This window comes from Apostichopus japonicus, chromosome 1 (genome assembly GCF_037975245.1).
Source record: "Apostichopus japonicus isolate 1M-3 chromosome 1, ASM3797524v1, whole genome shotgun sequence".
Classification (NCBI taxonomy): Eukaryota; Metazoa; Echinodermata; class Holothuroidea; order Aspidochirotida; family Stichopodidae; genus Apostichopus; species Apostichopus japonicus.
Window position 1 is genome coordinate 2831902 of NC_092561.1, and position 65599 is coordinate 2897500.

Below are 65599 nucleotides of genomic sequence, written 5' to 3' on the forward strand. Positions count from 1 at the left end.
CAAGGTGGTGTGATGATGCCTGACAAAGTTTCCTCAGTAACCTACGAGCTATGTCGAGGAGCGTATTGCCCAATGACAATGCATGGGACTATTGTTGTCAATGACGTAGCAGCATCCTGTTATACAACTTTCTTCCCATCTCCTCTTGCTCACGCCTTGCTTTCTCCCATAAGATTCCTCTTCAGTTATTTACCTCTACCTCTCTTTAATCAATTACTTCCATATGATACTGAGGAAGGGATGCCAGTGCTGCTCCTAAAATGCCGTTCCATAATCATCAAGTTGCGTTCATTGTGTAAAAGAAATGGTAACCCAAACAAAAGCGTGTAGGTGTTGAAACGTGTTATGGCCCTAACAACTCTTTTATAATATTGTTGGGAGGTTTTTTTTTTAGGAGGGATTTACACAACAGTTGCTTTTCAATTCCATTTCACTTTACATAGACGGACTAATGTTTGACTCATTAAATATTTGTAGAATCCGACAGTCTGATTAAGAGGTCAGTTTATTAAAAAGTCCAAGAACAGTAGCATTTGTCAATAATTTATAAAAACCTGTCAAAAAGAATGAAAACTATCATACTATCTTCTTTTATACGTTTTACCAAAAAAGTTCCATGATCGTTTTCAGTGCTATAACGGGATTGTCACTGCAGTTGTATGAATTTAACGTAATTATTACTTGTTTAAAAGTAAGTGGGCCTGACGTTTCGATCCTAGCAGGACCTTCTTCAGCGGCCGCAGAAGGCTTTCCGGGGCTCTCAGCCTCTGAATATGATCTCGCTAGGATCGAAACGTCAGGCCTACTTACTCTGACAAATTCACTTACACGGGCTCTGTAGTGGATCAGCAGTTTGCTAACAGTTTTGCTTTTTATTGTAATTATTACTTATTCGATGTATTACTAGTTTTTAATACAGGACGGATTGTATTTCCAGTTTACCATTTCTATTATATACTTTGTTTTTTATTTTCGTTTTGTTGAGCAAATTGATAATATTTTCCCTTTACCTTCCTTCAATGACTCTTGAAACAGTGAAAACAACTTATTACTAATTCATTCCACGAGGTGGACCGTACTTCAAATTATATTTTTCAATTTCTATTCATTCACCTTACAATCATATTGTCATTAATGTCACATAGATACGGACGTGAAAGTTAGCAAAACATTCTGCTTTTAATTTCCATAGTAAAGTTTTTTACTCTCTGTGTCAACCAATGATGAGATCAATGTAATACCACATGCGGTTACACATCCATTGTAATACATTCATTTACATGTTATTTAATACATTGCCCCTGCTGAACAGTGAGGGGTTCACACGTTAATTTCGGTTAGTAGTTCTAGCAGGGATATGTAAAAGGCGCTGGTTTTATTGGTGTTATTAATATCGTAATACAGTATACGCTAGTTTATGACTACTTTTAAACACGTAAATCAATCAGTAACAGAAAAGACCAATGTAACTGGAGTTGATAAGTTATTGTGAATTAATATGAGACTATACTAAAAGTCTTTCACAAACGATCCGACCACTCCAGCTATCCTTAAATATTACATTACTCTCAATATGAAAAAAGGAATTTGATAGATGCAATGTAGTACAATATCTACGGATTGAAGTATATCTACGTCTAAGTAGATTATAAATGAATCCATCTTTTTGAATTATGAATGTAGTTAACCTTTCTTTTCATATATCATGAAATAAGTTTTTCTCTGTTATGATTTTTTAATTAGGTGTTAATTATTGACACAAATGTAAAAAGGCAGAGTAGGAGCTGAAGAAACAGTAGTAGAAATATTACAGCGGAATCATTTTTGATTTATTTTTATATCTGACGTAGCTTTGTTAGTATAGTTTAGTATCACATGTGTGGAATTTAAACCATGTATGGTGGCAAGATGGTATTTTAATGTGTAAAGCTATAATTCAGAACAATTTTATGATTTTCAAACTGTTTACATTGTTGTGAAAACATCTTTTTTATCTGAATTGCCAACCATTCGAAAATAAACAAAATTTTCAAATATACATTCATGAAGAAATCACAGTCTTCAAAGCATTTTTATTGCGGTCTAGGAGACCCACTTTGGACAAACGAATAATGTGTGTCTAACACCACTGCATATCGACGTATTTATGTTATTTGTATAATATTAATATATATATATATATATATATATATAAATATATATCGACGTATTTATGTTATTTGTATAATATTAATATATATATATATATATATATATATATATATAAATATATATATATATATATATGTATATATATATATATATATATATATATATATATATATATATATATATTGTTGTGGTCCGCAAGAAGTAAAGTGTACTTTGCAACGGTCAGAGCGCCCTAAAACTTAATTCTCAAAATAGCCTTAGTATGCGTGTAGCATAGGTGCTAATTTGCTACTTTGTTTGTGTTAAGTCTGGGAATGTAGCGGGCCGCTGACCTGTTGGGAGAGTGATGTTTTCCTTCTAATCTTTTTTTGCAAAGTTGGAGGTTATGAACGTCATCAAACTTGCGGCGCTTAGACCTGCCGATACAAAACAACGGCGTATCTGTTGTGAGCTGCCCTTGAAGGGACAAATTCGGCAGAGGGTCATGTTGACTTATTCCCTACATCGGACAAAATTGGCAAATTCATAAACTATTCCCTATACATCGGCCAAACTTGGCCAAATGTTAAACTATTCCCTACATCGGCCAAACTTTGCTAATACTCTAACTATTCCCTATACATCGGCTAAAATTGGCAGATTGTTTAAAGTATTTCATTGTATGACGGTAGTATCGAAAATGTATAAGAGGGGTGAAATTCCGCTTAGAAGATCACTTGTGGTTCGAGGTTCGCAGACTCGGATAGCTAGAGTCAAGGTAGTATTCGTCCGTTAGTAGAACACTGAAAGACTCTCAGAGGTACCGTATAGTCTGATTAGGTATTTGAACTGGCACTGACCAGCAGTGTAGGAGGTATTGCTTTTGAAGTAACCAATTTACTAAACATTATATTACTATTTCTCACACATTTTTCTTTCATATAGAGAATAAATATAAGTAACACCGCTCGACTACCCTTCCGAAATGTTATTTTCCTATCGCTTTCTCCGGGAACGCGACAATATAAACTACATTTTCCCATCCCAGCATTCCCAGCATCCGTATGTTACCCCGGGGATTCGGGTGACCTAGGTGTGAGACACTATTAAGGCCACCTGAGGGGTAGAAAGGAACAAAACTCAGAGCGAAATGAATAGTACAGCAACACAATGTCATAAGGTATAGCAATGTTTATTTACAACCCTTTAATCCAGAACATAATTGTCCTTTACTTTACAGCTCTCTTCAATATCATATCCACCTTAGTGCAACATAATGAATTTATTGATAAACAGATAAACGTAATCAATCTACAGATAACACGCAATCACGCATACACCAACAATATATCCACCATACTAACTAACATGACCCACAGAGCTGCACATAGAAGTGTTAATATTTATTGTAACATCTTAATCCTCTGTGCACCCCTAGACTAGCAACATTTCCCTGCATGGACTAGGGAGCTAGCTTAAGACTTATTATTAAAACAAAACATTTCAATATAGTTGTACCCACACACTACCACTGCACAGGCAGTATACAGCTAATAAGAACAATATCTCTACCTGGTATAGGATTGCCATGGTAAAACAAATGCCTAAACAATTCCACCAATCCTGTGCACCCAGATCTTTCTAGGGGGTCTACCCTATGCAGCATGCTGTATAGCAACTTTAATCAACTCATCTTCCAATGGAACAACCCATCCAATTAATCTGTGCTATACAGGTTTTACCTGTAGTGGCTGCACCATATCACATAACAATGTACAATACAGGTTACATACAGCTTAAGGCTATATTAATAACATATAAAACAGCTAGCATTGATAAAAGGTGTACTTCAATGTTTGACAATCCTATTGAATGCTACCATGAATACTGATAAGAATACATCCGTTAGATCCTTAAGATAAGAGTAATAAGTACAATAAAGTAAAAGAACATAAATGCGGGGTAGAAAGGCACAAACTCCGATACCTTCGGTGCCCAAGGCGCATCACAATATTACCCTGGTCAACGATAACCTGTCAAACATATAGAGACAATCCCTCCACATGGCAGCATCCAAACAGCGCCTATTAGATCATAAATGCGGGGTAGAAAGGCACAAACTCAGAGAAAATTAATAGTACAACAACAACACAATGTCATATGGTATATCAATGTGCCACTGACGTGTCATTTTCCCCTAACCTCTGAATGGCTGTTCCACTATCTGTAAAGGTAACTCAATAAAAATTATAGGGGCCTCTGTTTTGTTCAAATCATATTCCTAACACTCTCCCCCTCTCAAAAGAAGTCGTTCCACATGGTTGCTAAACATAGAATCGTAAACAAGGATATCATCAAGGTAGACAACACATATCTCGTTGTTAAGACCGAGCAAGCATCCGTCCATGTACCGTTGAAACTTTGCTGGGGCATTTTTCAGCTCAAAGGGGATTCTTTGCCAGTCATGTACTCCCAGGGAGTAATAAACGAGGTGAGATACTGACTTTCTGGGGACATATACCCTTGATGGTACGCTTTACACTGATCTAGGGTACTGAACCATGTGTTCCCTTTCAGGCCATCTATTAGATCTTGGATTTGGGGATTAGTTGTCGAGCATCCACTGTTTTCTCGTTGAGTGCTCTAAAATCAACGCACAGACGAAGAGAGCCATCACGCTTTCGAACGCACACTACAGGGGAGGAATAATTAGATTTAGACTTACTCACCCAACCACGTCTGATGAGATCCTCTAAGTATTCTTTGACCACCTTGTGGAGTGGTCAGGGAATGCTGATGTATCCCTTCTGGACAGAAGTTTCGTCCTTCAGCTGTATATTCATCTGCAAATCTGGGCAGTTACCAGTGTCCATATCATCCCTGGAGAATGCTGATGATTCTTCTAACAACATCTTAGTTGCAAATTGTCTTTGGTCAGGAGTCAGGTCAGATAGGTCAACTGGAAGGCACCAGTCACGGTCCTCTCTTTCGTCAGGTGGTCTAGTTCTGTCAGTCTCTATATCACAATTTACATATGTAGAGTTTGCTTTCGCAGTTTGGTCTACGCTAGTCTCGCGGAGTATTTAGGGTAAGAGAAGTACTGAAGTCACTTGTTCTTATGTCCCGAGGGGAGTCCGTTTTGAAAATAGAAGATCATGGTTAGTGTTATTAAGCACTGGTACATTAATATGGACTACTGGCCCCCATGTCTTCCGTACAGTGGTTGCTTTTACGTTCAACCCTTCTGGCAAGGATATTTGATTGGGCTCAAATAGACAATCAATAGGCCACTTGACCTCTCCCACATATACTTTACATTCAATGAAATGGGTCTGGTCACTTCTTACTATCTGATAACGAGGGGGCGATCTGACACTGGCCAGGAGAACACTGTCGGTCTATTTTACAACGCTAACCATTGGTGTTAGGGTAATTTTCCCTTTGCCAGGAAATGCAGAGTGAAGATCATTTTCACTCAACTCCGAACCCCCTATGCCATTCAGAAAATGGGCGATAACGTTGTAGCCCACGAGTGGGTTATCCATCTCCCCTGAATAGACCAACATGGGTACCTCTATTTCACCATGTACCCACGGCAAAACTTACTGCTACCCACCCATCGTATGGTACCTCTATCCCGTTTGTGGCCGTTAGGTCCAGGTGAAGACCATCCAGGAGCTCTTCCACGGTTCTGAATATGACCCCTGGCATATTCTCCTGAATCCAATCCTTTTTGATTATCGACACCTGGGAACCCGTGTCCCACAACACATCCATTGGTAACCCATTGAGAGAAGCCCTCACAATACACCTATTACCAACCAATCCTTCTAATTTTTCAAACATTTTAAGGGTCAAGTGGGGTGGTGCAGTGGGAGGTTGCTTGGGACTCTTATGTCTATCACCAAATGACTGTTCTACTGTTGGGGTCCCCCTCGTCCCTTACAGGTGACCCTCTCTCGTTTCCCGGTGGCCTCTGTCGACACCCTCGGGCATAGTGCTCACCACTTCCACATCGGAAGCAGTGGTTACACCGATTACTCACATTTTCTGATTTACTCTTAGGGCAGCCCCTTTTCCCTTTGTAATTAGCTGGCCTGTCTCTGCTCAAGGATTCCTGTATTTTTAGCTCTTTCAGACCCTCAATGTCTACCCTTAAACTATTTAGGGATTCTTCAAGGGGGTAGGCTGTGATTCCCTTTTTTGTTACCTTTTTCGAGGTTTCCTCGATAGCATGAGCTGCCTGGTATGATTTCGTTTTGGACTGTTTCTTCACCCGCTCCGTCTCACTACTGGCGCTCTTGTTTAGTTTCTCCAAGAGGAGCTCATCAGAGATGGATGGATTCTCTAGGGAAGGCTTCAGGTCGGCCCGAATCGACTCACTTGTCAGCCCAGTCGATACTGCATGAAGGAACATGGCCTGCACCAACGGCTCCTCGTATCGCTGGCTGGTCTCACTCTCTTTCGAGGCGAATAAAATCCGCTGCCGATTACTAAGGGCCCTTACAAGGAATTCCTTCGGTGTCTCTTTGGGTGCTTGTGTGTGGCTGTTCAGCTCGTGGTAGAGCTCTGTGGCTCCCTTTTCTTGATAATGTGACCGCAGGATCCGACGAAGATTTGGTAAGGTTATATCCGTCTGCTTTCCAGATACCCCGGAGATTCAGGCCTGGGTTGGTAGCTCTAATAACTGCCTCAACCGCTTCTTCCTCTGGGTATCCCTTCCGGAGCCCAGCTTCTATCTGGTGGATAGGAATGGTGAAACCCAGCTCATCCTTCTGCTGACTTCCAGCAATCTGCCCTGAGATCTTAAAGTCCCGGCGGATGTACTCTCTGTGGTTTTGTGACACTTTGGTATTTGTCGGGTCGGAAGAGGACTCATGTGTACCCACCTTTTGGCTGGACTTGTCGTCAACTTGCTCTGGTATCTCCCCTAGCAAGACCTCTCTCACCTCCTCCAACTTTTCAAGGCCCTGGTCTTCCGACTCCTCCAGCTCCTCACTGCTCAGGTCACGGTTGATTAATCCCAGAAGACCGACTCGACCTTTCGTCTTTGCCTTGATGCGGTCAGTCTCGGGAAGGGCGATTCCCAGACCAACACTCTCCAGCTGATCTACCGTGCACAGATGCAGCTTAGTCTGGATCTCGCAAAGAAGCTCGTCAACCGTCGCCATCTTTCTGGGTGAGCAACCTTAGTCCTGCTCCTCAGTATGCCATCAGTTTTTATCTGGGTGGTGCCGCCAAATTGATACCGACGGGATTCGGGTGACCTAGGTATGAGCCAATATAAAGGCCACCTGAGGGTAGAAAGGAACAAAACTCAGAGCAAAATTAATAGTACAGCAACACAATGTCATAAGGTATAGCAATGTTTATTTACAACCCTTTAATCCAGAACATAATTGTCCTTTACAGCTCTCTTCAATATCATATCCACCTTAGTGCAACATAATGAATTTATTGATAAACAGATAAACCTAATCAATCTACAGATAACACGCACTCATGCATAGACCAACAAACATATCGAACAGACTAACTGACATGACCCACACAGCTGCACACAGAAGTGTTAATATTTATTCTAACATCTTAATCCTCTGTGCACCCCTAGACTAGCAACATTTCCCTGCATGAACTACGGAGCTAGCTTAAGACTTATTATTAAAACAAAAGGTTTCAATATAGTTGTACCCACACATTACCACTGCAAAGGCAGTATATAGCTACGAAGAACAATATCTCTACCTGGTATAGGATTGCAATGGTAACCTAAACAATTCCGCCAATCCTGTGCACCCAGATCTTTCTAGGGGGTCTACTACGCAGCCTGATGTGTAGCTACTTTAATCAACCCATCTTCCAATGGAACAACCCATCTAATTAATCTATGCTGTACAGGTTATATCTGCTAAGTAATTTGACACCATGGAACCACCTCGTTCCTGGGCATGGCTGCAGTGGCTTCACCATAATCAAATGACAATGTACCATACAGGTTACATACAGCTTAAGGCTATGTTAATAACATGTAAAACTACTAGCATTGATAAAAGGTGCACTTCAATGTCTCGACATTTCTATCAAATGCTACCATGAATACTGATAAGAATACATCAGTTAGATCCTTAAACTCTTAAAGATAAGAGTAATAAGTACAATAAAGTAAAAAGAACATACGTGAGGGGTAGAAAGGAACAAAACTCAGAGCAAAATGAATAGTACAGCAACACAATGTCATATGGTATATCAATGTGCCACTGACGTGTCATTTTCCCCTAACCTCTGAATGGCTGTACCACTATCTGTGAAGGTAACTTAAAAGTAAGAAAATAAAAATTAATAAAAATTATAGGGGCCTCTGTTTTGTTCAAATCATATTCTTAACAAGTACGCAAATGATTTGGAAACATATAGCAATTCCCAACCAATTATTGATCATTAATATTTTATGATATAGCATTTGTTAGTTATACACTTACGTAGAAAATGCTGTCCTCAGCATATTGCCACTACAGTACATGAATTTGTGGTTCGATGCTTGGCGCCCTCTCTATTATATGTCATACGATAAGTTACTGGGTCAATTTTGTTTACACCAATTACCTATATATATTCATCCTGGTGTGCATCGTGGCACTATCAGCGCAGCGGAATCAGTCGTGTCCTGTGAGAGCATCGACCACTTTGAAACTGATAAATACGGTAAGTACTCAAATCACACATGTTATAATATTGATCCTTTATTTAACTTTTGTATGTGGTTTCATTGTTCGGACTGATTGCTACAAGTATAGCCTAGATTACGATATGATTAAATTAAAGGAGGTTATTAGCACTAGGTAACAATTTTGTATTTAGCTAATATTCTCGTCTCATTAATTAATCCATAGCTCCCAAGCGATCCGTATTTAGTCACACAAACCTCCGAGAAACTCGCCATTTCGATAAACAAAGTTGCTTAAATAAAGGCCTACTTCAGATTAGCTATAGGCTATCAAGTGTTTTCCAGCTCATTAAATTCCTTTTCAAATACCTTTCCAAAGTATGAGTGTCTGATTTTCTGAATAATTGACACCATGGACCATTATCATGCTTATTCAATCTTGTTCGTTAAATGGAAAGCTGACATATTTTTGCCAATGTAGAATTTATTTAAACCAAATTTCCCAGTCAACATTCGGTAAATATTGACAACTAGAAACATTTAAGCCAACTGTGTTGGTCAAATTCCTAAGGAAATGCCACCTTTATGCACATAGGCATCACGAGAATTTAAATTATACCAAAGGGTACCTTCCAAGTATAGCCCTCCCCTAATACCCTTTCCCTAGTCCACAGACATACAAAGGACAGATCAGTGATGGACCAGCATTTCGCTTCTGAAAACTTGAGAACTATGTAATCTTATCGCTTAACATTATGTCAGTAAATGTAACGGCCGTGTAACATGGCATCCAGCTGTTGACTGTGCAGCTAATAAGGTACGTCACTCACTAACATAATTCGTTCTCATACTAAAGCTTTGTTTTTTTTACCTAGTCTAGTAAAGTAAGATCCTTTCCATAAGACAGTGAAGCTGAGACAGCACGTTGACGAATTTTTAGCCGTTTCCCCTGTCAAATTCTATCTTCGGGTGCCCAAACAGTGTATAGTAATGGGTTGAAATTAGGACGTCACCTATTTTCCTATTTAATGAGCATGCGCGTGTGGTCCGTAGCGTGGAACACCCACGCAGAGACTGTTGCATGATGGCCGCTATTCAACGTTATATTGATTGTTTCCTTGTCCTCTCTTCTCTAGGCAAGATCGTCTTTAAATCCTACATTTTGGTTTAGTTAAATACTACTAAGCCGATCATAAACGTCTTGAGATCTTTAATATGTTGGTTTTATGCGTAGATGACCGGTTGTTAAACTAGCAAATCAGTGGGGGATAAAAATGTTGTAGTGCATTAGTATACTTCAACACGCTTTGGTTTGTTAATGTTTTGTGTGTATGTCTCAGTAGCGTTATAACTACTGTAGAGGAAATCCCCATAAACTGCAGCATTTACAGATATTTACAAAATTTTAATGCCTCTGTCAAAATTCATCCTTTTCATCACCCATTACGGTAACCCTCAAGAGTGTCTTTGGAGTGACTAATGAATTGTAATCTAGGCGTAACTGTAGAGCAGTGGCGGACTGGCCACATGGGCATTTGGGCAATGCCCCGTGGGCCGGTGGCCCTGTGGGCCGGTGGGATGGGAAGCCTGTTAAAATTTACAGCCCATTTTCACAGTAGTTAATAGAATACCGACGGACTGTGTAGAAATCTATTTTTTACTGTGGGAATCAGCTAATGAAATCCCCATGTTAGTTAGTATGTTATAGTTCAGAACAAAATAACGTGCTATTGGGCAATTAACCCATCATTATTTAGGTTTTTTCAATTTTTTTCAAGCACGTTGTCACAATATGCTTGAAAAACTATATAAAATCCAGTCTAAACCATAACCATATTCTTTTGTCTACTTTTGTTTACGTTTTTAACGTTCCTCAGTTTAATCAAGTGTTGCAGCTGGAAAATTATTTTTGGGTCATTTTTTAATGATTATTGTTAGCTACAAATTTGAGAAATATAGCACCATTTTGCAACTAGGCGTTCCTTAACTTCAAAAAAATCTCAAAGGGTCCCCCTTCCCTTAGACCCCTCACCTAGGACAACGATCACTATGTTAGTAGCATATTCATGAATAATGGGCCAGTTTAGGTGGAAAATGCCCTGGCCGGTTTTAAGACTCAGGCCACCCCTGCTGTAGAGGTATAACAATTCGTGTTAGAAAACATGACAAACAATGAAAACATCGACTAATCTGAACTAATTGATTACATACGTGCCCTAAATAAATTTATCATTTCAAATGACCTTCCCTTACCAAACATTTTCCTGCATCTATGTCCTTGGAGCTAGAGGATGCTGAGGGAGCTAATACAAATCATAAGCATCATGTCGCTAAGCTGAACTAGTTTTTTTCTTTATTATAAAATATCAGATTTTCAATACCCTTCTGATGCCTACTTCAGAGAGGAGCTACTTATAAAACATTTTGTATTTAGCACTTATACTCATCAACTACTGAACAAGTGTTGTATAATTGTTGAAGTCCGTTCTGTCACATCAACTGTTTTAATAGTATCTGACTTTAAAGTCGTGACAGGACATGATTACATAATTCGCTTTCTTCAATATTTTACCCTTTATGTCAATTTGGCCGAAAAAGGTATACACACGGTCTCTTTATAAATTGCAAGGCGATTTACTTTATGCCAAAGAATCTACCATATGACGCATAGCAGCAAGCAAGCAAAGCATTGGCTTCACTTCAAGTTTGCTTTATACAAGAAGATATTCATAATATTTGTGGCTAAATGTGTAAGACATGTGCGATCATTCGAGGAGACGAACAGCAGCCGGGTAAGACGTATTTCGTGTGAGTAGGCTGATTTGATAAAATAAACCCCTTATTTTTTAGCTTAATTCTGTGCCCAAATTTACTCTGATTAATAGGAAGCCAATCTGTAACAGTTTTGTTAGCCCAAGAATCGTTAATTGATATCTCGGAGGTATATTTTTTGATTGTTTAATTAGCAAAGTATGATTTTCCCGTAACGTGAACTTTAGAATTGAAACTTAGCTTGTCTAGGCTTGTTATAATGCGGTAGGCTGCAACGTAAAATTATACAGTGTTAGTTTGAGAGCCTTGCGGAAATAATTACAGAGGTACTCATTTGAAACTTTGAGCTATAACGTTATTCGTGGTAATAACTAGATATTTTATGAACAGATATTAAACAGCGGTATTATTTAAAGAAATGATAATCGTTTTCAGGGTATTTCTACTATTTTAGATTACAACAGCTTGTACGGAAATCCCTTTACTAGGCTACATTGACGAAAGAGAGAAGTTGTGTTATTTAATCCAGATATTATTTGTGCTATCATTTTCTTCTAGATTAACCAATTATCGTCTTGTAAATTGTTATATGAATCAATTTTTTAGCCTAACGTCAACAATGATACATTATTTCTCAATTGAGTTAATTTTAGCCTATTAGACTACGTATTAAACAATAAACTGATTTACCTGCATGAGTTCAACCTTCTCACGAGAAACCTTCTCACGAGAAATTACTCATTTACAGTTTTCTTTCGAGAAACCTTCTCACGAGAACTTGCTCATTCCCACTTTCTCGCGAGACTAAACCTTCTCACGAGAAATTACTCATTCACAGTTTTTTTTCACGAGAAACCTTCTTCCGAGAAATTACTCATTCACGGTTTTCTCACGAGAAATCTTCTAACGAGAAATTGCTCATTTACACTATTCTCACGAGAGACCTTCTCATTAGAAATTTGCTCAGTTCATGTTTTCTCACGATAGATTTGATATTAGTTTCCTGCTCATGAGTCATTTGCTCGTTAGCTCGTTTAGGTTTCTCATAGAAAAGCCCTGCTCACGAGAAGCCTCTGATATATTGAACATACAGTGGGCTAATACTCAGTCAATAGTGTTGTTTTACGAGCGGCTTTCATGCGCGTGAGTAATATTAATAGTAAGGAGTGTTTTGTAAAACCGCGCTGCTGTTTGTTCGACTCATCGATCAACCGTCATCGACTGTAAATAATGGATGAATAAATTCATTTGAGAAAATTAATGCTACCTCTCTTCATCATTTCGTATGACTCTGCTCTTCACTGAGTAGTGGACCACGTTCGGCGCTACAATAATAAGACCAATTGATTGCGGCGGCCCTGCAAGACTTACTAGCTAGTACAATACTGTCGCTTATTGCAATTTTCGATAGTCATGTACGTCGATATCTTTGAACATTGAGATTTCGCCAAGAAGAAGCTCTGTCATTCATCTTATTTCCTTTTGACAGAGTTGGTTCCCAATTGACGTTTCAGTGGAAATTCATTTGTTTTTTTTTATCAGTCGGAGATCTAACCTCAAGAAAAAATCCGTTTTTGCGCAATTATTAGCCACGAGAAGTCTTACCGGAATTAGTAAAAACTACTCTCCTCCGGATTACGAAGTTGCGCGAATCCAATCGACACCACATACGTAAATTGTCGGAATTATGCATTTCCATAAATTTAGGAAGCGTTAACTTACTTCATATATGACGTAGAACATTTCTTTACCCGAGAATATCCGAGTTTTGACGGACCTAAACTGCTGGGGTACGGTTGACGACGAATAAATGAACGTTACTTACTAGTGAGGTGAGTATCTAAATTTTAGCTCCGATGTTATCTGTGACATTGCCGTCTTAAGTCACCAGTTGTACTAAAGAGTGTATTTTCTAGTATAAAACATTTTTTATACAATATACCACCACTGCATTTCACAGTTAAATGAGGTTATTTTTGGCCTGCTGAAAATGAGACCTTCAACGTGTTGCTTGGGTCTTTTACTTTTATCCTATCGTATACACTACACGAAGCGATCAGTGCTTAGGCTTCGCAATCGCATTAACAAAGCTACTGAGTACACATGTATTTGTCAGTAGCCTAGCCTATTACCTTGTTATTGTAGTAGTACGTACACATAACACAGGGTAAATTATGAATATGAGTTGGGGTAAGCCCCAGGAGTGCGTGGGCCTACATAGTGTTTTGGTAAAATACTAGGCCTAGTAATAGGGTACTTACTTAGCATTAGTGACACACTCCCTAATAGTAATGATAGTTATTACCTAGGCCTATTCCTCTTATCTCAAAATCAAATCTGTCTGCTTACAGCCTCCTTGTTTATTATTAGTTAGGTATCTTTGATTCTAAATGCTACCTGCATAGTTCGGTGTCCCTACTTCTAAATTATAGCCAAGTTCAGATCTTGAACTTTAGCTGTTGTGTGGTGTTTTTGAAGTCCTACTAGTATTTCAAACTTTCTTGATGAATACCATTTACAAAAGTACAAGCAATAGCCTAACTTATTCCTATACCATTTCAGACATGTTTTTCTAATCTAAGTAGGCTAAACCTAGGATTTGGCATATTGTTGGGTTAATTTCTAAGGCCAGCCATTAGCCTCCTGTATGATGTAGGAGTTGAGGGCAGTCCTATAGCCAGGTTTGGGGTATAGGGTATGAGCTAGGAATAGGATACAGACCTACATATCCTGAGACCGAGTCACTGTTTGATAATGCCATAGCCTTGCCTATCTTTAGTTAGTTGCAGACCAAGTAGTAGTACTATGCTAGTGCTTGCTGTTTACATTTTATATAGGCTAGTCTAAGCCCATTAAGTGTCATTTTATATTATACTTTGTTATTATCTTAGCTCTTTGCTGTTTTAGTGATGTAGTTATTGTTGTGAATAAGCTTGTAGTTATCCATTGCTATGCCTAAGGAAAGTGCATGCAAAACTTTGCATCCTAGTAAAACAAGTGGGCAATTTAAAGGTGCCTGCAGAGTAAATCTCGCTACTGGCATATTGGTCAGACACTTCCACGCCACGTTCAGTTGGTCATCAACTTGAGAGAACTAGGTATATATAATGATGACTGTATTTGCCAGTCAGAAGAAATATTCCAAACCCCCAGGAAATGAACCACCCTAACAGAGAGGACACAACAGGTCCCATGGAAGAGAATGTACTGTCGTGTGATGTTCTAGTGCCGACAAAATTCATGAAACTATTGTCACTTGCATACTGTTATTGCTGCCTTTGTTTGAGTGCCTGCTTTTTGGGCCTGCCACTCATAAACATTTACTTATTTTTTTCTTTCCACAGTATGAGCAGAAGCATATAGTCTACTTGTATGATAGTAAGTTTACAAGTAGTGTATGAAAACCACAATGGGTTGCCTTCATACTAATAACACATATCAACCTCTTCCAACCTTCAGTCAACATTTTTGGAACTGGTTATTTTTTTATTTTAGCAAGATTTGCTTTCATAATGATCACCGTTGTCAAGCATTCAGGTTGGTTGTTGATAGCTTTAAGAAATCTTTAAAATAAACAATCTTGTATGGAGGCAGCTCATTGTTTATCATAAAAGGCTGAACAGGCTGGTAATAACTGGTGATTATTTCAGCTATGCCAATTGTCATTTCTGATTTCTGACTCCATAATTTTCACCACTAAATTCGAAGTGACAGAATTCAGAAAAGTAACACTGCTTCATTTCAGTTTCAGATTTCTGTGTTTGTATACATGTACTAAACACGGTAGCTCTTTACCAGCCTGTCAGCTTATTGTGGCTCTTGTACATGTATTCTTCTCACTGTTTGCCTTATCATTGGCCATATCAATAATAATACTTCATCGTCACTCCAGTATCTAGCCTTTCACGTCACCACTGTTTGTTTGTGATTTGTCTCTCTTCACATTACAAGTACAGTTTTCCTGTCTGTCACATATTTCCGTCCAATGTTGTGGTATAAAAGTCTACCACTGTAAAGTACTCATCCTGCAAATGCTTGAATTTTGTCTATTTGATAAAGTACTGCATCTTATTTCGGAGACCAAAACGTGTTTCCTTGGTAAAGATAATTTGTTTTAGTATTGTTTTGAAGCAAGTAACCAAAAATTTTCAACTTGTTAGTACTGGTTAAAGATTGCCCAGTGCAGGAAGAAAACAATGAATATTTGATTTTCCACACAACAAGTAACTGCATACAGAGTCTTCACTCTGTTTTTTTCCGTAGAGGGGTAGAAGGAGAGTTGAGATGGATATGTTAAAACAAGTAGTAGTATAACTTTCAGTTTTGAACACAGTGAACTCTTCCATGGAAAGATCTATCCATAAATGATTAAGCATTCTGTTTGAAGATGGTTTTGTTGGGGGGGGGGTATTCATTTTTGTATTTAAATATCTTGCATTCATTGAAAGATATTGTCAAAAGAAAGAATAATGTGTTTCACAAAGTAAGGTTTTATTATTGTTATTGTAATTGGTATATACAATAAGAAGCAGTGCATTTAACTACATCAAAACAAGTTACCATTGGGTCTACTTCTAATGACTTGTCTTGCAAAATGATTCCATTTCCTTTGCACAACACCTTTTATGTTACTATTTGCCAAAGTGGTCACACCCATTTATTAAGTTATTGCCATTTTCTATAACTTGCCTACAAACTGCTAATAGCATTCCTGTACATTTGCTTTAAAAGAGATCAAAATTATATATATTTATCAAAGCTTTTATATATGCATATGTTCACTGCACATCTTGTGTTGCGGAAATGTTAACTTCTTACACTTATAATAACCATACATAACGCAATATGAAATACGCTTGCTTGGTGGGTGCAATCGCATCCTATAGATGCTTTTTTAAACTTTGGTTAACCCTTGCCGAAAAGGTCGCCTTGCTTTCTTGCAAGTCTTCCTGTAAGTACTGTAGTACTGTAGAATTATGGTTGTAATGTAATCATTGTATCACTTGATTTTATGCTTTCTAGCAGTAGCACTATCATGTTACTTTTGACAGTTTCAAAGAGTTCACATAATTATACCATTTCATTTAATAGATATATTTCTGTTTCCCCTTTCTTCATTCGGTATACAGTACTTCCAAGAGCAGCCATATTACATTTATCAAAGTTGTCACACTTATGTGCTTGTTTTTATGCACAACTCTGTTAGCTTTGGTTCCCTGTTTGTCATTACTTGTACAGTTGGACAGCTATAAATTTGTATCAGTGTCAAAGTGGTCACCAAAAACATATATGCTTTCTTTCATTTTTATTATAAAAAGAACAAATGTATTACATTTTTCAGTATGAAAAGTGGATGCACATTATATTCTCTTTTGTTTTCATAATAATCAGTACAACTATATTCCTTCACATTATTTAAATGATCATTTTGCTCATTAGTTGTGCAGCCTTGTTACCTTGATTATGTTTTTGTTTGTTATTGCTAAATGTGCTTTTCTACCTCTGCATTCATTACCTTGACAGCTATTGAATATTATAGCCAATTATTTATCAAATTTTACATTTTACTATACTGCTAAAGAATTCCGCTCATTTCTATGTTTACTTATCATATCCTTTCATACCACAAGCAGCCAACCATTATTTCAAAGTTGCAAATTACCTGCACATATTTTAAGATCTTGATATGTAATATATACGTGTCTGTAAGTTTTGTCACTGCCATTTGCCAATTTGTATTCTAACAGTAGTCACACATGTAGTCACACATGTATTATATTCTGACTATATAGATATCTAGTACCTCATTACATAGTCAAACTGATACAAGGTAATAAACTTCATGTCCTTCCTCACCAAATGGTATCTTCCAACTTTTACGCATGGTTTGGCTTTCATAGCAATTGCATCAGAGATGGTGTGCCTTTCATATCAAAAACTGTGGTAACTTTCATGTGCAAGTTAATTATTATTTTATTATCTATCTTTTATAGTTTTAATACGATATAGTTTTATGTAGTGGCATAGTACTTGTGTAGCATAGTACTTGTGTAGCAGTTGTGTGGAATTCTATGATTTGCAGACTTTTAACAAACTTTAAGAAAATTGTGTGCACACATCTTGCCTTGTGATGCTTATGCTTGTATAAAAGATATCACTCATATGTTATCTTCTGCTTCTTAGTGATGCTGGATGATACCACTAAGGTTTCTTGGCACATTCAGAATCGCTGCAAGGCAATGGTAATGACTGGAGTCACTCCTTAGACCTGGTAATATTCCCATGCAGAGTGAGAAAGCCTTATTTGCTGTCCAGTTGGTCATTAAATATTGAGAAAGAAAATATAACTGCTGATCACTCCCACATTTGGGTAGCACCCTGTGGTTCATATGCTGCAGTGAACCTCACTTGCACTAGGAACCAAGCTCAAAATCTAACAGTACCCAGGCCAATTGACCTATTAAGGATTGCTGCACTGCAATTGTAATGAGCGGAGTCTGATCACTAAAGAGAGGAACTTGTAAATAATTTGTTTGGGGGGAACATTGCTTCTTATATTCCGCATGTGTGAAGGTATTTCTGAAGTGTAACCTTGCATATGCTAAGCCTTGTTCGATACAACAGCCAGTCTCTCTTGGCCTATTTAGATAGGCTACTATGAAGTGGTAAAGAGTGAGGGCTTTGGTGAATGGTTTATTGTAAAATTTGTGAATGTGGGACAGTTTATTTATCTCCTTTGTTTTGCTTTTAACCACTGTCAGCGCTTGCTTGATATCATATGAGCATATTTGTGAGAAAATATTTCCTATAACCCGCTTCTTATTTTTTTTTTTTTCATATGACCTTTCCATGTACTTAAACTTGTGCGGATAATCCCCATGTTTATATTAACATTATTTTTTAATAGCCATCAACATATTGTATCAATGAATAAAAATGTTGAAAAGGATTTCGGACTTTTTTTTAATTCTTTGATTGGTGCGAGTCATTGTCAGCAACCAGTATTATAAAAAAGAAATGCTCCCAATGGTGGAATGGGTGGGGGTAGCAGGAGTTGATATGTTTGTATACTACAGAATAAACTACTTAAGCATTCCCATAAAATATATCTATTAAGGCCCATTGCACACTTTACTTGGGGTATCGTGCCCACGAGCCTCACCTAGGTGTGCCCATCTGACCCACCACCCGTCTCGACTTCCCACCTCTCCTGCCATAGCTTTCGACATGCATGTATACTATGGAAGAAACCAACGCTCGATGATATTTGAAATTGCATTTTACATTATATGTACCATCCCTACCTCGATTAGGAGACACGAGTTGATCTAAACGATAGAAGGTATTGATATACATGCGATCAAACCATAAGAGAAAATGTTCAGCTGAAATACCGCGGTAACATCAAGTCGAAATTCAATATAGCCGCCAGACAAGCTAACGAAGTAACATACGCCCATTAAAAGCCCTATTGACTTACACACTAAATCACAAAAGTAATGTCTTCTCTAAGCCTAGATAGAAGTTTTCACTTGCTAAACGCTACCCATCACTGGATAGCTGACAAGTTGGCCTTTCATGGCACCATCAATTTTCCGTACCATGACCATGTAGATTTTTTGCTACGAGAGCCGGAACTTTTCGTCACTTGTAAACAAACCTCTCCACTCAGTGGTAAACAAATTTCCTACGCTGCTCCTTGGAGGCCTAAAGGGGTCTAAAATTGCCTCAATTGACCCAATTGTTTAACCACATGTGCTTCCATTCATGTTCTTTAACATAAAAGCCACAAAGAAGCACATCCTAATTGATAACATAGCAAAAAAGTTGTTCTCCTGCTCCGAATTGGCACTTTTCCTGAAGGAGAACATTTGCCGCGGATTGATATTGACGCTAATAGGAGTATGCCACCACGAACGCATAATCTGCTTCTATACGAACTGTGAAAAACCGTCTTAAGATGTTAGATGTTCTGAATGCGACAAAACCCAAAAGGTATTTCACTTAACGTAATATTCGGGTCAGTTTTGAGTTATTTTAAGGCTTAATCGTGTTTTAGGAATGGTTTTTAAGCATCCTCCGGCAAGATCGTGGAACTGCTATCGAATTTTCTTGGCCTAATACCTCCTGCAATATTTACGAAATTTCAACATAACATCCCACCTATGCATTAAGAAATCTTACCTGGCAGTAAGAAATCTGAAAATCAATTGCACAAAAAATGAGAAATTTACAATCACAAGCAAAGGAAATGAAATGAAAGTTGGAAGAAGTGTAAATATGTTGGAAGCTTGCTGTAGAGCGAAGAAGACATTAACAGAAGAATTGGTATAACCAACGGTGCTTTCAACACACTGTCAAGCATTTTTAAAAGCAAAAACATAAGCCGGAACATTAAGCTTAGGAATTTTGAGACTTTATTAAAGAGTATTTTTTTGTACAATTGCGAACTGTGGGGCACAACGAAGGATCTTGATCGCAAAATTGACACTTTTCAAAGGAGACTACTTCGAAATATTCTCAACATTAGATGGACCAATAATAATTGGTTATCAAATGATGAGCTATACAAAGAAACCAACCAAACACCTTGGTCATCGATAGTCGGACATAGAAGATTGAGATTTTTCGGTCATGTAGCAAGACATCAGGAGGACGCTCCAGCAAAGGTTGCTTTAAGAGAAGCACTGAGACCAAGGGCGTAGGAACCAGGGGGCTGGGGGCGCCAGCCCCCAGTGAAAAAAATATGGAGGGGCGGAAGTATCATTCCGCCACCCCCCCCCCCCCCCGCTTCGCAAGTCAGAAAACCCCTTTTCATTTCCAAATAAGAAAAAATCTCATTTTGAGCACCAAATTGCATCTAAGGCCAGGTGAAAATGCAAAATTATATACAAAATGGAGTGGGTGGGTTGAAGTGTGCTATATTGCACCAAACTGCATCTGAGGCCACCTGGAAATGTAAAATAATTCCAAACGGGAGGGGGACACCCCCTCCACTTGGACCCCTCCCCCAGGCCGGCCATCAGTCTTCAGCCCCCCCCCCACTCAAAAGTACCTTCCTACGCAACTGACTGAGACATACTGCTAAACCAGTTGGAAGGCCCGTGACTACCTTGCTTGGAAAAATAAAGTCCCAATTCAAGGACATTGATATTAACAATTTCGAGGAAGCAATAAACCTTGCGCAAGATCGTGATACGTGGCGGAGGTTAATCACTGAGCATGTTGGATAGACGAGACTCAACTTATTACTACTAATATGCATTAAATATTTTTTTTTCTACGCGCATGTGTCTTTCTTAGGCATTATGAGTCATATTTGGCAATAAATGGTTATCGGAAAACTATATGCGTGCAACCTTACGCGATCGCCGTAATTCAAACGTAATGATATGCAAAATCGGTAAAAAAATCGGAGGTCACGGGGGCAGATCTCCGACTGTTATATTGCACGAATCATTTATCCTCTAGGGGAAATACTTTTCCTTAAGAACAGATTCTCAATGCCAATTAGAGGGTGTAACGTTTGGATTTTAGCAGGATCTTCTTCAGAGACTTACTTAGTCTTGGCCAAATTGTTTGTAATACTCTCCTTCTCGCGTGCAAACTGTACATGCCTCAGAGTCCGTTTCTGCCTATACCACGAATGTGCTTGTCCGCTGTATTTTACATGCCATAGGATTTGTCCGATACAAACGTCTTGGACATTTCTCCAAAGAGGGGCGTGAACATATGCAACACAAAATCTTTATTCATATTATTGTTACGTAATTTGCTAACAAAATTACTTACAAATCTTAACACGTATGCCATTACTCTAAATAGCTTTTTCCAATTTCCAATTTCCAGTTTTCACAAACAGATGGTTTGGTTTTAGATCCATGGATCTAAAAACAAACCACATGTTTGTGAAAAAATAGACATTTTAGTAAGATACGACACACATTTTCTGAGCTCCTGATTGTTCCCTTCAGGAGCCACCTTGTTTTCTGGCCAATCCTGTGAGGATCCCTTCAAATACTCAGGACCAGACCATCACAGTTGATTACTTTTCAGCTTTACAGTAGCGGTGCGTCGTGAAGCGATATCCGCAGGATTATGTTTTGTTGGTACATACCGCCATTGTCTTGGGTTAGTTACATGTTGTATCTCTCTAACACGACAGGCCACAAATGTTTAAACTTCTACCTCTACCCCTAATCCACCACAGAGTATTTTCACTGTCACTCCAAAACATTACAACTTCCAGATTATATTTCAACACTTCTGTTATATAGACTGAGTCAATCTCAACCTCAAAATTGCTGCCATTAACCGAGCCAAGAAACACATGTGGCCTTCAGAGGTGCTACCTTTGTTTTTGAGTCTACAATTTTAATACTAACATGACCATTTTGGATGCCCTTCGGATAAATATCAGCACTAAATGCTTCATTAGAAGCGTCCACAAATGTATGTAACTCAATATTTTGGCTCCAATCCTGACACAAACACCTGTTGACACTAATACAGCTCAAATGTTCTAGATTCGCAAGCCAGTTATTAATTTTATCTCTTAATTCTCCTTCAAGGGACTCATCCGAACCAAACGCACTGGCCCATATCTCCTGCATAAGAATTTTTCCTTCAATTAATACAGGGGATACAAAACCCATAGGGTCAAAAATAGACGACATTCTACTTAACACCTTTCGCTTTGTCAACCCTTCAGGAATTACTTCACTCTTTTTGGGTGCACTGTTCAGAACACCAGGTTAACCCCAATGTGCTAACTGAAGGTAACTCATTTTCAGTGAGACTGATTTGTTTGACTCTTTGATCTTGGGGAATTATCTCCATCACCTCTTTGAATTTGAGAGCCACTTTGTGGCATTCATTCCTGCCTTACTCCACAACTCTTTTAAACCACGATACAACTCAATTCCAGCATCAGTGTCATTTACAGAATACATAGTATCATTCATATAGGTACTTTTAAGAATGGCCTCCGCCGCTAGAGGGTACTCTATTTTATGTTGTTTTGCATTTTCCTTTGAAATAACCTGTGATATGAAAGGAGCAGCATTAATCCCAAATACTACCCTATTAAATTCATACACCTCAGGCTTAGTGGGCTGTTCAAGGTTAGACCAAAGAAATCTTAACATATTTCTATCTTCCTTAGCGATCAGTATTTGTAAGTTCAATTCCGAAATGTCACAAATCAAGCCTACTGGCCTACTCCTGAATCTAAGTAGGACATCAAAAAGATTATTTTGGAGTTTGGCCCATTTGTGATGACATAATTTAAAGCTACACCGTCACACTTAGTTGAACCATCAAATACCATCCGTATCTTAGTTGTTTCTCTGAGAGGCTTAACTACAGAAAAATGTGTAAGAAACCATTGTGGACCAGTAATATTAGCAGGGTCCACCTCTTAATTTCTCTGAATTTTACATCATTACATAGCTTCTTTTCCAAGTAATTTAACCTATTTTCTGCAACCTGTCTGTTGCCCTTGGGCATTTCAACTTTATTATCCTTCCATGGTATTTTTACTTCATACATTCTTTAACAAACTTCATAGTATGCATATCCTCCTCTGTTTGAAATGTTTGATCTTTTACAATCCTTTTTTTTTCTATCTCCCAGAACCTTTGAAGCAATTGGTCAACTTTAGTTTCCTCTTTTGTGGTACATTTAAAGGTATTAGCTTGGTTTCACATAATAGGAGGAATACCTACTGCACTTAGTTGTAGGAACAACACATGTCCAACCAAGTGGTGTTTGTCTAGCCACAGTTACCCTGGTCTTCCAACCCGCTCTTCTAATGCCAAATGAAACTCTGCATAATCCACTCCAATTAACATATCTTCAATCCCTTTACTTGGATATAAGAACTCAATATCCTTCAAGTGGTTCCAATCTTTGGACACTTTTGACCAATTTGTAGGTTCTAAACCCCCACACACATTATCTACAGTTATTGCCTTTAATTTATGCCTCTTAGTCTGACCTATTCCAGATACTTTGAACTCAACAGCTGTAGTTTCAAATCTTTCCTCTTTACCATTCAATAGGCTCACAACTACTTCATCTTGACTCCCAACTATTCCCAACTCAGAAGCAACACCACTGTTTATATATGTTTGTTCACTGCCATCATCGAGTAGTGCGTTGACAGTTAAGCATTTCTTACCATTATGAACTTTAACAGGTAATACTCTTAGTGCCATACCCAATTTTTATTGAGGTAATTATTTGTAGTATTAATATTGACAATCACATTTTCAGTGACAGAACTTGGGTGTTTCTCCCCTTCCCTGGTGTTTTGTGGTTCAACGGTTTTATTTTTTTGTTTTATGTAATAACCGATTATGGTCCCCTGTGCATCCATCAATCCCACAGTATATTTTTCTTGTGCAATCTTTAGCCAAATGTCTCCCTAAACATTTAAAACATAATTTATACTTTACTGCTAACTCCCATCTTGAATCAATGGTTAGGCATTTAAATTCACTACACTCCCAAACTCTGTGACTCTCTTTTTTGTTACAACCAATACAAACCATATTCTCTGTTTGTCTTTGTGTTGTGTTCATTTTCTGTTGGGTAAATGTCCTATCTTCTGTCTTCTTGACATCTTCTCGGTTTGAAGACCTTCCTGGAGCACCATCTCCTTCCCTACAACTTCCGAACACAGGATCTGTTAATTCTCTTGCTGTGTTTTTAAAAACTTTACAACATCCGGCAGTGTCGCATTTCTGTCGGTTCGTGTTTTTATCCTATAACTCTCACTGGACCAGCGATTCTGAAGAAACCTTGTTAGTTTTCCAACGATTTGTTTTAAACTTGCCTGGTTATTCAGTTCCGTGAGACAATCCAAGGCAGCTAAGGCTTCATGGCAAATCTCTAAGTCATCTGAGAACTTCTGAATATTACTGGAATCAACTCGGACCCTACTGGTTACTTTGTTAATCCATGCTTGGGCCACAGTGGATGAATTTCCATAACGGCCTATTAATGTTCTCCATGCACTATTTAGACCATCTTGGGGGTGATTTTAACACAAAAACTGTATTCCTTCTAATGCCTCACCAATACAGAGTGCCATCAACGTGTTAAGTTTAACACTATCATCATTTATAAAAGCTGTCATGTTTTGGAATCTGGCTATGAATGAATGGTAGAACAGGGGGTTTCCATCAAACTGCTGGTTCGGGTTTTGTCGAGGTAATGACATAAGAGCAAACAGGGTGCTCAAGTTCTCTGCATTCAAACTTTGATTAGGCCCAGGGCTAGGGTTAGACCTAAACATGCTCTCATGTTCATTTTCATTTAGGCCGTGTTCATCGTGGGTCTCAGTTGCTCCCTCGGGGTGTGTACAGGGGCAATTAGGGTTTGATCTTCCTTGCCGTTACTGTTTGCAAGTAGGCTTAGTAGTTTCTTTGTGTCTTTCTTTATCTTCAAATATGCCATTTGACAATCCATCATCCACTTTTCTTCACTTTCAAATTTTTCTTCTTTCTCTAATAAGTCAATCAATTCCAAATGGGCTTCCTCTACACTCTAGAATATCTTCTCTGACTTTTCTAGGGCTTCTTCAATTATTACAGAATCTCTACAGTCCTCATTAACTCTGAGAGCTCATTTATTGATCTTGTTAACGCATATTTACGGTTTCTCCGCGATATTTTATTTTATTTATGTTCTCCATGTTTAATCTTTATTTTCTTACCAGAATTTCCGTAAGTCACTTCACTCCGTTTCACAGGCTTCACAATGGTGTATAAAATTAAATCCGTCGTTATTAGTCATCAATGTTCATTTTCTTTGTTTTCTCCGAAGATTACCCTTGATGCTTTTTAACCTCGCTCTGCTACCATTTTGGTCTGCAGAATCGCTGCTATCTCCACCAAAAGATTTAAATTAAACCCAGAGTTTAGTTTTCTTCGTATTTTTTAGATCGCCATCTTGTTGATCACTTGTAAACAACCTCGTTCACGAACATAAAATATTATTACTACATTATTTTACTCTTATATTGCACGTACATAGCGCCCTCTATTCTCTTCTCTACTCCTTCAGATCAGTTACTACTTAGCGTCTTTAAGACGCATCATATTTTGTATTACGAAAACCACTTAAACGATATAGGTGTACAGGCGCGTATCCAGGATTTTCTAACCCGAGGGGCGCGAATTACTATCTAAGCGGAGCGCCACCATCGGTTGGCGCGCAGCGTGCAAGAAAATTTCTGGTTTTGATACCCCCCAGATCACCGGAAATAGCACTTCTCAGGCTTGAAAATGAGCAACCAGATGTACACTTTTGCCTGAGAACCAAGTATTTCCCAAAAGTTTTTTTTTTTCCATCCATAACCTTTTTGAAGATTGTCACCAGTCACACATCATGTTCGACCTGATTGCATGTCCTATGGATGATTGCTTTTGTAGGAGATTCTACGTCACGGCCCACAATATCCGAAAGCCCCACTTTTGAAGGTTTTAAGCCCATTATTTGTTGAGAATTTAAAAATTCACATTTCTCGTGAATAAAATCACTTCAAAACATACCAATAATGTTGCACAAAATTCAATCTATGGACAAGCAATATAGAAAAACCTCCTTGAACCCCAAACAGACAGGTCAAAGTTGCACGAGTAGAGGAAAGTATGATGAAGAATGTTGGTGAGGAAATTTTGGAAAATTCAGAGACAGTTAATTTATTGGTGTAGAAATATTGCAACCTCTTATAATGGCTATTATAAAACTTGGTTGAAGGAAATGAAAAATAGCAGATATTTCCGATATCAGGAATTATCGAAACCGAACACTACACACATAGGCGTAGGTCCCGTAGGAGGCGGTGGCTGCAGCCCCCCCCCCCCCGCAACCAAAGTTTTCCCCATCTTTTTCGGGCACCTACTGACAGAAAAATAAATAGCAATGAATAGCTTAAAAATGATCTCCTTGGTAATTAAAATAAAGTTGTAAGCTTGGCCGACATAACTACTGTAAAAGAGAGTTTTGACATAAATGGATCTGTATGATTTTTCTCCATCTACATAGGACAATTCGTTGTTTACATAGCATCCAGCGGTATACTGTGCAACTTTCACGGACCGTTCGGTACACGATGCCATGCACTGTAATGACTGATGTTTGCTTATATGATATTGGCATTGATATGTTGAACGCGCGCTTAGCGCGCGAAAAATTTTGGCTTTTTTTTCGGGCAAGTCATCACAGCCCCCAAATTCAATTGGGCTCCTACGCCTTTGACTACACACATAGACAGTTTTTGAGGCTGTTCATCGTGGAACATGCATTTCAATGCTCACTGATTTGATGTTATATCTGCTCTTTGCTTTACAAATTCGAACAGGCGTGTAGCGAGTAATTGCCAAGGGAGGGGCGAGGCCTGTAGGCAAACTATCTAAGCGAAGCGCCACCATGAGTTGGCGCGAAGCGTACAAGAAAAATTTGGCCGAAAATGCCTCCCAGATCGCTGGAAATGACACTTTCCAGGCCTTGTAAGTTGCATCTAAGCATTGTCTATTTTGAAATTACTAGCGATGTCATAAAGAAAATTTGCTCGGGGGGGGGGGGGCGGTCGCCCCCTTCCCGAAATGCGTCATGTACCCCGACGACTCGGTCGAGTTCAAGACCAGCCACAGTTGGGTCCATATAGCACAATTGTACAATTCTTTAAGGCGTCCATACACACACACGCGTTATGATAGACCATATATAGTATTTATATAGATACATTAGTGAGAGAGGAAAAATGGAAACGTCAAAAATGGAGTTGTCGGTGTAAGGGGTAGGGTGAGGCGCACACCCCCTCCGTAATCTTCGATCTGTCACTGGCTACCCTGTGTATATTATATGGATCAGCGCTTTAACTATGACTGTTCCTCTTTCTCTTCCCGAGGTCTTGGCTATCTTCTACTCCCTCCTCTTTTCCTTTTTCTCTCTTTTTTCTTTTTCTTTTCCCTTCCTTCCTCTCCTCCTTTTCTTTTTTTCCCCCTCCTTTTCCCTTTTTTTTCTCTTTTTTTCTCTCCTCTTTTCCTTACCCGGGGGGCGCGCGCCCCAAACGCCCCCCCTGGATACGCACCTGGTGTATAGAACCACTCTATTGGCGCAAACACAAAAAACCATCTCCCTTTTATATGTCTGTGTTAATTATTGAACTTTACAAGGTGTTGCAAATCTGCAGATCGAAGTACAATTAGGAGATAACATTGAAACTTAGCATAAGCTTATTGATATTACTAGCTATTACTCACCTTTTGAAATTGAAGTCGCTGCTAAACAACATCAGATATGTTATTGATCGGACGATATAACTTTTTATAAAGATATTGCTAACCTGTCAGCAATTGTTCATCAAGAGCTTTAGACCTAATATTACACGATCAAGATGGGTAGTCTGGCCTTACCAGAGGCTTACATTAAAATATCAATTTATAACCTTTGAGATTAGGCTTCTGAGATATTTGAGAAAATTGCCACATTGCTATATGTCTTGTGTTCATAAATTGTACAATTAACTACATAGCTGCGCAGTATATAAGGAACGGTGGGGTGGTTGTACTCGTAAGGGATGGATGTTTCACTTGGAGATAGACCTACTTCATAAAAGCTCACATGTAAAGTAGGCCTAGATTGCTTCAAGCCTACAATTGGTTTTGTGCTCCTCCTTGTTGCTTAAGTTATAGTTTATGTAATTCATTTTGATGAACGATAAGTATCCAATTGTTGAATTTCTGAATGTGGCCAATATTCAATCAACCTTTTTATTAATTGATGATTTTGAATGATTGGATCAAATGAAAGTGATTTCCTAAATCAAACTATTGCTCCAACAATCATTTCAATCGGTCAGGCAAACAGCTTTTTAAAGTTAAGTCAGAGCAATAATATCCACCACAACCAATATACAATATATCCTCATAGACAGCGTTGTAACGAGACACCTACCTACATTTCTAGTAATATACAAGCTTCATATATATATCCTTGTTTGTGTCTACGGTACGAAGGTCGACTGCAAAAGATATTGACAATTACGATATACGCTCCAAGGGTCAACTTCTGTAGTGCACCATGTAAACAAACAATACGGTTTCAAAAAATACTGCCTGATGGGATGGGTTTAAAGGGATGGATCGTGTGTCACCTTTGAAAATGTTTGGTTCCATCGTAGGTGGCTTAAATGAAAATGGTGCTATATTTGGCAAGTTTTTTTCGCTGTGGTCAGGCGCTGCCCTCCTGACTGGGACCTAGGGCGGACCCCCCACCCTCCCCCCTGGACGCTACTGATGCACCCTAAAGTGCAAACTGAGATGTGGAACTTAACACAGAACTATGCAAATTGCTTTTGCGAAGTAGGGCTCATCACTATGTAGGCCGGCGCGGAGCACGGATGATACTAAAGTACATTTAGAATAATAATAATAACTAGTCTTATATAGGTCAAACGCCAACAAAAGTTGTTTAGTGCGCTTAACGGGTGCTGCATGTGCAAAAACTAATAGAGATGAGAAAAAAGGAAAGTTTAACGACAGCACCTGAATTAAATAATAGAATTCAAAGATCTAAGTTCAACCGGGAGGGAGTTCCATAAACGTGGTGCAGCATTCAGAAAGCTACGGTCACCGAAAGATTTTGTATGTGACATTGGAACCTGAAGTTGACATTGATATATGCGTATTGGTCTACATTTAGTTTCCTGATGTAAGAGAGAATTAACGTACATTGGGGTACCAGTTTTAATGGCACGAAAAGCTAGAATGAGGATTTTGTAGTCAATACGGAGGCTTATTGGTAACCGGTGTAATTCTTCCAGTATACTGGAAGAGTGATAGTGATAAACCTGTTCGCCCTATGGACGATTCGAGCAGCCGTTTTCTGGATCCTTTGCAGTCTCGATAATTGGGATGTAGCTACACCAAATAGTAGAAAATAACCATAATCAAGCATATCTCGACCATCGTTTGCCCTATAATTACCCTATTGACTTACACTTTAAATCAAAATATTCTAGATAGAACTTCTCACTAGCGAAACGCTACCCATCGCTGGATAACTGACAAGTTGGCCTTACATGGCACCATCAATATTCCGTATGATGACCGTGTAGATTTTTGCTATCAGATCCTCTTTTCTCAGAATTATATAATTTTCGTAACCTGCTAAATAATATAAAAATAGTGTAATCAACCCAAGGTTTGCACGACATGTGTCTCCATTCATGCTCTGCAACATCCAAGCCACACAAAGTAAAAAGATTATGATTGAAGACATATCACACAAGATGTTTTCCTGCTGCTTTTTGCACTTCTCCTGAAGGTGAACACTTGGGGCGGATCGATGAATACTGTATATGTAGTATGTCACCTTGACAGTAGGCCTATATCTCGTTTGTAATGTACTTCATATTAGGCTTATGTTATTTTTCTGCTGTACTGTGTGCAATGTTTTACCGTACGATATTATGAGAAAAAAATAATTGAACTGATGGTCTTTTGATGAGGGTTAACATTTACGGCGGACGTACACTTCCCTAACTGTGGTAGGGCGCCTAAAGCAAAGTCGTCAGTCTCATAGGCTCTAACAGTATGTTTAGTCTATTCTGCCAATTTAAGTCAAAATGGGATCTGCAACTAGATGGATTGCCTATGTGTTTATTACTATGTTACACGACTTTTCCACATTTTATCCCGTCTATTCATTGTCAGGTATCGTTTCTGGAACAACGCCAGAAGATGGCAGGTATGACCAAGGAATACAGAGAAGCATTAGATAAGACTTTGGTGTGTTTGTCGAATGACTTGGGGGTCGATGAGGCTTTAGTTTACCTACAAAGCAAAGGAATTCTTACGGAAAACGACGTGGAAGAAATTGAAAAACCAACTACAAGAATAAAGAAAGTAACTGAACTTGTAAAACGAATCAAACGGAAAGGGGATAACTCGTACTTTACTTTGAAGGAACACTTGGAAGAAACTCTAGGATCTAAACATATCGCTATAGAACTGGACAAGAATTTGAAGGAAGTCGAAGAAGAATGGGCAAATGTGACGGTAAATATCTTAAATAAATGAGACTATAAGTTAACCAAAAATAAAGGTCTATCAGTTTCAAAATTTTCTGCGACGACATGAAAGGTACTGTAACTATTGCTACTGTAAAACAAAGGTGCGGCGTAGAAGGGGGAGGCTCAGAGGCACGGGCCCGCTTTGTTGTGAAAAATTGGAAAATTCGCCCTTCTTTTATAAGTTAGTGGTGCTGATGTTCTCATTTTTTTCATGAAATGTAAATTTTCCTGTTTTAATTTAATATTCTTAGTTTGATGTCCTTACGTTGTCACGTAAAACGTCACACCCTTTTGTTGAAGACACATTCAAACACTAGAACACATTATACAGATAGTTCATCTTGTGTGGCAGGTTTGATGTAATTCGATTTCCTCCAGACCCGCCAAAGGCATAACCCCTAACACTCGATGTGTGTATCCCTAGCTCCGGCCTTAAAATTCTTTCCTTTTCCAGTGCTTGTGGTACCGTTAGCGATACTGCTAGGTTTACTTCCCACTTACGGAAAGCGTTTACCACTAATCTACCCCAATCTCCCTCTTGTCTTTATCTAAATTGATGCGGTTCAGTTCGTTCAAAAATGGTTGCAATGTTGGAATCAGAATAGATACGATGGTAAGATGATAAGGAAACTTATGACACACAAACAGGATAGTATGCGACTACAAGCCTAGGTAAAGCTACTAATATTTTACACAAACCAAAATTACTAATGGATTTATAAAAAAAAAATGAGCGAAGTAATGCATCCATCAAATATTAAATATTCAAGCACAACAAATGCCCCTTAGCGGAGGTCACATCCACAATATAGCATAAAATTTGCCTTAAGCATTCGTAAGGTAGGACCGAAACTTTGGAAGTGAAATGTGTTCATGGTTGGTTATATTATTAAACGATAAGCATAACACAGTAATTGGACAAGTGGGAAAACTTGCCTCATACCTCTCCTCAAAGGGATCTTGTAGGAACCAATAGATTCTGACGCTATCTTAGCTGCTGCCACTCTTTCTTGTCCTCTTCTTTTCCTCTGTATGGTTAACCTGTGTTCATGTCTATTATCGTTTACCATATATTTTATATGGAACCTAATTCTTCACACTGCTTTAATGGCCACTAGTGGGTTTGTCTTGGCAACCGCTGTTAATTACCTACCAAGTGTTGAATGGTTTGGCTCCCTGTTATACACTGTATCTCTGACATGCTCCAGACATACACACCGATACGACGTCTTCACTCCAGTAACATAAATTTACTCCAAGAACATCGGCTTAAACATACATGGAGTGACAGATTGTTCGCAGTAGCTGCTCCTCGCCTCTGGAATGGATTACCACTAAAACTCATAAGTTGTGATTCCCTCACTTCGTCTAAAAAACTTCTGAAAACTTACCGTATGCGTCAAGCATAATTATTTGCCCATTCGTTCAACGGAAAGACGGCAAAAATAGTAACACGGTCGTATGTATTGGCAATATTTAAAGAACATCAAAGTAGGTCAAAAGATGGAAATCTTAACACAGTTTTGAATTTAAAAACTCTGCCGAAGCAACATAAATGAAGCCTTACCTAGAACAGATGTACCACGTATTGCCTACTGTTCAAGCAGGCAAAATATACCATTATTTGCATCTAAGCACCCTCATATACCAAGTAAAATATACGCTACGAAATACCCTTTCCATCAGACTCTTCCCTGGGCGGCAAACATCTTACCTTCGCCGCTACATTAACTAATGGTTCCGTCCTTAGTGTGCAACCTTTACAGTGATATCACACGTATTAAATACAGTCGTTAACTATCCCTTACTTTTCTGATTTGTAAAACGGGGTCACAATTTCGCTTTGTCCCCTAGCACCAAGAGGGCTGGCTACGCGCTTTAAATAACAACTATGTTAATGGGAAGGTTTTACTTATTGAATGAAGTTATGAAAAGATCAAATTAATGACAGTTATATTACTGAAAGTAAGGCAGCTTTCTTCTTAACATTATAAACTACTCGATTAATAAACATAACGTCATTCACATGATTGTGCTTGTGCTTTCTTAATAATTCAATGATAAAAGTAAGACAGATTCATTCGAAAAAGTAAGAAGCTATAACAGCCTGTTTTCTGTCATAATTTATTCAATGTTTCTTCATTGCAGCAAGAAATAGAGAAGAAAAGAGTAACAGAAAAATGGAAAAAACTTGAAGGGAAATTCCACGATCCAAGTTTTTTATGTGAGCATGACAGCATCCATCAATATCAAGGTATCTCTAAAGATATCAATGTACTTTTGATCGGCCAATGTGGAGCTGGAAAGAGCGCCACTGGCAACACACTCCTCGGAAAATACAGTTTTAAAGAAAGTGACACGGATGCACCGGAAACAAAGTCAGTAAAGTTTGAGACTATCAAGGAGGATACATTTAATATAACGGTAGTCGACACACCCGGGATTCAAAATGAGGAATTACTACTAAATGTTGTTGAAACGATGATTGAATCTGGACGAGACATTCATCTTTGTCTCGTGGTTTGCGAAGAGAAGGCGGATCAAGAAATCACTAAGATGATCTCGGTAAGTATTAAAGTCTTATGCATAAACTTATTTATCCTTTTCCTGTTATATTGCTGATAATTACCTTGCTAAAAAAAAACATGTCTAAAAATTTAAGAAAAGATGATAATTGATGAATCGTTTATGTCGTCAATCCGATAATTGTACAACTCTTTTCCATTTTACAGAGCAGTATAGAGTGTATAACGGTCATAATAAGATCACGAACGTTTGTGTTCTCAGTTGACAGATTGATTAGTGTCAAGGTTTGATATTCCTGACATTGTTCACCAGGGCAGTGTATTAGCTTTTAATTACTGTAGTACAGTAAAACGCTTCGTCAAAGTGATTTTTCTACCAATCCTGAATGGACAATATGTGACCGTTAAATATGACCGTTAAAATGTTCGATGAGAGTAAGATGTAATGTTGTTGTATATTTTTCAAAAATATTGTTGTGTTTGTGAAAATCTAGAAATCTTCGGCCATATCCCTATTTTCACATCTTTTCTTGTCCATCAAAAAGTTTCCAGTTTCCCATTACTATTCTCGATGTGTCATAAATTTCATGACACCGCACTATCAACAATCGAAGAACCATGTTTACTCTCAAATACCGTTGAGTTTTGAATTGCTTCTTTAGTTTTTAAAAAAAAACAGATCATTTTTGACGTCAAAAATATGAGATAACACACCAAATTGTAATGGTAAAACATCAAATTTGTGACAGAAAATATACTTAAAATATGGAATAATCGACATAAAAGTCGATGATTGACATGAGCGTCACAATATCGTGGTGGGATGTAGACACTATGGAATGTTAAGATAAATCAAAACACTTTCGAACTAATATATTAATTTGCGAGAGTGCGATATAGCTTATCGAAGTCTGGATTTATAATGTCAACAATCTGAGATAAAACGGCAACATATCGAGATAAACATCATAAAACGTCATACAAAAGTGTAAGGTAAATCGCACGTCGAAAATTTAGTGAAAACGTCGAAGTTTCGATATGAAACGTCACAATTCCTAGATGAAACAATTAGTGGAGCATTTACACACACACAGAAAAAACCCTGTCGTATGGCACAAATGTTGAATTTATCCCCTTCTTGAAAGCTTTTTCTGAGTCACTTTCTATTTCTGACTGGTGCGTGTGTTTATAACTAGAAACTGGAAATATAATTCAGCACCGTACAATGTGTACATCATGTCTAGAGTGTGGTAGAGTGACGTCAATATGACAAGGAGTAGAAAACGCTCTCAATATGCAAATGTCTTGCTTATGAACCACTGGTGGTGATCTCATGTTGATCTGAGATCGCAGAAATTATATGATTTAGGCCTCATATTTGAAATCTAAAGTGGTAAACTTGCAGAAACTATCATTCGTAAACATGACCGTACATGTACTCAGACAGTTCCAGTTCCTTACCGACAAACCGGGCGACCAATACTCTACTTCAGTCTGGTTGATTCATCGCCCCTGATGTTAGAAGTGTCCAACAACTGCTTTTGTGAGTTCCATGAAAAGTCGCAAATATGTTCCTGATAACCGCTTCTTTGGAACCCCGGAAAATATTTGTGTGGGTTTTACACCGCATACCGCCCACCTCTCTTTAGTGACGCATCTAGTTACATTGCTCCGCAGTGCACTAAACAATTTACACCAACAAGGAGCCCCAATCACTCTCCATAGCGGAATAGGTATACAAAATCTGCAAATCATATGAAATTAATTCAGCGACTTTGTGTAAGCCTTGTTAGCACTGCTTGGGACAACACTGCTAATAGCCTACCTTCAAAATGTCATGCTAATTTTAAATTCGTCGAGCCACGACCTTCTGTCAAGAAAGGTGGCGGTGGGGCAGTGACCCAGGAGGCACCAAAATAAGTTTAGATTTTTAAATAATACGTTGGTCCAAACAGTACGTTGGAAATGTTAACGTTTATCTCAAATTTTATAGTACATTTCATCTAATTCTTTCTTCCTCCCACTGCCTCCCACCTCTCACACTACTTTTGGCACTGAAATGAGCCCAACTGAATGGTGAGGATTTATTGGTAGTAAATGGTGCCACAATAACATGTGGTGAATTCACCACTGTAAGGATCATGTGAGTGTGCATTCTTTTCGAATTGTGACTGAGGACTTGAACATTAGAAATTCCAAGTCCTCGCACTTATTAATTCCTACTAAGAAAAAACGTATATTTCTTTTCTTTTCTTCTTTAGATTAGCAATATGGTAGGTGAAAAACTTGATGTTCATGGACACTTATAGTACATTCTTCTTCACAATGCTTTATTTTCATCAGAGAATAGGCCTACTTGTCGAGACTGCCTGTGACCAATGTGTCGTTGTTTTATCCAATGCACGTGCACGATTCGGGGGTAAAAAAAAGATGTCAGGTTACATCGATCGACAAAAGGATCGTAAAGGGCCGCTGGCGGATCTCTTTCAGCGAGTCGAAAATAGAATAATAGCAGTTGAAAATTGCTTTGATGAAGAAGACGTCATGATGATATATCAACAACGCCAAAAACTTCTCTGTTGTCTTGCTCAGGTGATAAAGGATAACAAAGGGTTGGCGTATACCAAGGAATCGTTCCGAAATGCCAAAACTAGGATTAAGCAATATCAGGACGTGGAAGGACGTTTGCATGAATTTCTTCTACAGACGTATTTGAAAACATTATCTCAGCAGCAACTCGGCAACATACAAACTACGCTCGATGACAATGTTAAGGACATAATGCAGGCTTGCCATGTTTCGGAGCTTTGCCCACCCATCACTGCAGGAGATGCCATGCAATATATGAGATTGTTCATCCAAGAAAACGAAAAGGAGATATCAAAGGTGAAAAGGAACTTGATCAAGAGATAACGATATGCACAGGCCTAGTAATGGAATATATTATATAGATCGATAGATAGATGCATTTCGACTGTGTTCATAGCATTAATTACTTAGGTTCTAAGTCAACTCTTTATACCATCTTTGTGTGTTTCACTTTGTTTCGAATAATGTTAAGGTACATATGTATTTAATTCCTCTCTTGGAAATTTCTGAAATAATATTCAAAGGTAGATATGCCGTCGGCCAAAAGGGAGACTATAGAAAGGACGCTAGTGGTTCTTGCTAAGGGCCTTGATGTCACGCATCCAATTATTTATTTCAATAGTAAAAACAATCTGAAAGACATAGATGAAAAGAAAATCAACGCCAAAGCTACAGAGAAAGAAAAAACCACCGAACTTGTAACAATCCCCACAAAGAGGAGAAAAAAGGCTTGAGCATTTTTTTAAAAAGTAATTAGGTATTTTTAAGGTACGTAACATTTAGCGGAAGAATTATACAACAACTTACATGCTGTTGAACCAGAATTTCAGGGTTTAACTGTATTTGTTATGTTCAGATACATTTGAAATCATGTCTTTCCTGTTATTATAATCATCACGAACACAAGACTGGATCGTTTGGGACATGTGAGGAAGATATAAAGCATTGTTCCTGCAGACTCTTCAGTTAAAATAACCACGAATAACAAGCGTAATGAAACTCTGAAGAATTTAAGCTAATGCGTGGGGCCGGGGAGTTGCGAGTCAAACACAACGTTATATGGTGGTTTGTGCAACGTATCCTGTGAAGATATCTAATGGCTGGGGTTCCCATCTACACTGGTGTGAAGCAAAATCATTAGCTACATCGAAATGATGTTACAAGATGATACAATTCTCTACGTGCCCTTGACATTTTGTCGAAATTGGGGTGTGGTGTCTTGTGGAGGGAAGGGTACTCATTAACATTTAACTTTATACTCAACTAGGTGTATCCTGGGCGTGTTTGTTAGGATTGAGAGTATCTCAACCTTCATTTTAAGGGAGAAATTAGGACTTGAAAGGGGTTTGAATTTATTCACACTGTATGATTAAGTAATATCTATAACATTTTTTATCGTAGATACAATCAGACAGAAAGAGACAGATCGAAATATGGAAAGACTTAGAAAAGAAATTTTATTACATCAACTGCGAATATGACAACATTGGAGATTACAAAGATGTTCCGGAAGAAATTAATATACTTTTGATTGGAAAAACTGGGTCCGGTAAAAGCGCCACTGGAAACACAATTATAGGAAAACCTTCCTTTAAAGAAAGTGGCTCCAGTGCGTCGGTGACTAAGACAATTGACATAAAAGACATTAAGGAAAGTAGATTTCATATTACTGTGATTGACACACCTGGTCTTTTTGACACGGCCAACGATTTTCAAAATGAAGATATGGTGCTTGAAATAGCGAAAACGTTGATCAACTTTAAGGGAGGAATCCATCTATTTCTGCTGGTTTTGGGTTCTACATCGAGATTCACGAAAGAGGAACAAGACACTATTAAAGACATCGAGGTAAGTTCGATCGTTGTGAAGTGTAGAAGTTCGCACTTTTTAGAAAACTGCTTAGTTTTCTATACAGAAATTTCGAAGAACATACAGAGATATAAACCACGTTAAAACAAAATGTGTGTTATTTTTATGAAGTTAAAGTTACATACACGCACATTGCCAAACACAAGCAAAGCAATGAAAAACGAAGAAAGGGACGAAATGTTTCTGATTATATCCTCCATATATTAAAATCGCCACCCAATACGTATTCTCCTTTCATACTACCTGTCGATTTACTTCTCGTGTACGTCACATTCATTTAATGTTTTATATTGTACCCAACCAGAAAGTCCTTGGTAAGAATATTTACCAGAATTGCCTCGTAGTTCTGACCAACGCTCGTGCAACATTTGGTTCTAACAAGTCGTTGCAAGAGTACGTCAAACAGGAAACGGAAGAAAAGGGCAAGTTTGCGAATCTACTAAAGCATGTCAACAATCGAATAATAGCCGTTGAAAATGTTTTTGACGATGACATTTTGACAGATAAACATCGTCAGAAACTCCTTCATTGTTTTGCTCATTTTATACAAGAAAACAAAGGGTGTGTGTATTCCAACAAAGCGTTTGAAAACGTCAAGGCAAGAGTCGAGCAACTAGAGAAAGAACGAAAGAAAAGAATCGCCAGGGAATCCGAATTGACCCATATGAAAACCACATTGCATAAATTTCTTGTGCACAACTATCTGAAGCATTTGACAGAGACACAACTCGACAACATACTTCCAAAGGTAAGGAAGGAGACACTACACATCATGAAGAGTTCTGGGTTGGAGCAGTTACCTTTCATTACGAGTGAAGATGTCAAGACATACCTAGAAAAATTCGTTCTGGAAAATGAAGTACTCATTGCAAAGTTAAAAGCCGTGAAAGTTCAAGAGGAGAAACTACAATTAGAATACGAAAAGAATCAACAGCGGCTGAAAAAAGAGGTGGAGAATAATAAAATGCAGAGCATTGTATTACCGTTGGTAAGTAACTACTTAAAAGAACAGTCCAAAGAAGAGTTAGAAAAGATAAAGCAAAACAAGCAACTAGGGTCTGTTAGATTTACTAATCAATTAATTGAGGCTCTTGAGTCTCAAAATGTGAATTTTGGCATTCAACACACTGAAAGCTTTATTCAGGCTACGTTCTTTGAAAATCAAACGCAAATCCAAGGGTACATAGATGGTAAAGTTTTAAAAGAACGTCTTGAAGCAAAGTCGAAACAACTGCAAGAGGTCCAAAGAGAACAGGAATTAAACAGAATCGTGGAAAACCTAAAGAAAAACCTTTATGACAGTTTGGAAGGTAAAACTGACGAAGAGTTAGATCACCTTAAAACTGACTTGGGAGACAAAGATGACTCTGTTCCGGGTAATTGGCAACCATTATTTACTGAACTTGTAGGTGATCAAATCGCAGGTTCTGATATAAGTTTCAACGAAGTAGCCAAATCGTTTGCAAAGCAGAATAATAATTGGCTTCGGAGTATCTTGGGAATCATGGTCGAAAAAAGAAAACAACAAACGCGAGCAAAATGTTTGCAGGAAAGTGAAGAGTTAAGGAATAGTGCCTTTAGTATCATTTCAACAATAATTAAAGAAAAACTAAAGTCTTACTTAACAGGTAAGAATACCAGTGAATTAGCAGAATTGGAGGCACAGATAGGTAAACGTGAGGTTCCTAAAGATATCTTTTATAAAGTGTCTAAAAAGCTTACAAGTGCACAGCAACTGTCGTTGGGAAATGATGGAATAGAAGCTGAAATACTTAAACAAATCAAGGAGCATAACGAAGTTATTGAGGAATGTAAGTTAGAAGCAGGGAAATGCTTTGCGGGTTCCACTGAAGTTAAAATCAAAGAGAGGGACATCGATAAAATATCCAACGTGAGAGTAGATGATGAAATTCTTGTCTTTGACGAGAAAAGTAATCTATTCTATGATAAGGTTTATCTCATTTCACACGCCAGAGAAGATGAAAATATGACCTTCGTCCGGTTGCAAACATCTTCAGGTAAAGACCTGCGTATTTCACCAGGTCATTTATTGCCTGTTGGTAGTCTTGGTAGTAACGTTGCCGCTAAGGACGTATCCCTTGGTAACGTCATATTTACATTACAAGATGGTGTGATGATGCCTGACAAAGTTACCTCAGTAACTTACGAGCTAGGTCGAGGAGCGTATTGCCCAATGACAATGCATGGGACTATTGTTGTCAATGACGTAGCAGCATCCTGTTATACAACTTTCTTCCCATCTCCTCTTGCTCACGCTTTGCTTTCTCCCATAAGACTCCTCTTCAGTTATTTACCTCTGCCTCTCTTTAATCGATTACTTCCATATGATACTGAGGAAGGGATGCCGGTGCTGCTCCTAAAATGCCGTTCGATCGTCATCAGATGGCGTTCATTGTTTACAAGGAATGATAACCTAAGCAAAAGCGTATAAGTGTTGAAACGAGCTGCTAGGGCCGTAACAATTCCTTGATAATATTGCGTAACCGCTTTCTTCGTTTTTGTGGAGAAAAGTGGAATTTACACAACAGTTGCTTGTCAATTGCATTTTCTTTGATATTAGCAAACAAATGTTTTGACTCGCTTAATATTTGTACAGTCTGATTAAGAGGTTTGTAAAAAGCAAGTATATGAGAAAGCACACATGTCCAAGAACTTGAGAAAATCAAGTTTGTTAAGTGTTATTTATAATTGTTTATAGTCTTCCAACCTGTACAAAAGAAGTAAACCTTACAATACCATCTTCTTTGTTTGTTTTACAAACACTTCTAATGTCTTGAGTGCGATTACGCGATGTCACAGTTGTTTATTTTTACGTAATTATTAATTATTCGATGTATTACCGTAGTAGTTAATACAGGAAGGTTTGTATTTGTATTTACAGTTCACCATTTCTTTTCTTTTCTTAACTCTTTATTCTCGTTTTGTAGCGAAAATTGATATTACTTTTCTTTCACACCAAAGTTCCACTTTTCCTTTCTTAATTGACTAGAACTTGAAAAGTACTTAACATTATATTTTTCAACTTGCATTATTTCTAATTAATAAATCATATTGTCATTAATGTCCCATAGACATGGACGTAAAATTTAGCAAAACATTCTTTTTTTAATTCCAAAATTAAAGTTTGTTACCTTCTGCGTCAACCATTGATGAGATCAATGTAATACCACATGAGGTTACACTTCCATGGTAGTACGTTTAGTTAAATGTTATTTAATTCATTGACCTTGCTGAACAGTGAGGGTGCACATGTTAAGTACGATTGGTAGTCCTAGCAGCGATGTGTAAAACATCGCTGGTTTTGGTGTTTATTAATATCGTATTAAATGTATAAGATAGTAACACAGTTTATGACTACTGTTAAACACGTAAACTAATCAGTAACAGAAAGACAAATATATACCTTGCATTCATTAGCTGGTGTGCATTAATATGAGACAATATACGACCACGTCTTTCACAAAAGATCCGACCACGCCACCTACACTTAAATATTAAATTACTCTCAGTATGCAAAATGCAATTCGATAGATACAATTTAGTACAATATCTAACGTAATATGCCTACCTATACGTTTACTATAGATACATTCCAAACTTTTGAATTATGAATGTAGTAAATCTTATCATTCATCTCCATGAAGAAGTCTTTGGATCTGTTAGTTTGAATAAGTGGTCGAGTAGTAGACCTAGACCAAATGATAGAAATTGTTCAGCCAAATTAGTTTTGTTGTATTTTATACCTGTGATAGAAGTAGTTTCGTTAGTAGTTTAGTATTTGACTCGGGCAATTAAACCACGTATGGAGGCAACACGGTATTTTAAAAAGCAACGTAATTAGAACAATGTGATGTTGTTTAATCGGTTAAAGTTATGATAAAAAGTACTAATGATTATTCAGAAAATACATAAAAAACATGTACATTTGTAAAAGGGTCAAATTCCGGACAAGTTTTCTTCTGCATCCATCGTTTGGAATTATGGATGTAGTCAATCTTTCCTTTCATCTCTATTAAGAAATCGTTTGCTCTGTTAGTTTGAATTTGTCTAATTAATGTCAATATAAAGAGGTCGAGTAGTAGACCTAGACCAAATGATAGAAATATTTCAGCCAAATTACATTTGTTGTATATTATGCTTGTGATAGAAGTAGTTTCGTTAGTTGTTTAGTATTTGACAATTTAACCACGTATGGAGGCAACACGCCGTATTTTTGATATATTTTTAAATTTCATTTTTAGCTTTTTTACAATGAATTGTAATTTTGCACTTATTTCTAATATTTAATCCCTTTTTAATAATTAAATGAACTTTAGACCCAGCTTGTTTATGTAACGTCGCTTATATGAATAACCTTACTTCATTTGTACTGAATTCAGTAATTCACTATGTAGCTGCATCATGAAATCTAATAAACGAATGTTGTTCATCTCAACACGCTCTGTTAATTATCATTTGCATAACTGGTCTTATTCACTGCATTGATTTATATCCTAGAAGGCGAATCCCAGCCAAGGTGAAGCCTATGTATTGGACCTAAATTTCCCATTCATTCTTCATCTGAAAATGAAAGCGAAAGCATGCATTTCCGACGTACGTAACAATGCTAGCACTTACTTCAGTTCCGTAGGTTACAGATAGCTGAACCAAAGATGGGTCCTCATCTCAAATGTTTCATTTCAAATTTTGCAGTATTTCAAAGATGGCACCGAATAACTTAACAGCATTGTTTTAGGTTACCAAGGGGACGGCCATTATCCCGGTCTTAATAATGGAGAATTAATTTAACAAGTATAGGGCTTTTCACATTCTTGCATGAGAAGAATTTCTTATCCGTTCAAGAAAACTGTCATCTGCTCATTTGCTTGAATGTGATGGTGCGAGGTATAATTTGCATATATGGAAAACTACTGTGCGAGCTACCCCAAGCATTCTTTTGAAAAACACTGGGACGGCTAGACAATGGTAGTACCTGCACAAGTTTTTCATTCCTGACGTCATTTGATTTCTCAAATTGGAGAGTTAGATATGTTTGTCACTGTGATGCGTTGACATGGACCATGGTCTCGAATAACAGGACAAAGCCGACGGCAAACTGTCATCTATACTCCCTACTTTCACGTAATGCACTCAAACATTATGCGAAAACGACGGTAGCAACTATCGTACACCATTTGACCTCATTCCTTTCTCAATCAAAATTTTAAGTTTATTATCAAATATGAATCATGGCTCAAAAGTTGCCCGAGACTCTCTAGTGGGTATTTGGGTCAGAAGACAGCCATTGACCAATTGAGGGGAATTGCATAAGGATCCTTACGATGAGCTAGTCGTACTGCTTAACTAATGATCTCATGAAACGTTCCGTTTCTCTCATTTCAAAGATATTTTGGATTACAACGCTTTCATTAGGCTGGATTATTTACATTTACTTTTCTGACTAAAATCACACTTTTTCCGAATTGATCATAAATAGTAACAGAAAGTAATCTCGTGGACAAGTTTGCTGGGTGTCTGGTGACTATAACCTGCAGAAGAAAGACTGGTTCTCAGTGACTGTTCATAAACTTGTTTTTTCTTCGTAATCGTTTATTGAACCCTAAGACATATTTTACGGCCCACCCATCAATAATGCGCAGATTCGGGGTGTAGGAATTTACAACCTCACCCCTTTGCCATTCAAATACCAAAGAATAAATCACTACAACCTTCCATGTCACGTAATTCCATTTTACGTCTAAGCTTAACATGTTTTTTGGACCTACATGGGCGTCGGTTACATTGGGGAGGAGTTCTGAGGGCTCCCTGTTTTCATCGCACCCAGGGTCAAACCCTCTAGATTATAACATTCCGGGTCCCTTCCTCCAATGGGAAAAAACAGTGTTGCTTATTATGTAGGATTGGATGGACGAGAGGGCCGGTGATGGGGTAGGAGAGGAAAAGATGATTCAACAACCATGAACACCATTTAACACTTCAAAGCTGGTCACACTATTATCGTTATTTGAATAAACGAAATATTCTTATTAAGATAAAATATTATATAAAATTCCCCTTAATCTTCGAGAGCAAGCTTTTGATACTTCAGGTGAAACCAAAGACAAATATTCAGAAAATATATCGGTGAATAAAAACGGTCATACCAGCCGCTATCGGTCTCATTTAGTTACTATGCCATACGGCTACATGCTCCAAAGTACAATCTTCTACAGTACTTCACAAAACTTCCATTTTCTTTAAAACACATTTCCAAAATTCATTTATTCAAGATGAGTATTAAAGAAAGGGGAAGAAGCAACAAAATATGATGAGCTTGAACTGTTTTATTTATTCCATCAGATCAGAACTAACAGGCAAAAATAGATGGTATATATTAAAAAGTGAATAAAACTGACCATTTACCCTCAAATAAAACAGTGTTAACAGTCGAACATGGAGGGATGAAATGCAATATTTAAATGAATTAACTGTTTCTTAACATGGGGGAGAACACAAAAGCCTGAGTTATAATGAGCCTCATCTCTATTCACATGTCTCTGACTTGACCACTACTCACGAGATGAACCAAAATTTGTTGAGATTCTGTCTTTTGTCCAATAATTACATAAATGGTGAAGAGTGAGGTAAGAGCTATTTATATTATCGGATACTGCTTAAGCAGTAGGTTAAAATCAAGGCTGATCAGGGCCAAATAAAACTTTACTTCTTCCTGTTTAAACCTTTTACCTATCCATAAAAAAATTATTGCATTCGTCTTAAACAATTAATGAAAATACAAGCCAGTGATTGATAGCCAAATCACAATATGAACAGTATCAAGCTCACTTTTGGAATAAAATGAGCACCAACATAGCAAAGGTAGGTGTCTTCCGCAATATTGAAAAAAGCCATTAACTGTTAGACATCCTGTATGATGGTTTATACCAAGATAAAACAAAGCACACAGGGAGAGGTGTGTATGATGCGAATTTAAGTAGTTTATCAGAAATTTAAGAAATATTGCATTTACAGTTTTCAACATCAATTTGGTTGTTAATGGCGGAGAGCGTTAAAGTACAGTGCATTTTACGATTAATCTGTAGCTGCATATGATCAAATTTCTTTTCTATTTTGCCCAGCATCTTTAGATCAAACCACAGTCTCATAGGATATGGTTAGTGAAGAAATGAATTATAAAATTAAATGCATCTTGTGAATGTATTTGGCAACAATAGAGTTAGCACACAGACAAAAAAAATGTAGTTTTTTTTTTCATTGTGATGAAGTTCTATGTACAGAAAACATTGACAGCAAAGCAAGTTTATTTAATATTTGGGAAATGGAGCTTGAATTTTGTTCTGACTGAATAAGCGTTAGTTACATATATATATATATATATATATATCACATATATATATATATATCACATATATATATATATATATATATATATATATATAAGTTACTAATGCTATATATATATATATATATATATATATATAGCATTAGTATACACATGGCTTATGTGATGTTAAAGTAATGAGTTCATATAATTATGCAAACGATAAACATACTTATAATTCAAATTTGATCAATACATCTGGCAAAATGCAAGTACTGATTTAAATATATTGTAAACTCATGTAAGGTAAGGTATCATACTGAAACACACTTTTATTTTTCTAAAGACCTTCAATATTCTCAACTGAGCAACAAAAGGATTGCAGAACAAATAGCCTAGCCCCTCCCTCCCCACCCCACCCCACCCCACCATCCCCCACTTCATACTTCTGCACTCATATTGACATCACGCTACAGCTAGTACTGTGCTAGCAAGTTGATCAAAAGTAACACTTATGATATAAACTTCTTCGTGATTTTCTCAAATTCAAAAAGTTTAAATTAACCAGAGTGGAAACGGAATTTTGAGAATGTGCAGCAAAATAAAATTAATACATTAAGCACATTTAAGCAGTTTAGCCTGCTGGGTAAACCCCCATCTGCTTTGATCTACAAAATCGCCAAGCAAAGCCTGGGTCTCATGTGTGACCACTTCTTGACAAAGAGACATGACAAGTTGAAGGAAATCCTTCATTCATTCAAAGCGAGAAGCAACTTCAGTACAACATCTTTGAAAGACGATTTTTTATTATACACATATATGGCTGCATACTTTGCTCATAATTGAGTTCTGAGAGCCTGGAGAGAGCTCACGCCAGGAAAACAGAATCCAAAAATAAATAATTTATGTTCTATGTGGCCTAGTAGTGGAATTCCCAAGCAAAGATAATGTTGAGGCACATCCAACACAGTCACTTATAATATAGGTACCCCACCACTATTATAGTGCGTGTCCGCCTGAGAGGTTACAAACCATTTTCGGGAAATATTGCCCTTAATTAATAATTATAATCAGGTAGTGATTTTTACGACTTTTAAGCAACCACGAATGTGGGAGAAGCCCGTAAGGGCTTAAAGATTACAACTTACACGTCGGGGGCTTCCAACTCAACATTTTAAGCTCAATTGTGGGATCTTTTCAATTTAGAAAGTCATTTTAGACAGGAAAACCGTAGTTTGCTCTTGGATGAAAAACCCACCTTACTATGACCCGGCTATAAGCCTAAGCCTCATTGCTTCAAATGCTACCGCCATAATCCATTCGGCCACAGAACCGATCATTTGACCTAGTGTTTTTGCATTTTCTGAGTCATTTCTTGGATGTTGAAGAGAACGAATTGAACTACTGATGGTCTAAGTAGTTTGAAAAGAGTTTGAAACCTGCAGCTATGCTCTAGCGGCCTTGGGAAGTGACAAGTGTAGTGTGAAATTGGGCTGTTAATTCTGGTGCGACACCTGCATACCCATTGTTACACTGTATCGATAACACAAAACATGCCGTCACATAGCCTATATGCGCCATGAAGTCAAGTGTGACTTTTCTTCCATTGTGCTACAGTTCAACCGGTTGAAAAGGCAATTATGCAGTCCGAGATATTTTGTTCAACTAAAGTGCACTTTGTTATATCAGGGAGCGTGGAGACGGAGAAGGGGGGAGGGCTAGGGGACTTGAGCCCCTCCCAATTGTTTTGCCATGGAAATTTGGTCCATCTTTTCACTCATAAGTGGGTGGGTTTTTTTTCCTCAAAAAAAGGAAATAATAGAAGTGTACTATGAGCCCATTGTACCGATTGATCAGCCCCTCCCACTTCAAAATTATCTCTGCGGTCCCCGAATATGTTGGAATCATGGGAGCAAATTCCAGGGGTGGGAGTAGTACCTCCACTATTTGTTATGGGATTATGGTGTACACAATTCCTTAAATCCCGTCCCTCCTTCAATTCCAAAGACGGTGGTTTATAATAGATCGTGGTCCAGAATCAGGTTCCATGCATCCTAATCGAGGTAAGGATAGAAAAAAAAACTTGCCAGAAGAAATTATTTTGCGAGCCCGTATGTAAGACTCAGCAAAAGTCGAACTAATTCTTCCGAGTTAAGCGTTCCTTCATGCATTCCTTACGTTCAAGTCAATTTAAATGAAGTCGTTGTGTAGTTGCGAAACTTCATAGAGTGATGAACGACCCATATCTACTTTTGCAGTGTACTTAGCTCATGTAAAATGCAATTCAAGTTTTTACATACAGCAAAATTTACCATGAAAAGCGAGAATTAAAGCATCTCCCTGGGTGTACGTGCGGTGAGCTTATGAAAGTCATCCCGTAGCCATACAGTTAGGCCACCAGATTATGACAACAACACATCATAACAATTATCTGGATGTTTCTATGTTATTCCTTGCATGTAGCCGACGTACTAATTAGGAAAAATACATTTTCAAAATAAAAATTAGATAAAAGAAGATATTTTGTTAATAACTGCCCAATAGAGCAAGTCTTGAATTCAGAATCCCTACAACCTCTAGCCATATCTCTGTCCATATTCATAGCTATATTACAACATGGAAGTATTACCCCCACAGCGGTGAAAGGTTTGTACATGGTCAGGGTAATACTTCTATTGTTTGTAGAATCATGGAGCTAAAGACCGATTTTAGCCTCATGGTACAATACTTTTCAAGGAAAGGTCGCACAGAAAAGAACCTGGGCACGAAACCCAAACTACCAAACGACTGATCCGCTCTCAACCCCAGTCCCCTTGCATCGGGACTGTGACTGTGTGATCATCGTCGGGTGTGTATCACCACTCCCCTCGAAAGGGAACAGATGCAACACATGATCTTAGCCGAAAGGCATGGTAAAATAAGCTATCTTGTCTATTGAACTTGCAATTTTATGTAGAAAAGGCCATTGTGGAAACTCGACATTTTAATGAGCCTGTATCTACATGGTGGATGACTACATTAATATTGAGCATATTTTACATGCATCAATTTACTTATTTAAACAAGGTGCTGTGATGCTCCTCTGAAGCCAGTAACTTTCCGCTACACAAATAAGAAGAAAGAAATTCCGATCATGCAAATTCTGCTAAATACTGTTACATGTTCACATGCTGTTACAGCTAAATTTTCCGTTTTGTAAGGATGATTGCAACTGGCTATTGTCCTTATTTTGTTGTTCTATTCTATTGTTTGTATAACATGGCAAGAGATCAGGCATAAATTTTTTTCGAAACAATTCCCTCAATCTGGCATGTTGTGCAACATGACATAAACCAGACAAGAATAGAGCATGACCATGGTTAGTCGATTCGTCAGATAGGAGGATTGTAGCTGGAAATATGGCGATGTACCGCGAGACACACTCAAACAAGAAAAGAGCATGGATAATGGTTAGTTTAGAAAAGAAACAGAGGATTCATTTTCTCACAATAAAAACAACATATTGCAACTTCTCTGAGGCTGTTTGTCTGTTCATGAATTCAAGGCAGAAAGTTATCTTGAATGTTAAGTGTGTCATACCTCAAATATGCGTGATGAATATCTTGGGTGGCATATTGTTAAACAAATGACAGTGTTTTTTTGTAGATCATATAAAATATTGCACTATTTGAAATAACTCTGTCGAAAGCGAGAGTAAATTGAACCCTAGTTATGAGATGGAAAGAAAGAATTGAACAGAAGGACTTACGAACTAAATAATGTAACGGCAATGGTCAGTTTCAGGCTCCGTACAGAAAATGCTATTTGCAGGCTGCAGGGTATTTCCACAGATGGAGATATTTGAAATGCAGGGGACATTATAGGGTCTTTTAAAGAATTGGCAGAGTTTTTTTATGTAAAGCTGCTATACTTATCATGGAAAAGTTCCATAATGTAGGCATGGCGTCTCCTAGCCTTATTTGGGTATATGTTCTTGCATTCCGTATTTGGAACACTGCCTACTATTGTTTGTATTGCTTGTTCTTAAGTTAGGTAAGTCAGTATTGTAACATGTTTTTATTTTAACACATTGATTGCATCTGTACAAACCTATACATTGAGTTGAACTACAATAACTATGAGCAGGGAAATCTTACCACTATCTCACTTGCATATCTTTATGATAAAGTGACCATGACACGAAATTTTCGAAGTCCTATATTTTTGGGATCCATCAAAAAATGTTCTCTAGAACATATATCAACCAATCTGCCAGTTTAAAACTTGATTTTTCAAGTCGAAAATTGAGAATGAATTTACCCTTTTTGGCGTTTGAAACTTTGTTTATTCGAAAATTTTCCCGTTTGCATGACGTCATGTGACGTCACGTTTTGAACACATTTGTTGTCGCTGCTAACAATCCTCCGAACATACCATTCACGTACACAGTAGAAAAGTACACATACCACTAGTAGTTACTTAACCAAACACCGATCACAAGTGCGATATCAAATCAAAATTCCCTGTGAAATGGCGGATCCAGAACCAATTGCGGCAACCGAAGTTCAAAGTGATAGTGGTTCTTCACCAGGCAGTGAAATTGGTCTATAATTAGAGTGCCCTTTCTCATATTCGAAGCAGAGAGTGAAGGCGATGATCATGCCATTATTGAACCGAACGTGGAGGGTGGACCGGAGGTGTTAGAACCGTATCAGTTCGAGCCTGTTAAACGAGCCGAAATTGAAGCTCCACAACATATCGAAGAAGAAATCCGTTCGAAAAGATTGCAAGGAACATACAACGTGGTAAGAATTAATTAACGAAGCATTTAAAAACAAAATCCAGTCCATTTTGTGCATGTGTTGTTGGAATTCGCGGAACACCCTAAACCGTATTGTGCGTTGTGTTACGGTAACTTACAACCAATATGCTGTATACTGTGTGTAGGCATATGTGTTATTTCATACTCATTATTACTTGGCTAGTACTTTGGCCTGGAGTTTTGCAAATCAATTTTCTGAAACAAAAGAATGTTTCATGATATATGGAAGGTGTAAATTCACAACAAATGTAACCATAACTGTACATTGTATGCCTGCTTGTTATTTTGGACATCATGGGCCAACATTAATACATTTTGAACTTTCATAAATTTTTCCCCAGGCAGTACAGATACATAGCCTATACAGTCAACAGGTTCAATGGTACTTGGGGTTCCTAGCAAGACACGTCAGGGTTGTGCTACCATCATGTGCAGTCCAAAGGATCAGAAGTGAGTTTCCAGCCAATGGTCATTACACTGGATTCAAGTTGCCAGGAGAAAACTTATTGTATAGGAAGCCTTGATTGAGAAATTCCTCCAGAAACACCTTTTCTAAACTACGATTGTGTTCGATTATCAATCCGTCAGGGTTCCCTCAGTGTTGATATATAGAAATTGATGACTTTTAATTCAGGATGAAAAGGTTATTTTCCAGACCCAACATCAACAATGAAAGAAAAGGCATGTTTTGAAGCATTTGGACACAAGTATTGGCGTGACCGTGATGTCATATAATATGTGCATAAGGGAACGGGCATTGACCTTTTTAGGAGCATCTACCTCCCAGACATTTGCTTCGTACCTTTAATCTGGAAGCCAAAATATCCATATCACCAATGATATTTGACAGAAAAGTCATAATAAAGACAATGGAGGCAGCAGAACTCTTTAATGTTTAGACTTTGTTTCTTCAGCAGCAGTTGGTTTGTTTTACAGTCTTTCTTCAGAAACTCAGCAGTACACCCTGTTAATGGTCTTCGATTGTTTTAATGCGTGTGATGCTGTGTTTCACTTTGCCTGTCAGTGTTGTACGTGTCGTCGTGCGTGGGTATCATTTTTGCATGTGAGTTACTTCGTGCAGTGCTTCTTGGTTTAAATAACCCTTTATTGTATTTGCTTCTGGATTATTCTAATTAATTTGTCACAACAACGATTGATAGCGATGGACATACAACTGCTTTGTAGGCTTAAAGCAAAAAATTTCATGTAAGTTGTTTTCTTTAAACCTCTTTTGATGTCACAAATTACATTAGTATAATTTAAGAATGATAATGTTTATGGAAAGTACAGTTTTACTTTTATGTCATATAATACAATGATTGTTGGTAATGTTACTTTAGTCACAGGCTTCATCAGATTGTCCAAAATGACTGTCTAGAGCTGATATTGAATAAATTTTGTTCAATGATTTAAGACTTGAATTACGTTGTGTGAATTTTTGGCTCTGTGACTTTAAAATAAACCGCTTTGAGATTTAATTAAACACCCTTTGGAATAAAATCTTTTTGCCTACCTATTTTGACCCATCCCCATTACCCCCACTCCCTCCACAACATAAAAAAATAGTTTTCCTGGAATAGGAATAAGAAATTATTGCTATAACTAACTGATCCAGCATATTCCAGAAATAAATTGGGGCACTGAGATTTGTTCACAAGAAGATGTAACCCATCACTTCTGAAGCTAACCTCATAGCTTATTAGTATACAATAGAGCAATGAAGGGGGTGTTAATTTAGATGATACAGTAAAATCTCTTCGTCTATTGCGACTTCAGTGTAGTAACGCTAATACTAGTACTACTAGTGCTCGGCGCGCTACCTCCTAAGGATCGCCAATTGCCCCTTTGGAGGTTTCCTGTTCCCCGATCTGGTCTTCAGAGAAGTTTTTTTTTGGATTACTTAACAGAAGAATGACTCTTTTATGTCGAACCGTTAAAGTCCATTTGTTTTATTTCATAACAAAAAGGAGGGATCGTAGTATGCTCCCGTGAAGTGTTCGCTTCATACGGAGCTGCATACTGGCTAGGCCCAGTGAAATCGGCGCTGGTGTTGTGCACTAACTTGGTCATAATCGCCGTGTTTTATTCGTCCTTCAGCCATGGATGAAGGCTAATTGCATGGGTTACGATATTTATGCAGCCCCCAACAACACAACGGACCGGCATTTCTCTCGGATAGTTTAAAACAGTTGTAAAACAAACTTGAAATTTCTAACGATATAGCGTAATACAGTGGTTGTTCTCTCAGTGTAAATGTGCGTGTATATGGAACGGTATGATCGTCGCGCATCCGGTACATGCCTGGGCTTGGCACTTGTGTTCCTAACATGACGTCATCATTGTCTTGTTGTGAAATCGCATTCTTAGATATCTATTTTCGGATGCGAATATTAAAACGTTAATTACTAATTAGTCCTTGAGGTTTTCATGGTGATGAGGATAGTTTTGAACATAGATTTTCTCATAGATTAAGAGGAAGTTACTCTCGATTAGTTGGATTTTTCGTGTCATGGCCTCTTTAAAGTGACCATATTCATACTTTAACCCAAGCCATTATTCCATATAACAGTAGATAGTGTTCATCCAGAGTAGGCTACAGGATATTTTAAAGGTAGGCTATGTAGAATTGGCCCTAATTTAGCATGCTATAAATGCTAGAATATTTAAAAAAAGAATTTTCCTACAGGTCTTTACTTTCCAAATTGTTCTACGGCATTCTAATTGAAAGCATAAAATGCCTGAATGTCCCAGTTTCAAAACTTTGACCAAAGGTAACCATATTTGAATATCTGGTATATTTTGGGCCAATACAGCATACTCTGGTCGAGAGTTGCCGTGGAAGCCACCATATGTTTGTAGTAATGCAGTAAAATGTAGTAAAGGCAGCTGGAGGAGTCCAGTTTACCCCTGTGCCGAAGGTCATTCATCTTTTGGTTTTTGAAGAACACTTTAACCTTCCCAACCTGGAACCATACCATTAACGACATGTCTCTATAGGGGATTGAATCCTTAGGTAGCCGTCCTGAGCTAGTACGAATCAGCAGAGGGAGGTTGTGGATGCTACGCCTTCGCACCATTAAACCTCATGGGCTCAACATTCAGGAAGGACATGACTAACTTTTCTTTTTTCCCTCCTTCTCCCTTTGCTTCCCCCCCCCCCCCCCCCATCACTCCTCTTCTCGTAGCTTTTTCCACCTTTTTTTCTCCACACCTTTTTGTCTTTGTCCTTCTCCAGTTTATTCCCTACCCCCTTCCCTTAATACTCTCTTTATCCCTCCACTGTTTATCTCCTACCTCTCCTCTTCCCCTGTTGGTTTCTTTCTTTCATTCTTCTCTCCATCCCGTGTCTACTAATCCACTTACATCTATCTCTTTGTGTTCACCATGCTCATTAACCTGTCTCTATTATGTGCGTGTTTTTCTTGTCCCTTCTGTTACTTGTCATTTAGCCTTTGAAGAAGATCCTGCTAGGATCGAAACGTCAGACCAACTTACTTCCACACATTTTCCTACACAGGCTCTCTAGTGGATAAGCAGTTTGCTAACAGTTTTATTTTATTTTGAACGCAAGTATTGAAGAACGTAAGGCCGGAAGCAAGTCGTTTCGTCAAATAAAAGTACATTAGCAGCACATATTCAGTTCAGAAACTATTCGCTTTTTATTTCTTCAGCAATTTCTCCAACAAAAATCGGCAGCACGAGATCATACGGCCCATATGACTCCTACGAGCTGGTATAGCGTTTTCCCAGCAGTACAATATACACTGTTCCATATAGCCAATCGAAAAATTGCGTACATAACAAGTGGAAAGTTGCTCGCATAGCACATAGTACAATTACACAGTATGCCTATAGGTTACGCAACACTGTGAGAGGTGGATTAGAATCTCGGAAACCTGATACTTTGCGGTAACAGTACCCAGATCTGTATGCTGTTTATAGCTAAGGATGAGAATGCCACATTAAAGAGATGAATATTTTGCCGCTGTGAGAAGAGGGCAGCATTGCTTTTATTTTTAAATCGGGGAGTACGTTGAGACAAGATTAGCGATTTCCTAGCTGAGAGAGTGCCTTTAATTAACTGATTATCGACCTTTATTAAGTACGAATAGAAGATAACATGATGATATCAGATTGTAAAAACGTAATCAAATCTGCCATTGCGAATGTAAAAGCAACCATCAAAGACTAGGCTTGGTACGAACGATTAGTATAGTTAACACAGTTGCATTGTAGTATAGGCCTATAAAAATGCCCGGTTTGCCTGACTAGTTTAATAGAAAGTGAATCTAGATATGTGGTAGGTAAAGGCTGTGGCACCGATTGAAAGCTTAAACAACCATCTGTAGCGTCGTAGCTACTGGTGTAGTGCGCCACCTCTTTAATTAATATTGTGTATCAATTTAGTGTTGCTTTACATGCTGTAAGCCTACATACAGTACTCAGTCCCCAGAAATCCTGTGCACGCAATACTCCGCTATAATATTAAAGGGATTTAGCACTTGGGGTGACTCATTTGGGGTCGGTATGTAGCGTTGTAGCGCCACCAAATTTAGTTCACTTTTTTGGCTTCATTTTTTGATAGCGAGCTAGACCATGATTTGGCCAGCTCGAGAGAGAAGCCTAAAAACCTAGAGATGCTTGTGTTGTAGTACTTCGAGCGGCGGTTTTCTTTACTTAACATATTAACACTGGTAGTTCGATTTGTTGGATACAGTTGTGAACCGTGTACAAGGCGTTGTTAAGTCTTAAGTCAAAGTGTGCAGGAGTCACAAATAAATACACGAGTTGGCAATCCAAAATATACGGAGTTTGTTTTATGTCACGAGTACACCCTCGTCATGCAACTACTATTCGGAGTTGCGTTTTATATTGCACTATGCATATAAAAATGCACCACTGTGTTTGGTTAGTTTTATAATACTTTTTTTTAAGGAAAAGTCGCCCAGGAAAGAACCTGGGCATGAAACCAAACTATCGAACGACTGATCCGCTCTCAACCCCAGTCCCCTTGCATCGGGACTGTGTGATCATCGTCGGGTGCACATGTGCATCACCATTCCCCTCGAAAGGGAACAGATACTATACATGATCTTAGCCACAAGGCCGATTGGTTAGTTTTATAATAGAAAGTTAATCTAGACATGTGGTAGATATTTATAGAAAGTGAATCTAGACATGTGGAAGATACGCATGATGTCACACCGTTAGACAGCTTATATGTAAAACCGTCAAATGAGAGAACTACTATTCGGAGCCTATCTTCGTGTGTCTACTCATTATAGTTACGAATCTAGCGAGAAACAATCCTTTTAAAAACTTTAAAGACATAATGCGTACAAAGATATGTTTATTGCTGGAAAAGAGCACAGTAACTAGTCAATAACGTGACAAAGGAGAGAATCTGTATGGCGGGCCATCAGTCTCAAATCGTGGGGAATCGACTTATACCGATTTAAATCGACATATACCAATTGTCCTCGACTTATACCAGTTTCCAGCAGCTTAAATTGACTTCTACCGATTTAAATCGACATAAACCAGTTTAATTCATCATATCATCGTTTAAATCGACATATACCAGTTTAATTGGACATATCATCGATTTAAATCGACATATACCAACTTAAATGGATGATAAGTAAAATACATCGGTATATGTCAAGTTAAATCGACATAATACCAATTTAATTCGACTTATGCCAGTTTAAATCGACTTGTATCTCCACATGATGTATCTCCACATGTCAATCGTCACCGAAATCGGGATTTGGAATATGTTTAAGAGCTACATCGATGATATATCGATTTAAATAGGTTTAGGTCAATTTGAGTTGCTAGAAACTGGTATAAGTCCACGGAAATTGAGTTCTACAAAGGCGACTCATATCCAGTCGTAAAGCATGAAAGAATTTCACAGAAGTCATAGTTCAATTGGAAATTATAAGACGTGAAGTTTGACTTGAAATTCCTGCATGTATATTGCCAACGTTTATACCTTAAAATAGGGGTACATTTCTATTTTTTAGATTCAAAGCATTGTAATCTTCAGAACCACCATATGTTTAAATATTTAAGTTATATCCACTCAAAGGGTAACACAAGCAAAAATTGTAATAAAAATGGGCAAAACATAAAATCTTGATGTCAGTTTTCTACTCTGACATCAATTATAAGTTTACTTATTTAAGTGATCACGTGCGATTCGAGAAAGGAAATGCATAAGATAGTAGTATAGTATACCCTTTTCGCATCCCTTTTAGAGGTGGAGGTGGAATGAGGTGGATTAGTTGAGGGCGTCCTTCGTGTAGGGTTCGGTGCTGTCAGCCCTATGAGAGGTGCGAACAATGCACTCATTGCTTTTATTATAATTATTTTTAACTTTGCTTTATCCTATTTAAGTATTTAAAAATATAATAATAATAATAAAAATAGCTTATTAAACTTCATGACAAAACAAAACAAACGCAAACAAAGGAGATAAAACAAAAATGTTGGGATATTTTAATCATTTATTTTCCTTTTAAAGATTACTTTCAAAAATTATTGAACAAACAAAGTTGCAGTTATGTTTCACAACAATTATTTTACAATGTGTCTGAAAGTTATACATTAACGGAGAGAAAAATACCAAGCAACAGTGAAACGTAATACGCAAATAAATTTTCCCTTTTATATGGCTAATGTACGGATGACTATAATGAATTGTTGATTAAAAATGTTTTGTTTTTAATTTTAAATGATTTACCACATTTTGTGACTTTCCTCCTTGATTTGTAACATTAACCAATGTTTTTTATCCTGTACTGTTTTGAATTTTATCTGGAAACCTATTTAATAAGTATGATAACGGGTTAGGAAGTATAAACCAATAGAATATCAACGATTTTAAAATATATCGGATACTTTACTTTTCTTTTTTATTCAACTGATATACTTTTATTACATAATATTCTAATAATATACTACAAATCGTTTGTTGTCAATATACCGAGAAGTTTTAGAAGGCAATATACAGTAAATACATATTTGAAAATATCCAGTTTGTGGCTTAACAGGATCTAATAACTAAATATTAAAACAATTTATGAGAGTGGATAGATAGATAGATAGATGGTTTATTCAGCCACATGCATAAAAATACAATGGAAATTGTTCAAAACACAAGAGCTCTAAAACAGACATGAAATTGAAACGCAAAACGATGAAACACATATAAAAAGTGATATTGCATGAGTAATAAATACCGGTAGGCTATCGACAATGGTATAAAAACATTGCGATAAAAGTGACGATGTAAAAAAGTACGAATGATAAGAAATATGTACGGCAAGAACCATAAAATATATACTTGTACGATAAACAGAGGGCTAAGTCAATAAAACAGAATTCAGAACAAATAAGACATAAGATACAGGGAGTAATAAATAAGTTAGCGACTATGATGCGCATTGAAAATCTTCACTGCAGATGGATAAAACTGTTGGTAAAACGCTTCGAACCTCTAAAAGCTAGTAATCTATTTCCTGAGGGAAGGACATTGAAATGCACAAATGCTGGGTGGGAATGGTATTTCATAATACAGTCTACACGCCTCAGTGCTCGCTCCTGATATAGTGAATGGAGGGACGGTAGACTAGTGCCAATTATACGCTCAGCACTCCTGATAACTGACTGAAGTTTCCCTAGATCCCTCTGACTCACACGACTAAACCAGACTAAAATGTTTGTAGTTAAAATACTCTCTATAATTGCACGATAGAAATTCACTAAAATAAAATCACTAACACCATAAGACCATGTGTATGTCCACAGTTATGTGGACATTTTGCATTGTTTGATCCAATGAGTGATACTTTTACAACCAAACGATTAACATTGGATTTTAATTAATCATCTAAGAAGTCTTGTTCACATAGGTTTCCCTTCACTGATTTCTGCCAAATTATAAATCTTATCTCGCATAGAGATGAAGAAAAATATATTATTGTAATGCTATCCCTGTCTATGTTTATATCATAGTATAATTAGGCCCATACATTGTATTATTGTTTCTTCCTTAATTTATACAGTAGCTTGGATCATGGTAGATGGATACATGGTAACCACAGGTTACTGTAGCCAACCACAAAACTGTGAACCTAGCATTCAATGCACACTGACTGATCTAGTGTATTAACGTACTGGGCTCAAGTAATACGTAATACATATATATATATATATACATATATATATATATATATATATATATATATATATATATATACATATATATATATATATATATATATATATATATATATATACATATATTTATATATATATATATATATATATATATATATAAATATATATATATATATATTTATATATATATATATATATATATATATATACATATATTTATATATATATATATATATATTTATATATATAAATATATATATATATATATATATATATATATATATATATTTATGGTTACATGTCTTTATGACATCCTGCAGAATAGAAGTTATACAACCTCTGCACAATTACTGTTTCAAAATTATTGCTTCACGCTGGAATGTTGCTTTTAATAAGTGAATCATTACACTATGATAGTAGTCACCTTTGCCTCTTTCTTTTTCAAACTGTATAAGTGAACTTGAAACCGTCTTTTTTTCTTTAACCTTACTTTTACTTTAATAATAAAAAAATTCATCAGTGTCCGCTGTAACAGTGTTTTGTTCAACTGAATAACTCGTCACAATTCAGTTGTGATTCTCTTCAAGTGGGAGGTACCACTATTTCCACATTCCACCGTTCCTACGCCCTCGGGAACCGCGTCGTATACCCCACAAGAATGCCACTTCCGTGGTTGACACCTCCTGTTACCACGCCATAATCCACCCGAGAAATGGAAATAGGCTATTACCCACATGGCATATTCCATAGGCAGAAATAACTTAACATTTAGTCGATGCAAAATGAAAGTGAATTTGTTGGATTCAAGCGCACTATCTGTACACGTATGCGAATGTACCTTTGTAACGACTGACCTTAAATGTCCGCTCTTTTGTCTTAAACGGCGCTTCGACAGCACTAACGTAGCTAAATTACTTCCTTCCCATAAAAAAATATACAGAAATGTGATAAGGCACGGAGGGAAGCGTTTAGATTGACCTCGTATAGAAAGTACCTATTAAATACAGTTCCATTACGTTTTTCTAATAACATCACAGGTTACACAAACACCTTTTTGGAAATTTAACCTCTCAGTCACCGGCATAAACATAAATTAGATGTTACTTTATTATTTTGAGCTTGGATTTTTTACCTTAAGATTGTTTTAATCTGTTAAATTGTTGTTTGTTTAACTAATATGTGTTTTATTTTCTAGTTTTTTGGGGGGAGGGGGGGGGGTATAAAATGATCGTCTGCGTTGAAATATACACCTAGCGACGTCCTTACTTGTAAGCAAACTCCTCAACCGTTGATTTTTGTTTTGTTTATCACACTGCGAGTAGTAGCCGTAGAGGCAATGCACATTTCAGTACGTTTGAAATCTCGTCAGCGCATACTTGCAAGACTGGGTTTTAGGGCCAACCTTTGATATTTATCCTCTTAAAATATATGCTGAAATCGTATATGGTACCGCAATCTGAAAATTTCGAAAGCAAAGAACCCACCAAAGTCCACCCTTGGGCCATAACTATTTTAACAACTGGGGATTCCAAGCCTGTACCAGTGAGCTGGACTAATTAATACATATTTGTTTACTTAGTTTTCTTGGTTTCTATATTACTTATCGTGCATTAAAAATCGACTTGTTACTACCGCAGCTCCTCCTATCACGTGAAATTGAGTAACTTAATGCCAGTTATGACTGCAGACTTCAGGCTATAGATTGGTAATTCTCTTGACCGCTTTACTGCTGTACACATGTAACACATTAAAGTTTAATATTATTTATAAAGAGGGGCCTAACACAACATGTTATGAAGTCAGTTAGTAGAAAAGGCATTATATCGTTTATTTAGCATCGTAACTATGGAACAATGTAACTACGTATGCAAATTTTGGAGTGAATCGTCTTGATATATTTTACTGGCTTTGTCGACTTAAAGAAAATATCCAGATTAAGACGCTGACAGTATATAACATTCCAGTCATAACCAAGGGCGGTAATTATCGCAAATGTTATTGTCGTTAAGTCTAGCCCTCCATAGCTTACCATATCTAGGCTTATCATAATACTTACACAACTTTCTACATGCTTATCACTACTGCTTCATTCATTCTATGTATGTGGTTGTGTATTGTACAGGTCATACAATTTGGTATACAGGATGTTTGCTGTACTCGTATGATTGTTCAGAGCTGATCACAGGATGTTCGGAAGTGTCCGGTTTCTATTTTCGAAACTCATCATTAGATATTATATAAGCAACACATGTATTACTCTTATATGGATAAAGGTTATCGGATATACTCATGAAACGATGCGAACTCCCCGTGTAGTTGTTTCAATTTACATACTGTATTGAACACAATGGCGTATTACTTGAGCCCAGTACGTTAATACACTAGATCAGTCAGTGTGCATTGAATGCTAGGTACAGTTTTTTTTTGCAAGTTCACTGTACTGTTTTTGATATTTTCAACTTACCTTTTACGCTTTTTGAAGTATAAAGTATATTTGTTGTGCTCTGTCATTGCCATCGGGGTTGTACACCCCTCTGTCGTTCTGAAATACCTAGAAACTTTAAGTAAATATATATTAACATAGGACAGTAAGTTACTATTGATCAGTTTGTAACTCAGAACTGTGGTGACCAAATATATTTCTTGGCCAGCACGGACTGACTAGACTTTACAATATGGTAGTGATATTTTGTGCCAAAGGATATCTCATTGACACTCTTTACAATATTAATATTCTTTACAAAAGGTCCCCCTTCGCCCCTACCAGAGTGAATAGGCCCCTTGAAATTCTTAGGCTCATGCCAACTGGCCCATCTACCCTCCTCCTGCTCTGGCCTGCCCCAGAAGCGTGGATCTATATACCCCTGGCGTTTTATTCAACCGTGGTATCCCGTACTCATTAGTTCCCTGCCGGTTGATTCCAACATTCCTCAGTCAACGGATTACAATTGATAGACTGATTCCTTATTTCTACATGATAATTGAATGGATGCTAACAACCCTGTGTTTCATTTCTCTGTTTCTCATATTGACGAAACAGTACGTTCTCTGCATTTTTAAGTTATGAAGCGTACACATTACATCCGATATCGTAGTTTGATGTATATTACATGTGAAACGGTCTGAAAACAATTGGTACACTTTTTTTCAATACTATTGATTTCCCTTTACACTTCTCGACAATGCTAAACCAGCTGAACCTTTGTATTAACAAACAAGTGCCAGGCAATGGATACTTTCTTTTTCCTTCTCCCAACCCCTTCACCCCTCGTGCAATGGACTTGCTTAAGAAAACAAAGGTAGAGGAGAAATATTTCAAATTAACTTCTAAGTAATCTCTCTTTCTGAATTTCATTTTATTGCTTAGCTGTTAATTCTTAAGTCTGCACAGACAATTAGACAATCCGATACTGTAGATACATTGAACAAAATACAAACCAATACCATGAAAAATCGAAATAGATGAGGCATATGTTCAATTTTAAATGTTTGCAGTCTATAGTATCTAACTTATACTTGATTTAGTTATGAACGATGCACTATTGTTCTATCAATGTGAGTTTAACTGGTCACGGGAATATACCCCATGAGCGTCATGATATTTCACTATTGCCATGGACTTTTTGGTAAACATGGTTTCTTGATGTAATTAAATTAAAAAGTAGAACCGTATTAAAAGTGCAATATTTAAAGTTTAATTTGGTCAAGCTGGTCAAAGATTTTTTTATAATAAGCAACATCATTGATCTCAGCGACTAATGTCTTTCATAAAACTTTCGATAAAATATACATTTACTTACTATAAATAATGATATGGTGTAAAACAGTTTGTTTATTTTTTTTTGGACACGAAAAAGCATAACACCAACAATTCTTACTCATTCCGTCATCTCGAAAAGTATGATCCAACCAATGAATACTATTGTAACTTATTTGTTGAAGTGAGATGAGAATGGTCAACATTTAATGCCATAACAAGATTTATTACTAGGTCAACACCATACGACTATACACATAGTTCATACTTTATACTGATTGATATATCGTAGCCTTCAAGTAAAGTCAAGCCATTTGCAATATTGAAATACTATTACAAAACTGTAAAAACCGTAGTTATAAAAAAGGCAATAACCTACAGTAGGAATATATCCCTGTACATTATATGATGATTCCATCTCTGTCTATTTATCATTATGAATCCCCAATGGTGGTTAGCACTGACTCATCTTACCATTCACCTGGAAGCCACGTAAGCCACCGTATTGTTTATCACCATGAGAGTATTTCTAGAGCCAGATAATGAAAGCTGTAGCTAATCACAGTAATGTAACCTTCTTTCGACCTTGAGACCATTAACAATCATGACACCAATTGCTGAAACTTTCCTTCCTTAGATATGTTGGTGATGACGCCATCTATCTTGACACTCATTTGTCTTTCCAGTGACAGAGAGTACAATCAGAGACGACGGGAGAATCCAACTTGTGGTTGGCTACAGTAACCTGTGTATGCCATGTATCCATCTACCATGATCCAAGCTACTGTATAAATTAAAGAAGAAACAATAATACAAAGTATGGGCCTAATTATTCTATGATATAAACATAGACAGGGATAGCATTACAATAATATATTTTTCTTTATCTCTATGCGAGATAAGATTTGTAATGTGGCAGAAATCAGTGAAGAGAACCCTATGTGAACAAGACTTCTTAGATGATTAATTAAAATCCAATGTTAATCGTTTGCTTGTAAAAGTATCACTCATTGGATCAAACAATGCAAAATGTCCACATAACTGTGGACATACACATGCATTTTAAAAACTTGGTGGTAGTAAGTATAATTTGATGAAAGTCTTAGATTTTACTAAAATAGTGGGTACCAAAAACGAAGTAAATGTTGAAAGGAATATACTTAATAATAAAATATATTTTAACTCCTTTAAGAAGGAAACCATTTTTCATAAGTGGAAAGTTACAAATCATTTGTCAAAAAAATCATTACGATTATATAATATACAAGCAAATTAACTCGGGAAAGCTGACTGGTACATGATAAACAATGTAAACGAGCCAAGACATTTATCGTTAGAACGAGATCTATATCACTTTAATTCACAGAGTTTATGTTAATATTTGTTTACTCTGTTACTTTTAGTTATGCAAAGTATGTCCAAAAATATTAATCTAGTTATATACATCACTTTAATCCACCCATTATATGTTTAACGACATTTCTTTACTACATAACATTAATCCGACCTCAGAAATTGTTTTAATATTTATATACTAGATCCTGTTAAGCCACAAACTGGATATTTGCAAATATGTATTTATTGTATATTGCTTTCTGTAACTTCTCGGTATATTGACAACAAACGATTTGTAGTATTTTATTAGAATATTATGTAATAAAAGTATATCAGTTGAACATGTTCATCGAATGACTCTTAACTTCTTTAGTTATAATACTACGAATAAAAAAGAAATGTACCTTACCAGTTACTTAAGTACCCGATATATGTTAAAATCGTTGATATTCTATTGGTTTATACTTCCTAACCCGTTTTCTTACTTATAAAATAGGTTTCCAGATAAAATTCAAAACAGTACAGGATGAGAAAACATTGGTTAATGTTAAAAAATCAAGGAGGAAAGTCACAAAATGTGATAAATCATTTCAAAATTAAAAACAACATTTTTTAATCAACAATTAATTATAGTCATCCGTACATTAGCCATATAAAAGACACATTGTAAAATAATTGTTCTGAAACATAACTGGAACTTTGTTTGTTCAATAATTTTTTTAAAGTAATCTTTAAAAGGAAAATAAATGATTAAAATATCCCAACATTTTTGTTTTATCTGCTTTGTTTGCGTTTGTTTCGTTTTAACAATCATGAAGTTTAATCGGCTATTTTTATTTTTATTATTATATTTTTAAATACTTAAATAGGATAAAGCAAATTTAAAAATAATAATTATAATAAAAGCAACGAGTGCATTGTTCGCACCTCTTATAGGGCTGACAGCACCGAGCCCTACACGAAGGACGCCCTCAACTAGTCCACCTCATTCCACCTCCACCTCCAAAAGGGGTGCGAAAAGGGCAAACTATACTACTTAAGATTATGGATGATCTTATGTTTTTCGTTATTTTTCAATGTACTGCCGGTTTTGTACATGAATGAAATATGCCATTTGATGACTAAAAATGACAGTGATAGTTGTTAAACCATAACGGAAACGGATTAAAACGGTAAAGTTTAAAATGCATTTTGGAAAAACCGCTCTCATTACAGGAGTTAGACCACGCCTAGATGTGAGTTTAGTAATGAATATGCAAGACTAAACAGCGACGGTGTCACACATGCTCCTACTCCATGTTTAGTTTTAGATTCCAAATTTCAGTTTAATTATTGAAGTTGTAAGCATAACTCTCCCAAGGCCTGCATTTATTTGTTTAGCCATATATGTCCTGCAGCAGTATTATGTACTGATAATGGTGATACATAACGTATGAATACTATACATATACATAAAGTGCACACTAATCCTGTTACATAGTAGTAGCTAGGCAAAGTGATATCGGTTGTTTTCTTCTCGACTTAATTAATTCTTCCTCTGCATTAGGTTTATCACAAGACGTACAGGACTTGGGAAGCGAGATTATTGCTGAATTGAATATACAATATAGAAGGTAAAGGTGTTCCGTCGCTCAGCTTCAACAAACGTCAGTTAGAACTGGAGCCAACTGTTTCTTTTAGTAGAGCCTAGGTTTAAGTTTAATATTAGTAGCCTGCCTAGTCTTAATAAAGTTGTTTAAACTTGACAACCGATTCACACAGAGATTACAGTAACTACTGTAAATCACAACAACTGGATTTGTTGGAATTACACATATCCTGAGTTCTTACTGTAATCCAAATAACCCATGCTACCGATGTATATATCACGATGCAGATTTTACAATTTGGTACACAAATTAAAGATTTACAGTGCTAACTGTGTTCTCTGTGTGTATCGGGTGAACTTGAGTACTTGTATTGTTATGTTACGAATATTCTATCACTTCTGATCTATTTTTAATCAGTTTTGAGTTTCTTTCTTTTACTAAAAGAATTTCTTGGGTATTTGCGAAATAATATTCAAAGATGGCTATGCCTACAGCAAAAAAGGTAGACTTTAGATAGGACGCTAGAGTTTTGACTGAGGATCTTGATGTCACCCCTGTAATTATTCATCTCAAAAGTAAAGAAATTCTTAAAGACATAGACGAAGAAAAAAACAACGCCAAAGTTACAGAGAAAGAGAAAGTCATGGAGCTTGTAAAAATCATAGGGGAGAAAAGAATTTTCAGATAGTACTTAGGGAATTGTCAAGGTTCGGAACATCTAGCAGAAGAAATGGACAAGAATTTACATGCTTTCGAAGAAGAATTACAGAGTTTAACGGTATTTATTATGTTAAGATACATTTAAAATCATTTCCATTCTGGTTGTTTAAATTAATCTTCAAGAATATTGAACTGGATAGTTTGAGACCTTTGAGGAAATTATAGAGCATTTATTCCTGCAGACTCTCCAGTTAAAAAGAAAAAAAGTATAACAATCGTAGTGAAGATCTGT

General features: G+C 37.2%; 1 protein-coding gene across 1 annotated transcript; it reads left to right on the forward strand.

The window, feature by feature from the left end:
* The first annotated feature begins 8779 nt into the window (after window positions 1-8779).
* Window positions 8780-42092, forward strand: LOC139980079 (uncharacterized). The gene is made up of 6 exons (XM_071991485.1): window positions 8780-8832; window positions 30295-30639; window positions 32802-33218; window positions 35522-36064; window positions 37169-37615; window positions 37941-42092. Exons 2-6 carry the CDS (start codon window positions 30322-30324, stop codon window positions 40086-40088), a joined length of 3873 nt encoding a protein of 1290 aa, XP_071847586.1. The 5' UTR covers window positions 8780-8832; window positions 30295-30321; the 3' UTR covers window positions 40089-42092.
* The last annotated feature ends 23507 nt before the right edge of the window (window positions 42093-65599 follow it).

Excerpts from the sequence above, each read along its gene's own strand:
- LOC139980079 (XM_071991485.1), top strand. The coding sequence starts at position 30,322 with ATGGCAGGTATGACCAAGGAATACAGAGAAGCATTAGATAAGACTTTG. Across the intron at positions 30,640-32,801 it reads AAGAATGGGCAAATGTGACG|CAAGAAATAGAGAAGAAAAG; the intron begins GTAAATATCTTA and ends TCTTCATTGCAG. Across the intron at positions 36,065-37,168 it reads ACGAAAAGGAGATATCAAAG|ATACAATCAGACAGAAAGAG; the intron begins GTGAAAAGGAAC and ends TTTTTATCGTAG.